The 72,089-nt window shown below is 32.4% G+C and overlaps 5 protein-coding genes across 5 annotated transcripts; 3 read left to right on the top strand and 2 right to left on the bottom strand.

Annotated features, from left to right (window-relative positions):
• The first annotated feature begins 21,104 nt into the window (after nucleotides 1-21,104).
• LOC117920876 (nudix hydrolase 11-like) lies at nucleotides 21,105-22,603 on the top strand. The gene is made up of 4 exons (XM_034838548.1): nucleotides 21,105-21,514; nucleotides 21,727-21,869; nucleotides 22,024-22,143; nucleotides 22,228-22,603. Exons 1-4 carry the CDS (start codon nucleotides 21,175-21,177, stop codon nucleotides 22,444-22,446), a joined length of 822 nt encoding a protein of 273 aa, XP_034694439.1. The 5' UTR covers nucleotides 21,105-21,174; the 3' UTR covers nucleotides 22,447-22,603.
• Nucleotides 22,604-42,069: 19,466 nt separating this feature from the next.
• LOC117921246 (ammonium transporter 2-like) lies at nucleotides 42,070-45,451 on the top strand. The gene is made up of 4 exons (XM_034839084.1): nucleotides 42,070-42,944; nucleotides 43,067-43,352; nucleotides 43,448-43,551; nucleotides 44,299-45,451. Exons 1-4 carry the CDS (start codon nucleotides 42,090-42,092, stop codon nucleotides 44,749-44,751), a joined length of 1,698 nt encoding a protein of 565 aa, XP_034694975.1. The 5' UTR covers nucleotides 42,070-42,089; the 3' UTR covers nucleotides 44,752-45,451.
• Nucleotides 45,452-57,509: 12,058 nt separating this feature from the next.
• On the top strand, nucleotides 57,510-59,592 carry LOC117920328 (ammonium transporter 3 member 3-like). Its single transcript, XM_034837784.1, has 3 exons — nucleotides 57,510-58,408; nucleotides 58,488-58,773; nucleotides 58,859-59,592. The coding sequence occupies exons 1-3, from the start codon at nucleotides 57,761-57,763 to the stop codon at nucleotides 59,353-59,355; spliced, it is 1,431 nt and encodes a 476-aa protein (XP_034693675.1). The 5' UTR covers nucleotides 57,510-57,760; the 3' UTR covers nucleotides 59,356-59,592.
• LOC117920329 (BAG family molecular chaperone regulator 4-like) lies at nucleotides 59,440-66,030 on the bottom strand. The gene is made up of 4 exons (XM_034837785.1): nucleotides 65,817-66,030; nucleotides 64,807-65,063; nucleotides 64,587-64,733; nucleotides 59,440-59,866 (listed from the first exon to the last, which is right to left on the bottom strand). Exons 1-4 carry the CDS (start codon nucleotides 66,013-66,015, stop codon nucleotides 59,669-59,671), a joined length of 801 nt encoding a protein of 266 aa, XP_034693676.1. The 5' UTR covers nucleotides 66,016-66,030; the 3' UTR covers nucleotides 59,440-59,668.
• A 5,156-nt stretch (nucleotides 66,031-71,186) lies between these two features.
• Nucleotides 71,187-71,912, bottom strand: LOC117921311 (UPF0098 protein CPn_0877/CP_0992/CPj0877/CpB0906-like). Its single transcript, XM_034839171.1, has 2 exons — nucleotides 71,487-71,912; nucleotides 71,187-71,339 (listed from the first exon to the last, which is right to left on the bottom strand). The coding sequence occupies exons 1-2, from the start codon at nucleotides 71,910-71,912 to the stop codon at nucleotides 71,265-71,267; spliced, it is 501 nt and encodes a 166-aa protein (XP_034695062.1). The 3' UTR covers nucleotides 71,187-71,264.
• Between the last annotated feature and the right edge of the window lie 177 nt (nucleotides 71,913-72,089).

The raw sequence follows: 72,089 nt of genomic DNA, 5'->3' as shown, positions 1-72,089 counted from the left end.
GGAGTTTGGCTAATCTAGTAGCAAAGCTTAGTTAGATTCATTCATTGCTTACCAAGCTTAGAATAGACTACCCCTCATAACCTTAGTTCAATTATGCTTGCTTTTAACCCTGTTTACATGCAATAACCAAACATGTTGCTATTAGACATGTATCATCTTTGAGCCAAACTAGATATCCTAACTAAGGTTATCTCAAGTTTTAGTTTTTAAAATTTAAGAAACAAACTTAGAGTAAAAGATATTTCTACCTTAAGCTTGAGAGGGAATATTAGAGAATGACTAAAGAATTAGTTAGTCTACTGTATATTATGGTTTTATATTAGTTATCCTGACTTGTGTGAAATTCAAGTATCATAATATGATTGGTGTTGTGAACCCTAGATCTCTTCGTTCCCAACCCTGGATCGTATAGGTGCATATAAACTACCTTAGGCCTCTAGATCATATGTAACAGAAGTAAAAACAACATTTTTTAACATTCAAGGATGTAGAGAATAGTCATTAGAAAACCTTTACCTATAATTTGGACATATTCCCAAATCAATTCTGCTAGGTGAAGATGAAGCCTGAAGAGTCTAAAGGTCTTGTACGCCTAAAATCTTCTATATGATAACTCGAACCACGATCTTCGCACTCCAAAATGTGAGATTTAGAATGGAGGAATACTAAGCTTTTTTTTCTTTCTCTCTCTAGAGGTGGAAGACAAGTGTCTCACCAAAGTGATGGAAACCCTACTTAAGGGGTGTTTATAGGGTTCCTCTACTACGCTTAAGTGACTTAAATCTACCAAGGCTTGGGTCACTTAATCTAATCTAAAACAAGTTCTAATTAATTAATTAACTACATAAGGGCATCTAATTAATCAATAAGCCAAATCTAAAGACTTTGTTCATTATCTCATGTACAATCTTGTGTAATTACCAAAATACCCTTATGCATAAGAGTGAACCTAGAGCTAATCCAACCTCTCATAAACCATGTCATCATGGTATATGAGTTCAGAACGAGGACCATTGGGACCCATAGGAGTATCGGCTCCCTCACAATCCAATTCTAAAGTTGATTCAACATACCACTAAAGAGAATCAACTACACTCCATTACCCTATGTAAATAACGACGAGACAAATTTAAGGTATGTGACCTACTATTTACTCCATGTAGACTTCTTATGAACTATATGTTTATAATCTAACAAGGTAGTGTTATCACCTATCAAGATTAATTTTCAAATCCTTGGGTTATAGATCCCACTTATTATGTGATCAATCGACATACTTTAGCTCCAATGAACATATGTCAAATTCCACTAACGGAATTATTATGGCCATAGATTTCATAATCACATGTCCTTTAGATCACTCAAGGGGACACACTGTCTTAATTCATGAGAAATTATGGTGCCTCTATTGAGAATATCTATTGCCACCAACCTTCATCAATAGTGACCCAATATATAGGGATACATGACCACTTTAAGATCTCACTCATAGGTCAAAGCCTCTTATTGATTTTAGCACAGGTTCAATATCCTCTCAAGGTTGAGAGTCCATACAGTATAGTAGCTTGGCGAATCATGACACAAAACTATCAATTGTCATGATTCATCATAGGTTTTATCTAGTATGCATCATATACACTAGTGCACTTACCATGGGAAACTCAGTCCAACGACTAAGATAAGTCATCCCTCAAACTAGGAGGTGTTGCACTACTAGATTGCCCAAATCCATGAACTGACTATGGATAACTTATCTACTTACAAGGAACCCATGACTTGTATCCTCTATGCAACTCCTAATGCACCTATGTCATGTATAATATAAGATATATGAGTTTAATGCTCAAAACAATCTCAATGCATAGAATGGATGACAAGAGGATAGTCAAGTCTAACTTTATTACATCATGTCTTGCTTTTAAGGGCTCAATCCCAGCACCTAAGGTCTTACCCATAAATCAAAGCCTCCTATTGACTTTGGTACATGTTCAATATCCTCTTAAGGTTAAGAGTCTATGTAATATAGTAGCTTGGTGAATCAAAACAATAGATAGTCTTACATCATGATTCACCGTAGGTCTTATCCAATGTGCATCACATACACTAGTGCACTCACCATGGGAAAACCATCTCGACGCCAAGACAAACCATCCTTCCAATTAGGAAGTAGTGTACTATAGTCTTAGATGGATTGCTCAAATCCATTAATCGACTATGGATAACTCATCACTTTACAAGGGACTCATGACTTAGATCTTTTACACAACTCCTAATGCACCCAAGCCATGTACATTAATGCAAGTCATGTGGGGAGTGTATGCTCAAATAACCCATTAATGCAAATGGGATAATAAAGGAAAACAAGAAGCATAAATAAATAAATTTATAAATGAATTTCTATTTGTTATATCATGTCATGCTTTCTAGGGCTCACTCCCAACAATTGACTAATCTTAGATCTTGTTAAAAGGATTGTTAGGTCATTTGTTGTATGTATACATATACTAATTGTACAAATATTTTAAGATATTAATGAAATAATCTAAGAAATAATATTAGGATAAAAAAGCAAACTTGAAGTAACTTATTCAACAAAAATTGCACACTTAGTATCGTTTAAGAGATTGAGAGAAATAACAAACCATTAATTTGATGACTGAAAAAAAAATAGAATATTTGCACATTAGGAGTTTGAAATGGTGCATGGAAAGAACAAGTGCATTTAATATATACAATTTTAAAGATTATTAGCCATAAAGTGAAAAAACAATTGATTATTGTCGCTTGGATTTTATTTGTCTAAATCAAATTAAATTTGTAAAAAGAAGAGTTCAAATAGAAAATGGGAAATATGCTTATTTAACTTTGATTTTAAATTAATTGAGTTTTTAATTGATGATAAAAACACAAAGGAAAGTATATGAAGGATACTGAGTTAGTGAAAAATATGAGGGAAAGAAAATAGAGAGAAAATGATAAGTAACAACAAAATAAAGAAAAACAAAAATAGATTTGAAAATAATAAACTAGTTTTACACGTTTCTTTAAATTCACTACACTTATTTTTCTTCTTTTATGTAAAGATTAAGTAATTTAAAAATACATAAATTTCTAACAAATTTTAATTTTTATTTGAATTTGTTTCCATAGTAAACTACTTCCTTAGTACTTTTTGGAACCAAACATAACTTAAAAATAAATCACTGAATTGCGATCAATCTTATCAAATTAAAAAAAAATGTTAATTTTACTCAACGTCTTAGGATGCATGGCATCCCTAGTTGAGAACAACTTTTAGACAAGTTTTGGTCAATTAAATAAGGTTAGTGACTACAAATTTTGTTATATTTAAAATATTAAAGTTTAAATACATGATAAATCTGACCAAGAAAAACAAGAGATAGAGCTACCATAATTTTGTAGTATTCTAAATTGTAGTCCTCTAGACTTAGCTATAATATGTTATGTTGTTTTTAGATTAAAAGAATTAATTATTTATTAAGGTTAATAATACCTTAATTTAAATAAATAAGATTAAAATATGGATAAAAATTTCCTAAAATATTTAATAAAATAAAAGAAAATGTTTCAAAGAGTTTCACAATTCAATGTCAAATCTTTAAAGACAAAAATCAATGTAAAGTCAAAGGTTTAGAATCATAATCAATCTGAGATCAAATTGAATCTTAAGGTCAATATTACATCTAGAATTTAGATTTTTGTTTTTGAAAGCGAATCTTTTAAACCAATTAAAGAGGATGGTTAATTTTGGTTATCAGTTCTATTAAATCAAAAGCCTATATACATCTTATGTATTCAATACTTAGATTTATTAACAATAGGATCAAACTAAGGTAACCGGTAATCAAGGTATTCCCAAGCATCATTAGTACCTTGGTAAATGATGAGGATTAAAATCATAAACTAGGAAGGCTCTCAAAAAGCCTATTTTAATATAATTGAGGTACTCATAATAGGCTCACTTCTTTAGTTTGTTGCTAATGTCATAGAAAAAATTGTTTTGATGTGTTTTGTGAGAATTTTCCAAGATTAAGGACATTTTGTGAACTTCCAATACCTCATGAACAAAGAGTATTTAAAGAAAAGACATTATCACCAATAGCAGCACTAAGTAAGAGCCTTAAATTAGCGCACTTAAGTCAAGTCTAAGGAGAATAGCACACCTTGAGGGTGGCAAACAATATTGCGCACTTACAGAAGTACTTCAATAGCTCAACTTTAAGTGGTGGTGTGGATTCCACACTCAAGAAAGCCACCATATTACACACTTAAAGGACTCTTCTCATATTATTTTATAGTCAAATTGTGCACCTTCCTTAAGTATTCTAATGATGACACACCCGATAAAGCAAGATATGATGTAACAAAGGTAAACTTCATTGTCTCCTTGCTATCCATTTTATGCATTAACATTGATTTGAGCATTCAACCCATATTACTTGCATTATACATTACTTGGGTGCATTAAGAGTTGTATAAAGGATACAAGTCATGGGTTCTTCGTGAGATGATAAGTAGCACACAATTAGTTCATAGATTTGGGTAATCCAGTAGAGATTATAGTGTATTACCTCCTAATTAGAGGGATGACTTGTCTTGGTCTTCGGGATAGGGTTTCCATGGTGAGCACACTAGTGTGTATGGTTACACATTAAATAGGACCTACCTACGATGAATCATGACAAAAGGCTATAAGGTTGTCATGATTCACCAAGCTATAGTGTACATAAGGGTGTTTTGGTAAAAATGAGGAAGTTGACATTTTTATATTAATGTTGGTGGTCCTTACTCGAGTCCATATTCCTAGGTAACACATTATTTGAGGGATATTTAGGTTTTTTATTCATATGTATGTATAAAGACATTTTTGGTAAAGCAATGTTGCATAAGAGCTTATGAATATTCTTTTTGGATTGGGTTGATTAATTAATTGAAGCTTAATAAGGTTAATTAATTAATTAGGACATATTAGGCTAGTTTAAGTGACCCAAGTCCAAAATGGGCTCAAGTCACTTAAGCTGATAGACAAGCCTATATAAACCTTCTCAAGGGTTTAAGGCTTGATGTTTTCCAAAGAGAGAGAGTCCTAACCTCTTATTAGGATAGATTAAAAGCATGACATGATGTAACAATACATGGTGTCTGTTATTTATAATATAATTCCAATTTCTCATTTGTCTATTTAATTCATGTATTATACTTTTTAAGCATTCAAGCATGAAATCTCTTGCATCACACATAACTTGGATGCATTAAGAGCTACATGGAAGATCTAAGTCATAAATTCCTTATAAGTAGATGAGTTGTTTACAATTGGTTCACACCTATTTGAGATTGTAGTGCACTACCTCTTAATTAAAAGGACTGGTCTTGGTCATTGAGATGGTTTCCCATGGTGAGTGCACTAGTGTGTATGAGGTTACACATTGGAAAGAACTCATAATGAGTTATGACATAGGTTATCAGGTAGTCATGACTTTATTAGGCTACTTTGTTGTATGAGCTCTTAACCTTGAGACAATACTAAGTTAGCGTTAAGGTACTCATTGGGTATTCACTGACTTTAACATATGAGTGGGACCCTAAGGTGGTCATATATTCCCTATAGATTAGGTTACTATTGATTGAGATTGGTGACAATAAGTATTCTCAAGATAGGCACTATGATATCTTATGGGTTTGAGATAGTGTGTTCTCTTGGGTAATCCTAAGGATATGTGATAAGGAAATCTATGGTCGTAATAATTCCTCAAGTGGAATTTTACATATGCTCTTAAAGAGCTAGAGTATGTCAGATAATTTTAAGAGGTTGATAGCATTCACCTTGTTAAATTACGAAAACCAATTCATGGGGAGCTAGCTTATAATGGATCATAGGTCACGTACCCTAGTTTAGTATCTCATTTTAATATCATAATATATTGGATTACAATTCATGAATATTTTTATTTGAATGTTGAGTCAAGTTTAAAATTGGATTCTAAGGGAGCTAGTATTTTCCTATGGGTCATTAGTGGTGTTTGCTCAAGCTCATATTACATAGTGACACATTTATTGAGGTTATTTGATTTTTTTTATTCATATATGTAAACATAAGGGTGTTTTGGTAAATACATAAGAGTTTATGTGCAGACCCTCAATTTTGTCCCTTGACACTTGCATTTATCCTATGAGTGTCACATGCACCCATGTTTTCATATGGCACCACTAGGGCCTCCTTTTGGGCTTGGTCAGTTTTTTTTAGCCTTGTTTAGGTTCGTATGTGGTTCATTGTGGTGTGAGTATGGTTCATTTTGGAGTGCCATCATGGCCATTTTCCTAGTTGTTGGCATCATTCCATAGGAAGGAAGTGGGGTCATCCCGAAGTTTTAGCTCAGTTGGAGTTTATCGGAGTGTGTCTGACCTCGGAGCACTTGGGCCTGTTTTGGCCATATTTCCTTCATCCGAACTTGGAATTGTGCATCATTTTTTTTCATGGACTCCTTATTATTCAGGGAAAATTCTTTCAAAATTTCATAATTTTTCTCAATTAGCTCGACCAGTTCCCAAAGTTTCAGTTTAGGCAGAATGCATGGGAGCAAGTCCGAATTCGGAGCACTCGGGCTTGTTTTGGCCATATCTCCCTCATCCTACCTCAGAATCGTGCACCATTTTTTTTCATGGACTCCTTATTATTCAATAAAAATTCTATAAAAATTTCATAATTTTTCTCAAATGGATCGACCAGTCCCCAAAGTTTCGGTTTAGGCAGAATGCATGGGAGCAAGTCCGAATTCGGAGCACTTGGGCTTGTTTTGGTCATATCTCCCTCATCCGACCTCAGAATCATGCACCATTTTTTTTCATGGACTCATTATTCTTCAGGGAACCTTTTGTCAAAATTTCATAATTTTTCTCAACCGGTTCGACCAGTTGGCGTCCGATTCAACTGGTTCATCGAGCTAGCTTGTATGGAGCACTGGTTTTGATGATTTTGAAGCCCAATTCCTTCATGACTTGGGCCCATAAGCTCCAGATCGGTCTTGGGATATATTGTGGGTCCATTTTGGGCCTTGTTTTGGGTTCCTTGCAGCCCACCATGAATTCATATGGATCCTTGGTGGTGAAGCAAGCTGAAAACTTAAAGCAGTCAGCTTGCATGGAGAATTGGTGAGGAGAGTTATTGGGGAGTGTGGTTTCGAGGTTGAAGGGCTGTTTTTCAGAGCTGAATGCATGGGAAAATGAATAGAAGCTGGAGGAACAAAGGGGTCTGATATAAAAGCTAAAAGAGAGAAGAATAGGTGGACTTCTCTCTGGATTTTAGGAAGGAACTCTATAAAAATGGTGAAAGCTAAAGGAGAAGAGGGTGAGAGCTTAAAAGAGAGAAAGAGAGTGGGGGAAGAGTTCTAGACCTGAGAAAGTTCTGTGTGTTGGGAGAGAAAGAAAAAGAAAGAAGGGAGGAAAAAAATAAAAATAAAAAAGAAACAGAGGAAAGAGTGAAGGAAACGGAGGTTTTAAGAGATTTCTGGTTGTAGAGGGAGTAGTTTCTTGTTCATGTTGCTGAAGGGGAAAGCCTTGATTTCTGGAAAAGGAACTTGGACGTTTGCTACCCCGGTGACTTCATTTCTACCTCGGCATCTTCAGCGCATGCATAGGTAACTCTTTGATCCTGATTTCTGCTATTTTATATTCTCTTTCTTTTTTAGGTTTGTTGCAATAATGTGTTTAAACAAGAAAATGAGGGCCTTTGCTGATTAGTCTTTGGGTCAAGTTTGTAAGTTATCTGAGACTATGCATGTTTGATTCAACTGAGAGTGAGTCTGTTATTTTTTTAGCATTCGAAACGGTCATTGGAGGTATATGAAAGATAAGGCTGGGATCCTTGCATTTTCGTTATTGCATGCTTAAGCTCCCATGTATGGTGTGATTTGTTTTGTGAACAAAGCAAGTATTTCTCTCATTAGCAACCAGTTTTGATTTGCTTTGAGTAAGCAAAGGTCTCTGGTGCTCGGATTCAGGTTTGGAATGAGGGTTCCTTGGCCCTCAATTTAGGTTTGTTTTGCTTCCTTCATAAGGCCTTCGTGGTTCCCCTTGTCATTGCATCTAGAGGACCTTTGGGGTTTTGGTGCCCATTTGTTGGTAAGGTTCTGGGTTTTAGAATTAAATTGATCTCTTGTGTGATTTGGTTGCTACGGGAGATCCTCTGTTTTTTCCTTTATTTTTTTTATTTCTTTTTTTTCGCTATTATTTTCTTCTATTGTTACTCGTGTGTGGTTTTCTTGGCTAACTGATCATTGATTGGGTTTCAAAGGCTGTCCAAGTTTAGTTTTTTTTTTTTTATATATATTGGCCCCTGAGGCCTTGACCTTAGTAGTTTGCAAATAAAAAGGGGGCATTGGTTGACCATTTGATGCATTCGTTTGTTTTAAGCCTGAATGTGGAAAGAGAATTAATAGTCCTAATGGCTTATAAGGCAACTGTTTAAAGTTTTGGTCATATCTGATTGCTTATGAAGGCAAAGCTTTTGTGCTCATTAAATGGCATTCTTTGGGACCTTGGTTGCATGTATGTTTGGAGTAAGGACTCCATTGTTTGGTTGCATAGTGATGGTGGAATTTGCATTCTGCTTGTGGCATTCAAGTAAGGTCTTTGCTGCGTTATTGGTTTCAGGTTTGGAAGTACAGTCAATTTTTATTTTTTTTGGGTTGCCATCGGGCTTTCATGCTAGGTTCCAAAATACCAAAAAGGGGCTTGCACTTTTAGTTTAGGGAACCATTCCCTTTAGTTTTGATTTGAGAAAAAGTCTCTTTGGACTATTTTGTTTGGAATTTGGGGTAGACCATTTTGGTTTTTCAATTAGGATTAGAGGTTATGGCATATTGGCTAAGCCACTGTGCTCATCATTCAACCATTGGGGCCTCGTTGGTCCTAGATTTGGCAAGGGAGGGGACATGGTGTTCATTTCCTCTGATTGTAGGAAATACGGTTAATTTGTTTGGGAAGTAAGCCTTTTCATTTGTGGCCTTGCTCTTTTAGGCATGCATGCTAAAGGCTTATGGAAAAATTGCATCTACTAAAGCATTGGCTTAAGTGGCGAATTTTAAAGAAAACAATGCATTTTGGGTGGCTCGGGTTTGGCCTTTTATGGAACACATTGCATTGTTTCGGCCGGTTCTCCCTCATCCAGGCTCGGAATTGAGTGTTACCTGTTTTGTTGGATTCCTTATTCTCTGAGGAATATTCTGGTAAAGTTTCAAATTTTTTCTCAATCGGATGAACCAGTTGGGAACCGGTTCAACAGGTGGCTTGGTGGAAGCCCTGTTTTATAAATGCTTTGCATTGTTTCGGCCGGTTCTCCCTCATCCGAGCTCGGAATTGAGTGCCATTTTTTTTTTTTTGGATTCCTTATTCTCTGATGAATATTTTGGTAAAGTTTCAGATTTTTTTCTCAACCGGTTGAGCTAGTTGGGAACTGATTACTACTCAAAAAGGGCTATTTGATAGCTTGTAATTAATCTTTTTAAACACTTTTGAGTAGTAGTTAGTGCCTTTTAACCCAATTAGCATGTTAAGGCCCCTTTCAATCAATTCTAATCAAATTGTGTAAGTTTTGGTGTTTTGTTAGTATTTTGATCACCAAAGCATTATGAGATTGAGGAGAGTTATATGGAATCCTTGGAAAGCAATGGGAAGCTTAGAGGCATGAAGAATCAAAGCTTTGAAGCACTTTTGCCATAAACAAGTCTGAAATGCAAGGGGAAGCAAAGAGAATCCAACCTTGAAGCATTCTTGATGACAGTCACTGCAGCCACTTTTGGAGCACTTCCCGAAGTCCAATTTATGCATACAATATGTCATTTGAAAGCTTAGGAAGTCAACAATCCAATGCTTCAAACCGTGTGCAATTTGGAGCTGAAATGAGGAAGTTACAGCCTTTGGAAGATGACTGCTCCAAGCTGAAGGAAGGCTTCAGAAAAGTGCTGCGAAATCACCATTTTGTTGCGGAATGATTTCGCAGCCTTTTTGTACAATAACATGGATTTCCCCTGAAGCTTCACGCCGCGATGGAAGCCAAGCACCACAAGATGGAAGCCAACTTCGCAAAGGTGTTGAATCAGCCTTTTGCTGCAAAGAAATTTCACAGCTCTTCTTGTGTACCTGCGAAATTTCGCAGACCTCACTTTTCACCTGTGAAGTGGTCCTTAGTGCTTCCCGATATTTGTAACCGACACTTGGAGATATTTTTCATTAGATTTTTGTTGCCTAAATGCCCAAATTCTCCTTGGAAGTCACCAATGAGAGGATTCCTTAGTTTTTAAGTTAGGAATTTGGCTAAAATATCGATGTAATAGTTGATTATGTGATTTTGGTATAAAGAGAGCCCGAGGAGCCTGTTCTGAGGGGGTGAAACCTTTTATAAAAGTTTCAAAGTAATACACAGAGCTTGAGCTCTGCTTTACCTTCTCTCTTTGATTGTGTTTTTACTTATTTTACTAAGTTATGCACTCTCTGAGGAGTTTTCCCCAGAGAATGAGTAACTAAACTTTCTAGTTCCTTGGATTTAAGGTTGCCGGGAAAGGTTCCAAGTGCAAGAATCAGAAGCTTTGTGGTTTCAGCTATGAATGAAGAGTAAGTGTGTCCCATGAATGGTTTCTACGTTTTTAGTTAACTTAAAACGTCTTGGAGTCACCTAGGCCAACACTTGGTAAGGCAAGTGATCTCTAACCATGGAGATGCACTAGTTTACCCCTTGCGAGCCTCTGGTAGGTGACTTAAAGGTAGGATTTTCTAGAATTGCCAACACTTGGTAAGCTTTTGGACTCTAAGGAGACATCCATTAGTTATCTTTTGCGAGCTTGTGAAGGGAAGTCCAAGGTTAAAGATCTCCTTGAATGGTAAAGGCTAGTGAGAGGCTCGACCCATTGCAAGTTGCATCAGTGAGAGAATTAAAGCTGAAATCCAATTGAGGGATGCATTTGTGCAACACCTGTTAGAGAATTGACTTTATGTTAATTCTCTAAATAAGAGGAATTGAACCAACTGATCGGAGCTATGCTTTTGCATGAGGAACCTCCCCTGTAAACCTGAATCTCCAAGGAATGTTTTTCTTCTTAAGTAATTTTCATCACTTGCTGTGTAGTTAATCTAAGTTCAAACCTTTTTCAACCAAAGTTTGTGATTTATTCCTTAAGCTAATTTTGAAATGAAACAGCACCAATTCACTTTGAATTGGTATCATTTTCAACTTGAGTACCCTTCCCAGTGGAACGATCCTAGAGCCACTATGCTATAGTAGCTTTGTATTTGCTACCCTAGTTCATGGTGTTATAGGTTATAAATATTGTTGATTACTCTCGCCATCAAGGAGCACCAGCTGGACACGAACCAGCTGAGACACCAATTAGGCATGAATCAGGAACCAATTCAACCGGTTCTACTAGGTAGTTCCAGTTTCAGCGTGTTTTGACCCCCATTTTTGTTATGGTTTGGGCACTTAGGCTCCAAGGCACTTGTAGGCCACCTTGAGGGTCTGAATCCAGATTTGGTTTGAATTAATATGGGCTTACCTATGAGTTAAGGGTATTATTGGCTAGGAAGGTCAGGAGGGGGTTTATTGTGAATGTTTAGCTTGGGCACATTTTGATGTTTGTTTAAAAAATGCTTACCATGTGTTGACTAACCCCTCATTACAACGCTTGGCTAGGGACCCAAGGTACGTACTTTGACCCATGGTTTAAGCTCATTTGTGGGCCTTGGTATCTAATGATTGATGTTTTGAAATGTGATTGCCATGCATGCTTGTTGAGTATTTATTCCTATTGGCTAATCATTTATGGAGCGCTCGGCTAGGGACCACAGGTATGTGTTTGATTGTTGGTTTTTGTGTTAGTATGCCCACATGGCATTTGGATTGCGATGCTTGTTATGCATTGATGCTTATTGACTGATCTTTTCTGCAGCGCATGGCTAGGGACCTCAGGTACGTCATTTGTTGATTTATTGAGTGCCTTTGCATGCTAGATATCGAGTAGGTTTGTGTGATTCATGTTGTCTATGATTAGCCTAAGAGGCTATTTGATCCTTGACCCATATACTCCCACATGCCCAATTCAATAGTAGAGACCGAGTTACGGGTCTAGAAGGGTGCTACCTCACATGAGGTACCTTCTCGATAAGTAACCTGATCCCCGGACCCAGACTCAAGTTTCATAGACCGCTTTGTCCATACTGGAGTCATCAGGGTTTTTGTTCTTACTTAATTTTTCTCATTTCAAAAATAAAAATAAGAAGTAAGTGGCGACTCCAAACAAAACCGTTCCTCATTGGGGACGGATTTTTCAAAACTCGAAAACCACTTTTCCATTCCATTCCACATTACTTTTTTTAAAAAGAGAGATAGCGAGTCGCACCATCCAAGTGGATCGGGTGAGGGTCCACATTATGAATGATCTTTCTAAATCAAACTCATTAATGAATTGAAGTCTAATAGAGCTAATTAATTAATTATGATCTAGTGGGCTAGATTAAGTGACTTAAGCCCAAAATGGGCTCAAGTCATTAAATCCCACAAGGAAGCCATATATAAACCCCCTTAAGTATTAGGGCTTCTTCACACTTTTTGGCTATTCAGATTTCTAGAGAGGCACCATAGCCTCCATCCATCCCTTATAAAGAGGATTCCACCTCCTGACATGCCAAGATATAGGAAATAGAGCCATCGAGTGGAAGTTATTAGTCTTCAAGCTTTGTATCATTTCGTCACCTACTAGAATCGATTTGGGAATACCCAAATCCTAGGTATCTTCTAAATCTCTCGATCTAAGTTTTAATATGTAGTGTGGATCTAAGTTTTAATATGTAGCATGCTTTCGTTGTATAGATTTAGAAAGGCATAGGATAGTTCTTGCATCCACCTCATAAATTTAGGGTCAAAAATGGAGTTATCTAGATATTCCTACACCTCCTTCCCCATAGAGATGACACCATCATCACATGCCAAGTTTTAGGAAAGACAATTATCAAATAGAAGATTACAAGGTATTCGAGATCCATGCCAACCTCTTTATAGATAGAAATTGATTTGGGAACATTCAGATCACATACATTATTTTTTTATACTCCTAGATTTACCATTTTCATCTATTAATGCTTCTATAGCATAGATCTAGAAATCCTTAAGATGATTTTAAATGCACATTAATGATTCAAGGTTTGAAATGATCTTTCCTAGCCATTCCAACAAAATGTATAAAACTTAGAAAATAAAGAGAAACTATACTAAGGCATACTCAATGTTAGAGAGTCTCTATCTAGGGTTTGTTGACTCTTCCTATTTATAAAATTAAATACTTAAATAAAAAAAGGAAAGGATAAAGATATATCATTAGGCTTATGATATATATATATATATATATATATATATATTTGTATTTTAACAAGACAATATTATCTAATTGATTTTTATTAATCACGAGATACTTTTAGGTTTTATTCATATTCATTAGGCCATGTGTAGGAGTATTAATCTTCTACTTCCCACCCTTTTCCTGCTTTTTTGAGTGTTCAAATTTTTTTAAAACAGATTAGCTTCCGAAAAATATGAAGGAAAGAAAAAAAACTATTAAGAAAATGATTTCTCATGTTTGGTTTTACCATAAGGAAATTAAATATAATTAAAATTTATCAAAAAAATTTATATTTTAATTTATTTAATCTTTATATAATGAAAGAAAATAAGTAAAATGAATTTGAAAAAACATATAAAAATAATTTATTAAATTTAAATTAATTTTTTATTTTTCTTCACCTTTTCTTTCTTTATATTTTTCTCCTTATTTTCTTTTCTTCATATTTTCTCTCAAATTTTAGAAACCAAATATAATCTAAATCTTTGAAAGAAAGAGAATTATAGTAAAAAAAAAAAAAAAAAACACATGGCAAACTATTGAGACTTCCATTAGAGATGCTATATGTCGAGTAGAGGCTTACCCACCTTATGGGCTAATGGACTTCAAAGGTCGTACGTTATGTGGAGTTTGCCTAGTTTTATAGAAATTGCGCTATGAATTAAGCTTGGCCTATGGATCCTTTCGAAAATTGATCTATGCATTGGTCCATAGGCCTTTTAGAAATGGGACCGGAGCTTGACCTTAATCCTTTTAAAAACTGTTTAATAGTGCTTAGTCAGTATGTCCTTTCCAAATTGCTTTACGAAGCTTGACCTATAAGCCTTTTAGTAATTATTTTACAATATGGCTTTATGGAGCTTCTTAGAAATGGCTCTACCAAGCTTGGTTCTTGCACTTTAGAGCTTCACCTACAAGCCTTTTAGAAATTGCTCTAAAGAGCTTTTCAGAAATAAAATGACACTTGTAAACATGACCTTAAAGGGACCCTCACACTCTCTATGAAAGATAAAATATAGGTAATGTTAAAATTAAATATTTCATATTTAACATGAGATAATATTAAGTTTGGTTAGACACAATTGTTATCTAATACTATTTGCATATTTGTTCCTAAGCCAACAAAATTGGAGTTTTTTTTTCTATATATAAACTTATGAAGCCTTACAAAATAAGGTGAGGGTGAAAGTAACGATGAAAATATCAGTAAACATAAATATATGAGTGAAAATATCGATAAAATATTGATTGATCTTTTGACAAAAATATCTATGATATCAAAATTATTCAAATAAACTTTAAAAAATAATAAAATAAGCAATAATACACATGTTAAAGTTATTTTATATGTGTAATTGATATAGGTATGATTAATGATAATATTTATTATAGTTCTTTAAAAAAAATCTTAAATTTCTTTAATATATTTATAGTCATTTATTTTAAAAATTAAAAACTATTTTTATTAAAACATATTTTATTACATTTTAAATAAAAATAAATAAATCGATTTTTATAAAATATTTTATTTGAGATTTAATTTTTAAAATTTTATTACAAATTTATGGTGACAACTTTTTTCTATTCACATTAATTTATTTAAATAATTAAAATTAGTAAAAATTATATTAATAATTTATCTTATCAAATTAATTTAAAATTGTAAAATATTAGAATTTCATTAATTTATTTTTTATATTACAAAGATCAAGGATATTTCAATAATATTCCATATTTTTCTTTCTAATATTTTGCCCAACAGATTTTTGATAGCGTATGGATGCCTCCCAATATCTGATATTTCAACAAAATATCAGGGGTGTGAATATGTTATTGCACAGATAAAAAGTTATACCAAAATACTTACTTAACCATTTAAGTGCTCACATTTACCATGCAATATTTCTTTCTTTGCAAATCGCATGCATCTTATTGCTTGGAGATCCAGCATCAAATCACAATAGGAGGAGCCCCAAAACTTCCAATGTCAATAATAAGTATTAGGAGTACACGTTCAATGTATTTAAAGAAGTCAAATTTTACTCCTCCAATAAGTAATTGCATGTTGACTTCATTCCACTACAATGAAATCAATAAGAGCTATTTTCTTACCTTTCATTTTCATTGCTTAATTAAAATTTAGAATTAAAAATAAATAAAAATACACGGGTTTTGAACAATTTGAGAAAACTCATTTTCATGTGACGAATGAATTTTCCCTCCTTCCTAGAGGAAACGGATTCCCTTTCCTTGAATAACTTATAATTAGACAAAGAACCCCTTTATCATAATTGTATTATTATGATTCCTATAATTATTTATTTTCTTTTTAGGTAGAGGTTATGTTCTTATGTTACCATGCAAATAATGATTAAAATTTTATGCATCAATTTTTTATTTTTTTTATAAAAAAATAACAAGGCATTGAAAAAGAAAAATAAACTTCTTACTAAAATGTAAGCTTCATTTAATTTAATAATTAAATCATATTTTATGTAAATAAATCAAATATCAATCTCAAGCCAAAAAGAGTATGGAATTAAGATATAACAATAAAGTTTATAGAGTCAATTAATTCTTACTTTATTTTTTAATAATTTTTTTAACATGTTAACAATGGCATCGAGGTCAAGAATTAGCTCTAATATCATTTGTAATAACTCATTTTTAATCGTGTAAATATTATTCATTTTAAACCTAAAGAGCCCTCACAATTTTAAAATATATTTACAAAATTAAGAGAGATCTATATTCATATAGTATAAAGAACTTTCTCCCCTATTAAATATAGGATATCATAAATTAATTTTAATTCTTCATTCTTACTTCTTTATCATTCACCCATAAGGTCATTGATAAATCAACTACTAATACATCAACACTTTATAAATTAAAAACTAGTTGAAAAATCCATATTCCATTAATGCTTTAAGTATGTTTATATTTGATTTTAAAAAAGTATGAGTGAATACAAATAAAGAAAAAAAAAAATTTAAGTTAAGAGAAAATTTCTCTTAATGAACTTTTCATGAAAATTTTGAGTGAAAAAAAAAAACTAAATTCTTGCTAAATATATTTTTAAAAAATAGTCTTTTTCCTAAAATATATATATATATATATATATATATATATATATATATATATATATATATATATATATATATATATATCTTGTAACATTTTCTCTTTTCTTTTTTCTTAATTCTTTTAATAATATTTTTCTTTTCTTTTCCTTATAGCTTTGAGAGTCTACCGGGCAATAAGTCCTTGCTACCATTATGCCTACTTCCTCTATTTCCATCCGAAGTCCCCTGCAGAGACGCAAAAATATTAACCCCACTTTATGAAAATAGTACCTTCCTCTCTTTCTTTAGATTGATTCATCCATATTCTACAAGTGCTGATGGCAGTGTAAACTCTTTCTTCATGGGCATTATATTTCAAAACATTTCCGGAAGAAAAACTAAAAATCCATTGATGGAATTCTAATTTACTCACTCAGAAAAAGACACTCATCACGACACGTAAGTGGATGAAAAGTACAAAGATTTAAGGGTGGATAATTGAGGGGGTAAAGGACACCTGTTGTCAGTCGCCACCACTTTACGTCTACAGTTAATCTACCGACAGGTGCCCTAGATATTTATTCACACCACTTACGCCTGGTCCAGCCACTTGGGCCCGGCGCAACAACAGGCCAATCAGTGCGTACCATCACTTGGCCACGCATGAAGGGTAACAGTGTAACACTTGGCCGGTCTGGCCTTACCTCATCTCTCCAGCGGCTATCTGTTTGTTTCCATCCTCTCAAGTAACATGGTGAGGAGATGCTTTGCGGCTGTGATTTTACCATCATGTGGGAACTGATTCTTTGTAACATTTTTATCCGTATGAAAACACCTCTCTGAAAATTTAGTTAATATTTAAACATAAATTGGTAAAATATTTTAATTAAGATTATGAAGCATTTTTAGCTCTTCAAAAATCACAAATAGATTCTAAATAAATTTTGGAGATTAAAAGAGTTTGCAATAGAAGGATGCGACAAAAGGACCAACTTTTCTTCTGCATGCTTACCCGGCAAACGGAACATATCTGTTTTGTCAAAATTATAAGACGTGTAGGTCACTCCAAAGAATTTAATTTGACATGATTTTTAGCTCCTACAATTTTAATCCAAAAAAAGTTAATACAACTTTTTTATTTTTTCTTCATATATATATATATATATATATATATATATATATATATATATATATAACTTTCAGTTATCATATAGTTTTAACGTTTTCTATCAGATATTTTTTTTTTAAAATGACAGGTTGTCCTTCCACATAGAGACACGTTTTACCAATTTATATACACGCATGTATCACATCATTTCATTATTGACATGAATGTTTATCAAATTAATTGTAGATATTTTGAGGTCCCACCTTACATTTTATGGGGTTGAAAATTTTTGTTTACTTTTATTAATACCTATTATTAAATTAGTAATGATTTCATATACAAGAAAAAAATATAAATATATATATAATTTTTGGTCTAACAAGGTTTTGCACTACTTTCGTGGCGTCAAATAGAATTAGACATAATTTTGGTCTAATCAAGTGATTTTATGGACCAAACATTAATCTTGACGCAACCAGGGAAGAGCTAAGTATGCTGATGCCACCATGCAGACAAATTAGTTGATCAGTTTGTCTCTTTTCCTAAAACTCGCTAAGCATCCTCCCTCGACCTTGATTAAGATGTTCAAATGTTGGCTAACTATAAGGCAATGCAGATGGGTGTGGAGATGCCTTGTTGTTATATTTGGAAAAGCAGCACATAATCATCATTAATTATAAAGTAGAAAGCTGTCAACGGTTCTATATACAATACATGAGTAAATGTCCTCCAGTTCTATACTTGTGTGTCATTCTCAAATAATATCCTCTAATGGCTTGGCAAGCCATTGAATTACACATTAGGAAGTAGATACACTGGCAATTAATGGACGCGAGAACTACTGCTTTTGCATAGAAGATAACACCAGACTTACCTTAATTCAAGACTATAATATCTCTCCCTCTCTCTCCAAATCCAGGATTTGGCTTTAATTCCATCTGTAGTTAGACTGTTTGATGACTTCTCCCAGTGTGCTGGGCTTGATCACCCTTAAACATGTGAGCTGGGAAATCTCTGGTTGGTCCGACCTCCGGGGAGTTGAGCTCAGGGGGGCTAGGGTCGCGCTTTATCCAGACAATGAAGATGAGAAAGAGAAGGAAGATGGAGAAGAGCAGCACTAGTATGAGCATCAGGATCTCGCCATTGATAGCAAAGCTCCGGTCATGGTAGAAGACAATATCATCTCTTTGAGGAAATTGAGGCGGCATAGAGGAAGATGACAATGGGGGGAAGGCCATGGAATAACATAAAATGCGTGGTGCTTGTACCTCAGAAAGGAATTGTTAAAGAGCTCCCATCGCTGCGTGGTGTGTAAATCTATGCCGCACGCACATGGTTTATTAATCCTTGGACAAGTAGCTGGCTCATGAGATAAGGTCGATAGCTAAGAAATAAATTATTATGGAAGAAAATGAGAGGAGAAAAAGACAGACAGAGAAGGCGTTTTCGTAATGGGGCCGTAGTGACGGCTTTTAGAGTTTTGAAGATGATGCCATTGTGTACTGTGGAAAAGAAAGAAAGAAAGAAAGAGGAAGTCTCCACCAATAACGCCAAGGAAAATTAAGAAACAGCCAAAGGTAGGTGGTCCTGGATCCATTGATATGTGAAGATGAGCATCATCTCCCTCTTAAACAATTTACTTCAATGCAAAGCTTATCAAGTTTCCTATTTAGCAACTCCATCTGAGATGGGTACCTTAAATTCATCTTAAATTTTATTAAAATGATAATTTATGTGGTTGGCAGAATTTCGATTTTCTGGGAAATTGAGGTTTTAGGTGGAATTCCCTTTTTTCTTTTTGTCTGTTAATCTATGATAATAATATGTAATTTCTTAGAATAAAATTAAAATATGGTATGGGTACTCTTTTAAATTTAGTGTAGTGGTTAAATTTCAAGAAATTTCATGAAAGTAGGAAGAGAAAAACAAGAGGGTGGTCATTCTCAAAAAGCATGGGAAGGGGGCTCCACCACAGGAGGAAAGGGCTTGACAGGGAGATCTTGAAGAGTCCTGGTCATGGCGGCTGGAGGAATCACGGGAGTCGCAAGCAGAAGGTGACGATGATTCTCATTGATTTTTTGTTCTCACTGCGCAGTGTTAATGGCTACACGTGTAAATGAGATGGGATTCAGTTGAATGTGACTAGGAATTTAATTGATTGAATCATAGTGTGGCACATTTTAAGCCATAATGTGACATTAGGAGTCAATTTTATGCTGTACGTGTGCATTTGCATATCTTCCCTTCCTCTCGCAGATGCCCACCATCAGGGGCAGGCATTATCTGAAATTGGGTGGGCTCTATGCCCATCTCAATTCTAGTCCAACCCAACTCCAAAATCAATCCACATAAATGCCCAACCCAACTATCAGATGATTCTGTGAATAAAATAAATAAAAATCAAATTGAGAACTTGCACATTTTCTTGGACTTTCCTCCCAAATACATGAAGATATTTTTCTTTTTGCAATTTATAATGTTTTTAATACCTGGCATCAAATACAATTTCTTGTTTTAAGGTGAAAAGAGTGGAAAAGAGAAAATTCATGGTAAGAAATATCATATAGTACAAACAAAGGGTAGAGAAGGGAATCATTTATTATGTCATATCATCACAGCAAGCAAAATCATGTAGTCAGTTCAGGTGTTGTTATGATACATTTCACATTAATTTCCTTTTTTTTTCCTATTTTTAAAAACAAAAAATAATAATAACTTTTATACAAAATACAAGAATTATTGAAATTAAACATATTTTGAAAAGATAATGATTTCTTAAAAACTATTTTAAAAATTAAGGTATTAAATAGACCTTATCCAATTACTATCTATCTGTCTATCAATTAAGCTAACGTTTCAAGTATGTACTAATTTACATATGTATTCCTAATTATGGAACCCAGAAATCCCAGAAATTTCTGCATAAATTTCTTCATTGCAAGAGTTGAGATTTACCCAAAAAGCAAAGGCTGCAAAACCCCAGAAAATACAAGCAATTGAAAATTTGGTTAGAGAGATGAACACAATTAATTACATAAACAGCCCTTTATATCTTCGAAACTCTAATCTGTTCTGAGAAGTGAGCGAATGGAGCATTTGGCAGCAGAGGGAACACCAATACCCAACTCAAGGATAACCAAAGCAGCATCTAAAGACCAAAAAGAGTAGCGGGTCTTCTAAGCAACTATATGCTTTTCAAGTTGCAGTCATATTCTTGCATATGGATTTAAGATTCTATTCCTCTGCACATATGTTTTTCTAACCCGCAGACGCATGAACTTCCATACACATTGCAGCCACTTTTTTCTTCGTAATTATGAGGTCGGATCTTACTTTGATTTCACTTTAATAAAAGTGAATGAAAGATGAAATTTTCCGATCCGTTTTCATCCTGTTTCTTTGTTTTTGTCATGTGCCATACTTTTCAGTGTACACTAATTCCATATTACTTTTTAATAGGTACTGTTTAATCCACTGGTCGATCACTGTGAATACATTTAAACGATCTGTAAAAGTGAGTTGTCTTTACGTTTATATATGCTTTGTTATAAGCTAGGTAAGCTTGTGCGATGGCTTTGCAAACTTCAGTTGTTTAATGGCTGGCATTGTACCCTCTCCGTTCATGGATGGGGGTGAAATTTATTTATCCCTTGAGAACTGGGGTAGCCAAACTCTTCGCGTTCTGGCAAAGCAGCTTCAAGTTTATAAACCACCTTCTGTCGTTGAAGAACCAGGTAATGAAGCTGATGTTATCTGCAACTCAGTTAGTCCAGGGATGGAGAAGCCGGCAGCCATTAAGGATGATCCTTTTTCATACAGCGTCAAGTGCTGTAGAGAGAGGAGAGCAGCTGTCTTAGTGTGCCTCTTTGAAGGGGATGAAGGGGAGCTGCGAGTCATTCTTACCAAGAGGTCCATGAAGCTGTCTTCCCACCCGGGTAATGTTACTAGTGAACTGTCCTGAAACTGATTGATTTGAAGCCAATTTAAGATTGTATGTCTAAAAGTCGCTAGAAGGAAAATGTTTCTGTTTGTTACTTGGTACAAATTGCATTAAATTTAATTAAGGGGTTATATACTATAATGGCATCACCTTCCAGATTCATTCAACATTGCAGCATGTAATGTGAAACCTGTTTATGTGATATAGGAGAAGTAGCATTTCCGGGAGGGAAGATGGAAGAAGGTGATGCAGATGATACTGCAACAGCATTGAGAGAAGCCATGGAGGAGATTGGCTTGGATCCTAATTTGGTTCAAGTTGTTGCAAACCTTGAGCCTTTCATTTCCCAGGTACTTCTTCCTTTTCCTTTCCTTCCTTTTTTTTTTTTTTTTTTTTTTTTTCCCTGTTTTGGGTTAATTGGTTTGGTGAATTGCTATTATTCCTTTCCTATGTTCTATTTTTAACCAACAAGGGGCTGATGATTCTTGACTCTTGATGATGCAGCACCAACTCAGGGTTGTACCTGTTGTCGGTCTACTTTCTAGGATAGAAGATTTCAAGCCTGTACCCAATACTGATGAAGTTGATGCTGTCTTCGACGTGCCACTAGAGATGTTTCTCAAGGTGACATGTAGAGTCCATACTTCAAAACGAAGCCTTGTATTAGCTTTGGAACCTCTTACATAGAATTGATGATATTTTCTGCAGGAAGAGAATCATAGATGTGAAGAGAGAGAATGGATGGGGTGGAAATATGCTCTCCATCTCTTTGATTTTGAATCAGAGCAAGGAATTTTCCTCATATGGGGCTTCACTGCAAACATTCTTATTCGAACTGCCTCCATCGTCTACCAGCGAATTCCATCTTTCTCGGAACATCTCCCTAATTTTCAGCAGCTACAAAGGGCCTTGAACAATGTCCCATAGTTAATATATATCTTCCAATTTGTGGCAGTCATAGCATCTGTCTGTTGCAATGTACTGAAATTCTTATGCCTAACTAACGAAAAACTACAAATAATGGGCGTTGTATCTCGCAATGAATAAAGAATTTTCAGATCTAGACGAACTTGAGAGCCATCAATGTATATTATCTTCTATGTTTATTGTTGGTACCAAGGGTCTTGGGCCTGGAACAGTGATGGACAGTAAGCCCAACATCCCTCTCACCCAGGACAACGACTCATCTCATGCAACAACACCAGTAACAAGGGTGGGAGATCTTCCTAGTCTTTCCTTCCAATGGGCAAGCTAGAAATCAATGTAAAAGGAGGATAATAAGACAGAATAAACTTAGGTTATGTTTGTTACATGGAATGGGAATGGAAATAACATTTCATATGTCTTCCTATTTCTTTCTTAATAGAAATAAATTTGACAGTTCCAATTATTATATTTGGATGTATTTACGGATATAAGGTTGAAATGATTATTTGTTTTATTTTAATATTTGATAACAATGGGCTGGGAGTGGGATTTAAAAAATGACAATAATACCCTTACATGTAATTTAAAGTAATTCTTTAATTTTATATTAAAAGAATATTTTTTTTAGACCTTTTTTTTTACTAAACAATGAGACTAAAAAAATAATATTTACACAATAGATAAAAATTGGTCATAAAAAATTATACAAGCCTAATGCAAATAAAGGGGTAAAATAGTAATTTTAACATATTCTATATCATTTCCTACATTGAGGGAATAAAAATTTCTTCTATCAAAAATCAATTGAAATCTCACTTATAAATTAGATTTCAATTTTATTGAAATTATTTTTTTTATTCTATTCACATTGTTATTAATTTATACAAACACGAGAATAGATAAGAAAAGAAATGAAATGTTCATTCACACTTCGTATTTTCACATACCAAACATGGTCTTAGTGTCACAAAGCTAAGAAGACTACCTAGAGTGGTAGGTGGGGAATGGAGCAGCAGTATGCTTTCTTGAGATAATAGGGTTAAGGTAATGCAACCTTCCCCACCATGGTTACTCCTGCTACAATGGGGTAAAAGATTAACCATGCAAGAAGTTCGTTGATTGTAAATCTCTCTTACATCCAAATATTAAAGTTTAAATACATGATAATCCTAATTAAAATCTTTAAATCTCAACTTTTAAACCAACCTATCAACCATAGTATTTTTTGTCCAAACAAATTCAAACTTAAACAACAACTAACAATAATCAAATTTTACATTTAACAAAGTCCCAAAAAGAGGGTTTAAACAAATGTCCTAATAAGGCCAAATTTTCTATCTTAACCATCACTTATCTCTCAAACTGAAGGTACCTGAAAAAAATTATCAACAAAGGGGATGAGCTCAAAGCCCAATAAAGAATATTAATGAAGTTTCAAAGATCAAATATTTTCATTCATGCTTTCAAATAGGAGATATAATGTATAATTATTTTCATAAAACGTTGGAGTACAAACATGTTAATACATTTTAAACTGTTCAACCAAATATTTTCATATATATGAAAATCATTTCATATCAAATTCAAATCAAATACTTTTAAATTATTTTCACTCTAGTTATCAAATAACAAATAATATCCAATTGAGTGGAACTTTATAAATGGGTGGCTAACCTCAAATTTGTTCCTTTTAAGGTGGACGAAACCAAACACTAATAGTAGTAGTAATCTCTAACCAAACTCCTAAAAGTTAGGGTCCAAATCAATTACACTCCTCACCATTAAAATATAAAGGTCAACTATTATATCCCATTAATAAGAGTCAAGCCAACCAGAGTCAAATTCTTTGTTTTATTTATTCAAACTTACAAAAGTAGAATATCTTCATATGTCTCGTTATAAACAAAAGAAATGTTATAATACATTTTCCATGCAAAAATATATTTGATCTATGCATAAAAGCAAAAATAACAATTATACATTTCAAACAACATATATATATAAAAAAATATTCTCTTTTACAAAATTTGTATTAATTTTCCTTACCTTAAAAGAAGTCCTCAAAAACCTTGGAGAAAAATAATTTTGGAAAATTTGTTTTTCACATAACATAACATAAGAAAAATAACTATTACTATTTATATAAAATTTTAGGTTTGACAATCCTAAAATAAAATTCCTATATTGATATTTTTTTTGGTACTTATATTTTTTGAATTTTATAATCAATGGCAATTTAATAAGTGTGTTTCCAAATTTTCTTAAAAGTTATAATCTTTCCAAAAAGTTGTGACTATTTACCACAAAAAATAAAATTATCATTATTTCTAACTAAATCCCTTATCCCATTTATTGCATTAAACCATTAATACTAGTAACTTATTATTAACTTGAACTAAATATTATTATTTTATTTATTATCATATTCAATGTCCAACTAACCCATCATCCACTTATCTTCAACACACAAAAACCCATACAAAGAAAACCAAAGATTAAATTTTTTTATAATTGATGGTGAATCTCGTTTAATTTTTCTTTGTTGCGGGGGCTCGAATCCCCCCAAAAGGTATGCAATGTGTTGTGCCAACCACTAGGGCAAGTTTGCCCCTTAAAATTTAATTTGCACCAAATATATATATACTCAAATTTAATATATAAACATAATTTTTTTAAAAAATGTTTTAAAGAACAAATTAGTTATAATTATTTTATAATTAAATGAAAATTTTTCATCTATTTGAATACCAAAAATATAAAAATTATCGTGATAATTTTCTTCCTAGTGTTTTTAATATCATTAATATATTAATTAAGTATTAAAAATTATACATATATTATCATTTATTTTATATCATTTAATACAATTGAATTAAATGAATTATAATTTTAATATTAAATATATTTTTAAATTGGACATATTATAATCAAATATCACAATATTATTTTCGAATAATATTTGATATAATTTAATAATAAATGTATACTTATGAAATTCATGTTTTTGTTATTAGCATATTCAATATTATTATCAAATATAATAAATTATATTATATTATATATATATATATATATATATATATATATATATATTATATATATATATATATATATATATCAATTACAATTCTATTATACTTCTAATTTTATTTTTAAGAGTTTTTCTTACATTTTTATAATTTCTGATCAATTTTAATTTCACCGATATTTTGTGTCAAAATATCCGTCAATATATCTCTGATATATCTGTAAAATAGAAGTACCAATATATCCGTAATTATTGATATTTTCATCCTTAAAGAAAACAAAGTTTCGTCCACTGTTACTATTATTATTATTATTATTATTTTCTTGATTTCCAATATCTTCCTTCCATCCCTTCGGGAAACACATGTCCTTCATTTAATTATTTATTTTCCTTTACCCTAACACACCTACACGCACAGCCTACATTATTATTATTATTATTATTATTATTATTATTATAACACACTTTCAGCGTCTAAAAGTCACTTTTTTTTTTCATCTAAAAATTTAAATTTCCTAATTTCCAACAATAAATGAACCCATAATCTTAAGTTTCCAATATTTTGATTTAAAAAAAAAAAAAAAAAACTAGCCCTAATCTAAATTGAAACTTTTTAAAAAATATTTAATGTATTCAAAACTAGCTAATGGATCTAATATATTAATCTAAGGTTAGAATCTTACCTGAAAAAATTTGAACTTCAAATCCTAGACCTTTAAACTTCAGCCATACCTTCTCCAATTCTCTAATTTTTTATTAATAGGGTTTTATGAATAAAAAATAAAATAAAATAAAATAAAAAATCTAATTTACACCTAGAACTATTAATTGAAAAAAGACCCTTTTACCCTTAATGAGTTTAATTAATTAATTAATTTTAATTTATTGTTTTACCCCTGAAGTTAATTTGGGGTGTTACATTGAGTCATCTTAACCACTTGTAAATTCTTAAGGTTTTGATTGTTTCAATCTTCAAATTTTGGTTAGTTTACCTTTGAGTCATTTTAACCACTGTACTTGGAAATTCTCATGGTTTTTGCTGCTTCAATCTATAAATTTTGGTCAGTTTTGCATATTAAGGATTTACTTATTGCACCTTATCATAGTTAGCTTCTATAAATGTTTTCTACTATGTTTGGTTGTTCGATTATTTAAATAATTATAGGAAATTTTCATCTTTTCTCAATAGATTATTTCTTATCACATGAGAAATAAAATAAAATAAAAAGCAAATTAGCTATTGGTTATTAATTTTTTATTACTTTAGAGTCTTAACACACTAGTTGTTAAACTATTTGATATATTTAAATAGTACATGAAGATAGGAAAAAAAAAAAAAGGCTTTTGAATTTTTCATATAAGTTCAATTAATCTTTGCAACTTGGTAGGATTTTTCATCTCTCTTTTAATTAATTTTTGATTGATTATTTTCTAGTTTTTAAAATCTATACTATCTTTTGAAATCTCTAATGCAAAATTTGTTTTTCCAAATAAGACAATTTCAATCTCGAGATGAATATTAAGAATTAACAAAACATTGGTTGTGTTTAAATTAATAAATAATATGAGTATTTGTGTATGTATGAATTATAGGTTACCTATATCTTTAACTTGTATATTGAATGTAATGAAGTATGCAACTTCTCTAAACATCAATTGACTTATTTTTCTTTCAATTTTTCTTTTTCCTTTTTTTTTGTTTTTTTTTTTTTTTTTTTTTGGTTTTTGTTCTTTCCTTTTATAAGTAGATTTTTTTTTTCAAGTGAACTATGTTGTTTTTACATTCTATTCTAAATAAAAGGTCGTAATCCTATATAACTAGGAAAAAACCCTTGGATGATCTTAATGATTGGCTCAGCAAGAACTTAGATTTTATTATGAGAAATAAACTTCATTAAGTACTTTGTACTTTGTGCTTTAGAAGCGAACAATATGTGAACTTTAAAATAATTAATTTTGCTAGTTATGAACAAATAATGTTGCAAATAGAAACAATTAATAATTTTGGAAAAGTTTTACTCTAAAACTATATTAAGATACAAAAAAGAAAAAGCAACATATGGGAAGTTGAGAACGGTGTACTTCTAGAGGGTCTAAGAAAGGGGATGACACTTGTACTGAATCTTTATTGGTTACTTGGTAGGTAAAGGTTTGTGCAAATGTAATTATAAAAATATATACTCATCTTATAAGGGAAGTTTTGATAGATCTAGGGAACTAAACATGGATTAATTATAGTCACTATGGTATTTGAAGACAAAGAAGGCATACATTATCAAATATAAGGAGGGCCTTCACTCTAGAATTTTTTAGGTTTCTAACCCTTGACTTACATTATTATTATTAGTTTTTATTAATATCTTTTTGTTTTTTAGGTTCCTACTTTAGTATAGATATGTTATTTTTCTTCCATTTGCATCTTTTGAAAGACTCTTCATCCTTCACATTGTATTATCTCTATTGATAAAGTTCTATATTTCATTTTAAAGCTAGCATGGAAATCTTTCAATCTATTTTCAAGTTTTATTTTCTTAATAATAATAAGCATTACATTTGCAAATTTACTTTGGAATTAATTATGATCTATTATCTTCTATTTCTCCATTGAATTGTAATTTCTTTTCTACAATAGCGAGAATTACTTCTTTCATTTTTATTGCAAAAACTAATATTTCAATTTTGTAAGCCACAAGGAAAAGTATATTATTAGTCAATTGGTATGCTCAAAAACCTAAATTTGATGAATTAATGAAAATATTTAATATTTTTATAATTCACTTGGGTGTGTTTTAAATTCATGTTATATTTTAATTTCTATTAAAGTTGAAAATTACTTTAGTTGTATAAATATAAGATTTTTACCTTTGGTTTTATTGTAAATTCTTAGGGTCATGGAATTTTTATCATATTATTTATGTACACATTTTCTAGTAATGCATGAGTTCCTTATAGGGTCATCAACAACATGGAGGGATTCATTGTGGTTATTATGTGATGAGATAAGTGAGATAATTTTTTGTTTGAGTGTATTTAATTTGAAGTTATGAACTCAACTATAACATTTTCTAAGTATTATAAAGTTTTATATATGAATATGTTTGTCATGCTCCAAAACCTACTCCAAGGTGTGGTAGTCATTTCAACTTCAATCAGAAAAACTTAAAGTATGAAAAGATTTGAACAATCATTACTATCGTTCTTCACTTTCTAGGACTATGTGGAATACTCCCTAATCTTCTTGTTGTTCCTCATAAACTATATATGTATCTAAAAATTTTAGAGAAAAAAAAAAGGGTGAGCATTTTCATACTGCTTAATAAGTTGTCTTATACCCAAAGAGCTCTAAAAAAAATTCTAAATTTATGCAAAACCATCATATGTCAAACAATAATATTCCATTTGCATTATAACATTAAAAGAAGCCCCAACCATATAGAATTAAATCAATTTAGATTATCATTTCTCTTATTTAATCATATATATCATGTCCAACATTTCTAAGATTACAAAATAAATAAATCATTTTATTTTCTAATAATGTTACATTCAAACCTACAATTGATATCAATCAATTAATTGATATAAATCTTTCTTCTAGATGCAAACATTTATAGGCAATCAAGCAATGTACTATCATTCTCAAGCTTTCGCTGAAGAATATACGTCCATACCCAAATACACTCTCCATTTAAAATCTTCTCCCAGGGTAAACTTTTGTATCTTTCATGATAGGGATCTCACTCCCTCTTTAATTCATCCTCTTTTTGGGTCTTCATTCCTTTTATTTTCATTTTTTTTCCTTCTTTAAGGTCTTTTCATTCTCTTTTCCATTTAATACAACCATTTCTTATTTTTCTTCACACACAACCATGGATGCAAATTGAATATGGCGATACAATATACTACATAGAGCAATGCACCAACATTTTTCACAATTTAGACATCTTGAAATTTCTACAATTTAAATTATCACTATTTTGTTTTCCCACTAATAATTTTCATTGTTTCAATATATGTAATATAAATGATCATCCTAAATTTTCAATTTTATCTTCCCAATACAATTCAAATAATTCTAATATTTCACACAAATATCCCTTTTTTTCACACAAACTATATCATCAACTAGACATTATTAAATTTTCCTCTTGTATTATTTCCACTAAAATCAATCCAAAATTCATATATTCATTAAAAGAAATCAAAAGAATAATCAGACATATAAAATCACTTTCAAAATATCACAATGATGAATAGATCTAGTTTTTAACAACATCCTCAAATTTTTCTATAAAACAAAATATATGAAATGAAAATTTTAAGAATAAGCCAACCTACCAAAATTTGAAAATCCAACCATTGGATTTGAAATCCGACATTGTGGCAATGTCCATCTCAACTAATTGAACAACCCTTCAAAATTTCACACTAATTAGAGCATGTTTAGTGGCTCAAGATGAAGCCTTTTCGTAGTGGGTAACCCACAGCTTTCACTGCATCTTCTTTATTTTATTTTTTCTTTTTATTCCCCTTCTTCTTTTGCCATCTGCCTCCCTTTTTCTCTTTTTTTTCCTTTCCCTTTTATTTTTTTTCTCTATTTTATTCGTGGGTATTATGCAAGACAACTTTATTATTGTTATTGTTGTTGTTGCTTCTTTTCTTTCTTTTTGCACTCTCAAGTCACTTCCTCTTTATTTCCCTTATCTTAGTGATCAAAATCTTGTTAGAACTAAAAGTGGTCTTAATGACCACCTAAAGTTTTCTTTCTTAAAAATTAAGTTTCCTATTATTAAATACTCTGATTTATTTTCTCATACATAGATTTTAATTAGATTCATTTTGAAATTCACAATTAGTTAATAGTTCATTAATGGAATGAATCAACTACACTTATAAATCGAGGAATTCTTAGTCCCTCTCCCCACTCTTACAATTCAATGAAAACATTTCCATACTCATGATTAAGCTTCTATTTCTATTTTTTTTTTTTTTTCTCCAATATCTTAACTTTAACTAGTAATCCACTAACTGTCAGTTATTTAATCTTTTAACTTATAATAATTAGATTTTTAACCCTTTAGGATGACATTAATTTAACTCACTTCATCTGTCAATCATGCCTTAATTAAATCAACCTTTCAAAAGTTCAACCTACTAAATAATAATATTTATATTTAATTAATTTACCTTTTTGTATAAATTTCTAAATTCATATAACATATTTAATCTTAATTTAATTTTGTTTCATGTTTTGTAATTCTACAAGGTCCAATCCCAACTATAAAAATTAAATTGATTCGTTGTCATGTTAAATTCAATTTCTTTTTAACAATTTATCAAAATACAAATTTTATCATGTTTTTCTTGCTAAGGATCTCTAATAATTATCTAGTAATAATTAAATTAATTTTTACAATATATTTACTGTTCAATGTTTTTTTAAAATCTAATCTCAATCATTTGCTAGTTAAATTTCTCTCCAAATTTAAATCTAATTTTTGAAATTCCTACTTTTTAAATCTAATGTGGCGAAAATTTCAAACTATTAACTTTTGACCAACTTTTCTAAAATTTCTTCCAATTAAAAGTTGACATGTAAATCTTTACCATTGTTTTTTACTATTTTACTTACAATTTTAGGAAAACTTTTGTGATCCCTAAATATGATGTGTCACTAAAAATTCGGGAATTACAATGTTGTTATGTTAACATTATTAAGATTACAATGGGTAGATTTTGTCAACACTTTCTCACTTCAACGGGTAGATGGACTAATTTTGCATTAAGCCTCTTTATTTTATATATAATGTATTTGGATGTATTCCTTTTCTTTTGTATAGGTTTTATTTTGATGTGATAAAAGTTTCTATAGTTACTAAGATTTCATTAAATGCATTTGATTTTCAACTAATATTTAGTTGAAAGTGTTTATTTACTTATTTTTTGTTATAGGTTTTAAGCTAGTAAAAGTCTCAAGGTGGCCTTCTGTATAATGAGACTTCAAGATGTATATACATCTAAGTTATTACTATTTTGATTATATAGTTGTTATTTTGGTAAGATGAAAGTTTGTGTTACTAAGTTTTATTATATGAATTTCATCGTGAACCAATAAAATTTATATAAAGTAATGTATTTGGATGTATTCCTTTTGGTTTGTATAGGTTTAATTTTGGTATGATGAAAGTTTCTATAATTACTAAGATTTCATTAAATGAATTTGATTTTCAACTAATATTTAGTTGATAGTGTTTATTTATTTATTTTTGTTATAGGTTCTAGGCTAGTAAAAGCCTCCAAGTGGCCTTTTGCATAGTGAAATTTCAATATGTATATGCATCTAAGTTATTAATGTTTTAATTATATAGTTGTTATTTGGTAAGATGAAATTTCGTGTTACTAAATTTTATTAGATGAACTTCATCATGAACCAATAATTAGTTAATATCATTCACTTCTTTTATTTGGTACAAGTTTCAGGTTAGTGAAAGGCTCAAGATGGTTTTTTGTAGAGAGATTTCAAGATTATGTACATTTGGATTATTCATATTTTGATAGTACAATTGCTATTTTAGTAAAATGAAAGCTTTTGTGGTTATTGAGGAATAATTAGATTGATGGATTTTATCTTGAACCAATAATTAATAAATATAATTTTTTTATTTTATTTTGTATAGGTTTAGCTAGTGAAAGGCTTAAGTCAGTCTTTTCTATAAAGAAATTTCCAAATATGTATGATTAATGTTTTGTACAATTGTTATTTTGGTAAGATGAAAGTTTGTATAATTATTAAGGTTCCATTAGATGGATTTCATCTTGAACCAATAATTAGTTAATATTATTTCTTTTTTTTTTCTTTTTTTGGTATAGGTTTGAGCTAATGAAACACTCAAGATGGTATATATACATCCGGGTTACTAATATTTTTTTGTTGTACAATTCATTTTGGTAAAATAAAGATTTACGTAATCACTAAGATTTTCTTACATGGATTTCATCTTCAACCAATAATTAATTAGTATTATTTATTTATTACTAGAGGTTTCAAGTTAGTGAAAGACTCAAGATCCTTTTGTGCATAGAAACATTTAAAGATGTATACACGTATGGATTATTATTATTTTTTTTTTTTTTTTGTATAGCTATTATTTTGGTTGTGTAGTTTTTTTATCATTTGTATGAGTTTTCGTTTTTAATGTATATACTATAGAAAGAACTTGATTTACATTATTTTTTGGAATTTTTTTTATTCAAAGTAAAATTGGTTTAACTCATTTTTCAAATATATTATTTTGTTTATATATTGAAAAGGAGGACAACTTAATTCAAATGGACACAATATATGCACATATGTTTTTAATAGTTAAATGCATATATTTATAAGGTGCGTTATGGTTAAAAAGATAACGCTTTATTTACGACAATAGGGTATATTTTGTAGTAAGTGTTTAAATTAAGCAACAATTTTCATTATACCAACAGGTTATCTTTTGCATCATACTTCATTGCAACATTAAAAGCTTAATTTTAAATTTCTCAAAGGCTATCATGACATATGCTTCTAATTCCAATGTATAATCTATGGTAGAAGATACTTATTTTGAGATATGTTTAAAAAAGTCATAACCTATTTAAACACAAATCGTGACATGTTATGAATAATACAAAGTGGTTATATTGACACATGGATGCATGGTAGTAGGAGGGCACATTTATATGTCAAGTTTGCTAATACCCCTACCTTGACCTTACGATCGATAGATGACATATAAGTCCAAAATGATATAAGGACTTATAACATAAAATGATAAAGGTTGGTCTTTTTTCTTGTAGTGACCTACCAACATTGTGTGACATACATGCACAAATGTGAAATTCATTTCCTCCACATTTGTATATAATGTACAAAGTATTTGTACTAAGTGTATAAGGTATTTGTGTTAAATATATAAGGTATTTATACTAATTATATAAATTATATACAAGTCACTCTATTGTAAATTTTTTGAATATTTTCTTGATTTTATTATTTGTATTCATACAAAACCATCGGAAAACATTATTTGACACACAAGCACACATATGTTCAATTCAATATCTTCATACTTGCGCTATACAAGATAATTGTTCTAATTTTACAAAACATTTGTATTAATTGTACTAATCATGTAAAAGCCACCATATTATGAATCTATTTGAGTGTTTTCTTTCTTCATTTTACTTGTTTGCTTTTGACACCGAACCACTTCAAACATTGTTTAGATATTTGCATACATGTGAAATGTATTTTCTTTGCATTTGCACATTGAATGGTGACCCAAAGCCTAATATCAACATCTTCCCAATGAATTCATAACAAACAAAAAAAAATTACTTTTGAACATGATATACATATATGTATATATTAAATTGCAAAACCAATTTGAAATCTAAAATTAATAGTTACATTTTAATCCTCTAATTGTATATTGTTTGGTATTTTCTTAACTAAAGGACAATTCTATTTTATATGGACATTCATTCATTTTTTTTTTTCAAATATCAAGAAAATCTTGAAAAAAATATTTTATATTTAATTAAATTTTTATCATATAAAATTACAAATTACTCTTTTATTTTAGGTCCTTTGAGATTATAGCTTTCATTTCACCTTCTAGAAACAAACAATCATCTACTTTATAATCTAAAGTGGACGAATTTTTAGAGGAAAAATGGGTCATGATGGCTCATCATGCCTCAAGCTCGTTATTAGAAACAATGAATTCCCACTTTAATATTTGTTCAACATAACTGCAATGTCAATCAGGCCCTTCTATTAGATTAATTAATCTTACACTCAAAACATATATAAAATCATGTTCAATATCCTATAAAAGCAGCTTTTTGCTTTCATATACACATTTCATGATTTCTTCAATTTGAATAATAACCTACACAAAAATATCCTATAAGGAAAAGAAATCCAAAGAAAAGACTGAAGAGGTTTTAGTCTCAACTACAGTTTCATAGTTTGAATGATATATTAATGTAATTTATATATTGTCCCTTGCATATTTGTTGTCACAATCCCTTCCATTTTCATTTTATGGAAATACATAACCAGTATAGTATACTAATGTTTTCAGAATTGGATCAATCATTAAATCAGAAAAGTTATGGATTTAGAATTCACTAGTTAGATCAATGGTCGAATCACGGTCAAATCAGTGATATCATAAATATATAATATATATTTTATTAAAATTAAAAATAATTTTAAGAAATTTAGATATATATATATATATATATATATATATATATATATATATATATATATAATATTAAATTTATAACATTTCATTTTTTATATTTGATATGTCAATTAAATGATAAACATAAATATAAATGTATTCATATGTCAAATTTTATTAAATAGAATATGTATAATATTTAAATATGAGAAGAAAATCATAACATCTAATTTTATAATTTTTATCTACATATCTATGCATTTTATTATTTTAAAATTTAAAAAATTATTATATTAATTAATTCATATTATTTTCATATTTATTGTTAATAATTATTATAAAAATAAGCATCAATATAAATATTTATATTTGTTTAAATTATTTATATTATAAAAATTTGCAAAGAGCATTAATATAATATATTGTTACATATATCCATCAAAGGAATTGTATAGCACAATGGTTGGGCCCTCACCATGTGACCATTTAGCATTCCTTTCAGTTCAACAGTATGATCGCCAAGTTAGATGGTTTAATGACAATTCAATTTCAGGATGGTCCACTCTAAGTCAGATGGTTTAATGACAATTCAATTCCTGGTCTGGTTAATTAAAAGCTTAAGGATGGGAAATGATGTTGTATTGAATTAAATCTAAGGATGAGAAGAACAATAAATCATGATGACATAAAAAATATCAAATTTGAAATTGAAGAGATGTTCCACCAATATTACTGCCAATGAAACTAAATATACTCTACTATTAAACGCTTAAGGTTTTCAAATTTGGTGACAAGAAAATAAAAGCTCAAGGATGGGAAATGGTTTGGTTTTCAAATTTGGTAAAAAGAAATTAAAAGCTTAAGGATAGGAAATGATGTTATATTGAATTAAATCTAAGGATGAGAAGAACAACAAATCATGATGACATAAATATCAAATTTGAAATTGAAGAGATGCCCTACCAATATTATTGCCAATAAAACTAAATGTACTTTACTATTAAACATAGGTAATGAAATTAACCTTTGTTTAACATGTTGAAGTGATCTTATATTCTCATTTGTGTTTAATATGATAACATATTTAACAACATCATGATTTGTTGTTCAATCCTAGAACGGTCCACTTTGTTGACAGTTAGACCAACCAATCCGGTCTAGTTTTCAAAACACTGTATTTTATCACTTTCTTTTTACCTATTTTGGTGACAATAAATTAAAAGATTAAGGATGGGAAATAATGCTATATTGAATTAAATCTATGGATGAGAAGAATGATAAATCATGATGACATAAATATCAAATTTGAAATTGAAGAGATGTTCCATCAATATTACTACCAATGAAACTAAATATACTCTACTATTAAACATAGGTAATGAAATTAAAGAATCGGCTTTCCTCACTACACTTCTAAAGTCTAGTGAGTTCCAAATAGGGGTCTCCAACGGGCTGGCCGGGCCGGGCCATAAATAAGAGGCCCGCGGCCCAGCTCAGGTCGGGCTTATGGGCCCGTTGACTGGTCAACGGGCCAGGCCGGGCCATGCTAAAATGCTAGGCCCGCGACCCGACCTATGAGCCCGCGGGTTGGCGGGCTGGTGGGCGGGCCAGGCTGGGCCGACGGGCTTTTTTATTTAAGCCAAAATGAAACCAAGGGAAGGGAGAGGGGGGGATTCGAACCCCTCCCCTCATGCTTAAACCTTAAGGCTCTAACCAACTAAACTACATTCTTTTTATGTTTATTAACTGAGTTAGTTATATGTATATAAAAATAAAGTATATTATTTTTTAAAAAAAAATTAAAGCCTCCAACGGTCACAGCCATGTGACCGTTGGAGCCTAGCTCCAGCCCATGTGACTATTAGAGCTAAGCCTCCAACCGTCACATGGCCAATTATTTTGATTTTTTTTTTTTTTAACCTTCCTATAAATACATTTTCTTCATTTTCATTTTTTCATCAAATTCTCTCTATTTCTCTCACATTCTACAATATTTCAAATTCTTTTATTTTTCCCTCAAATTATACAATATTGTTGGTGGTGCAAAACAAGCATTGGTGGCTCCAAGAGTTCAAATTTGCTAGGAATTTCTGCATCGGTTCTCTAATTGAGTAACATACTTCACCCCTACTACTTTATTTTTTTGTTACATTTTTTTTTATATTTATTACTTTATTATTTTTGGCATAATATTTTATCAATAATTATAATATGACAAGTGCTTCTTCATCTAGTCCATGTGATGAAATATCATCAAACAAAAAATTTACTTCAAATATATGGAATTTTTTTGATAGAATAGAAATAATTTTAGAAAATAATAAAAAAGAAATAAAAGTAAAATGTAAAATTTGTAATAAATTTCTTACTGGTGGCTCAAATGCAGGCACAAGTCATTTAAAAAAGACATCATGAAAATTGTAAAACTAAAAATAATGTATATATTAGAAATTATATGCAATTAGGTAAAAATGAAAGTGGAAATTTAAAAACATTTTCTTATGATGAATCTAACTATCGTGAAGAAATAATTGATTATATAATAAGAGCATAACAACCTTTCAACATGATGGAAACTCATGATTTTGCAGGAACAATTCAACGAGGTATTAATCATCAATTTAAAGGTTGGTTTGGAAATACAGTTAAAAGAGATATTATGAAAAAAATTTATACACAAAAAGAAATTTTAAAAAAATTTTTTGCAAATTTTGAAGGAAATATTTGTTTAACATCTGATATTTGGACATCTTTAACTCACACTGGTTTTTTATGTATAACTGCTCACTACATTGATAATGAATGGAAATTAAATAAAAGAATAATTTCATTTAAATTAATAAATGCTCCACATAGTGATAAAAATATAGCATCTTTAATAAATGATGAAATTATAGATTTAGGCATTCGTGATAAAATATTGATAATAACATTAGATAATGCTGCTAATAATGATGCAGCAATACATAGACTAAAACTATATTGGCAAGTAAAAGAAGATCATGCTAAAATATTTCATGTGCGTTGTTGTGCACATATTTTAAATTTAATTGTAAAGGATGGATTAAAAAATGTTGATAGTACATTGGAAAAAATTAGAGGCATTGCATATAGTATTAATAGTTCTCAAGCAAAACATGAATTATTTTTTTATTGTTGCAAAATGTTAAATATGAAAAGAAAAAATATAAATTTGGATATGGCCATTAGATGGAATTCCACATATAAACTTTTACAAAATATTACAAAATATAGAAAAGTAGTCGAATTATATGAAATACAATTAATTAACAATGATTGTGAAGCAGATATTTATGCATTAAATGATTATGATTGGCATATTGCGGATCTTTTAAGAGATCTTTTTGAAATTTTTGATACTTCAACAAACATTTTTTGTGGTGTATATTATCCAACTTCAAATCGAGTTATTACGAAATAACTAATATTTTTCTTGTACTTCAAAAATATTTAAGTTTTGAAATATTTAATGATACAATATTTGTAATGATAGAAAAATTTAGAAAATATTGGGGAGAAATACCTTTAATTTTTTATATTGCTTTAATTGTGGACCCTAGATTGATATTTGAAGCTTTGGATGAATGGTTAACAATTATTTATTTTAATGACCAAATAAAAATTGAAGAAATTAAAAATGAAATAAATTCATTATTATATAATTTATATAACTATTATAAAGAAAAATATGGTAATGATATTAATACTATTAAATTACCACCTACATCTACAAACTCCTCATCTTTTTATAAAGGAGCTCTAGAAATGTTGAAAAGTCGAAAAAAGACAACAAATAGTTCTCCAAATAATACATCTGATTTAGATAAATATCTTAATACTGATATAATTTCATTTGAAGATCAAGAAGATTTTGATATTTTAATATGGTGGAAATCACATCAACACAAATATCTTGTACTTTCTATAATTGCTCATGATGTACTAATAGTTCCTGTGAGTACAGTTACATCAGAAGCTGCTTTTAGTGCAGGTGGAAGAGTAGTTAGTAAAAAACGATGCAACTTAGCGCCAGATGTTATTGAAGCAGGGATATGTGTGAAAGATTAGGAAATAGCAGATAAAATGATGTACGATTCCATTCGAGAAACAGAGATGCTTGCCGATATGGAATCTTTAAAATTATTAAAATCTTCATGGATGCATGATAGTTTGCCATCACCGCCAAAAAATATTGACTAAATGTATATTATATTTTTATTTTTATTTTTTGTGGTTGAAAAATACAGATGATTGACAAATAAATAGATGCCAACCTAGTTGGGATGTATTTATTTTGTAGTGATGTAAACTTTTCCCACATTTTCAAATGTAATTATACATTCAATGAATAAAATTTTGAAATGAATATTTTTTTTAATACTTTTTATTTTTGTAGTTTTTTTTTAAAGGGGCGGGCCTACGGGCCGGCCCGCCCAAAAACGGGCTCGGGCCCGACGGGCTTGGGCCAGGTCGGGCCTAAAGTGGGCCACGGGCTTTTTGGAGACCCTTAGTGCCAAAGTCCAATACAACCTTTGTTTAACATATTGAAGTGATACTATATTCTCATTTGTGTTTAATATGATAAAGTGATCTACACCCATACGAGGCAATTAGAGGGTGAAGGAGATGAGTAGTGAAAACTAAGTTCTTCATCCAACATCCACATGTTAGAACACACACTTGAACTAAATCTTGATATGGAGTAGTTCATCTTAATGAATTTGAAAGTTTTTACATTCAATTGTCCACTTATTAATATAGTATTTTTTAAATTAAAAAAAGAAAAACCCACCATACAAGTTTCCAGATTTTTAAAAAAAAATTTCTCTATCCTTTAATATTTTCTTTTAAAAGTCTTGAGCAATGATTTTATGAAAAGTGAGTGTGGTTAGTAACTTTTCTTATAAAGTGAAAAAAAAAATGATTGAAGCATCCCGTCACACAAATTCTCGAAATTTAATATAAGTAATAGGTAGTGTAGCGACCATTATTTTATGCTATTTTCTCTTTTAGAACCAACAAGGAAAATATCGCGATATTTCGACGATATATCGCCGAAATATCATGTGTCGGATAAATCTCGAGAAATCGGCTATTTATTGCGATATATCGGCGATTTTTCCTCGATATATCGCCTGGTCAACGCGGGTCAACGCGCTACAGTGAAAGTCAAATGTGCTACAGTGTCCCCGCTACAGCACCTCCCCAAACAAATTGCTTCCGAGGGGATTTGAACCCCAAACCAAAAGGTTTGAGGGTCAGTCTTCTTGCCATCTGGGCTAACTCGCTCTTATGATATAAAGTGTATTAAACATATATATACTTAAAGTCATTATATAAAGAAAATGTTAAAAGAATATTTTAAAGAGCAAATTAATTATAATTATTTTATAATTAAAAGAAAAATTTTCTTTTAATTAATTACCAAAAATATAAAAATTATATAATTTTCTTCATAATGTTTTTAATATCATTAATAATTAATTAAATATTAAAAAATTATATATATATATATATATATATATATATATATATATATATATATATTATAATTTATTTTATATTGTTTAATACAATTGAATTAAATGGATCATATTTTAATATTAATATATATTTTAAAATTAGACATATTATAATCAAATATCATAATATTATATGTAATTTAATAATAAATGTACACTTATAAAATTCATATTTTTATCGATGCATACGATATTATTATCAAATATGATAAATCATGTTATACATATATCAAAATTTTCAATAAAATAACTTTAAAATGTCTATTATACTTCTAATCATATTATTATGAGGTTTTCTTTATATTTTCATGAGTTTTTAACAATTTTAAGTACCAATATTTTTTTCCAAAATATCCGCCGATATATCCGTAAAATCGAAGTACCGATATATCCGTGATTACCGATATTTTCATCCTTGTTTAGAACTAAAGTTTGAAACAGAAGAAAAAAAATATAAATAAATTTAAAATCAATTAATCATTTTTATATATTAATTTGAACTCATTTTACTTATTTAAATATTATTTATCAATATTAAATAATTTTAAAACATATAAATTTTTTATTAATTTAAATTATATTTGATTTTTTTTTTATGATAAAAATCAAATATAAGTAAATAAATTATTTTTTTCTTTTCTTGATATTTTCCGAGGCTTCTTGTTCTAAACCATGGCTACACACAAGCATTGACAAATACCAAGATCAAGTTGTCACAAAGGAGTGGCAAAATTTCTTGCATATGGTTTCAAGAGATCAATAATGATAAGGAAAGGAGCCTGGCAAATGTACCCTTGTACAACAAGTAATCCATTTTCTTGATTTCTTTGCAATTTCTAAGAGATGACGCTTAATTTGCCTCTATGAAAAGGCCTCAGTGGCGTGACATAAATAATAGGGTTTGACTTGAACTTGAGTTCAGTTAGATACGAATTTAAAACATGCCCTCTCCTCCAGGAAATGGTCGGTGCCAATAATTACATTGGCCCCATTTCATAGAATTTTCAAAATCAGTTGCACTAGGGGATTAATTGATAGGAAGAAAGAAAGTTTGCTTTAAAACTTTTTAATTAGAAAACATAGTAATTTAATTGTAAATTAACAAATTTTCAATATTTCGTTACTTGGTTAGAATAATTTTAATTTTTTTTAAATATTATTTAAATAAGAATAATAATGAAGTGAGTATTTTTGAGGACTTGCATCACTTTGTAAGAAGATGTATATAAATAAAATATTTTTTTAGCATAATAAATTAAATTAAATTTATTTGATTTAAAAATAAATTTATAAAAATTTATAACATATATTTATTTATAAATTATAATTATTTTTTAAAATAATTATATGAGATGGATCAAATATGAAAAATTCTCATATCCACCCTGACGTATCCATCCCACTCATAAACTTAAATAATTAGAGTGGATAGGATGAGGACGGATTATAAAACTATTCCATTAGCATCGATTATTTTAAATAAGAAATATTTAATAAGTAATAATATTTTTCTTGTAACGAGGATGGAACGACTAAGATATACAACTCATTTTCCATTATGATGATTAGATAAATATTAAGAATAGAATTTATCAATACTTTAAGCACCCAATAATGGAATTTTCAAACATTGACTTAATATTTTAGCAGCCACTTATCTACGTTTAAAAATTAAAATTAAAATAAAAATTAAGAAAAAAGACAAAGGAGACAAGTGCATTATAAAACAAAGGGTAAAGTTGTCCACATGATAAAGTATTTTTAAAATAAAGTCTACAAAAGAAAATTGGGCACTGATCCTTTACGAAGGGGGAGAAGAAGATGAGAATTGGTTGAAATGTCATGGCCTATAGACCATGGTCACGTGCGATGTTAGACCGAAGACTTTCACACGAATTCCGCATCCTCGGTCCTCTGCCATGGCCCTTTCAAACGAAGCTTCCTTCCCAAACACGCCTCCCACCCTCCGACCTCTGCCGCCGCCCCTTCAACTCTTTTCACACTATCTTTTTTCGCCGCCCACCCCATCAACATTCGCATAGATATCAGGCCAGTTTTTCTGACTTGAAACTCATCATCAAACTCATAGCCATGGGAACAACAGGCGCCTACGACGCCCTCCTCCCAGCAGTCCCTGAATGGCTAAACAAGGGCGACAACGCATGGCAAATGACTGCATCCACCCTTGTGAGCATCCAAAGCGTTCCGGGCCTTGTCATCCTTTACGGAAGCATTGTGAAGAAGAAATGGGCTGTGAATTCAGCTTTCATGGCCCTCTACGCCTTCGCGGCCGTCCTCATTTGCTGGGTTCTTGTGTGCTACCGCATGGCCTTTGGTGACCAGCTCCTGCCTTTTTGGGGGAAGGGTGCCCCAGCTTTGGGCCAGAAGTACCTCATCCGCCAAGCGGCTGTGCCCGAGACCGGCAGCGAGCCTTTCTATCCCATGGCCACGCTTGTCTACTTTCAGTTCACTTTTGCGGCCATTACGCTTATCCTGCTTGCTGGGTCCGTTCTTGGTCGGATGAACATTAAGGCATGGATGGCCTTTGTGCCCCTTTGGCTCATCTTCTCCTACACTGTTGGCGCCTTCAGTCTTTGGGGTGGTGGCTTCCTCTACCAGTGGGGGGTCATTGATTACTCCGGAGGTTATGTCATCCACCTCTCTTCAGGAATTGCTGGTCTCACTGCAGCTTATTGGGTACTACTGTATATTCGAGAATTGGTTCAGTCAAATTTACCCGTTCTTTGTTCTGAATGCGCCTAAGCATTTTCTTAAAAAGCGCTCATGGAGTTGCTAAACTCGCCTAATGTTTGGTACAGGTCGGACCCAGATTGAAGAGTGATAGGGAGAGGTTTCCTCCAAACAACGTATTGCTGATGCTGGCGGGTGCTGGGCTCCTATGGATGGGCTGGTCAGGTTTCAATGGCGGAGCGCCATATGCAGCTAACATTGCTGCTTCAATAGCAGTTCTCAACACAAACATATGTGCAGCAACCAGCCTCCTTGTATGGACTTCTTTGGATGTCATCTTCTTCAAGAAACCATCCGTGATCGGAGCTGTTCAGGGAATGATGACAGGCCTTGTTTGCATTACTCCAGGAGCAGGTAATTTTGAAACAACTATAAAGGGCATATATTAACCTGAAAAATTGTCATAGCTATAGAACTGATGAAGGATGCTGTTGTTGTTGCGGTTTTAGGCGTAGTGCAATCTTGGGCGGCAATAGTGATGGGAATACTTTCCGGCAGCATTCCATGGGTGTCCATGATGATCCTTCATAAAAAGTCCAAATTACTACAAAAGGTATATAGTATTGTTTCACACCCAGCCCTTTAATTTCCATACTGTTACTACATATTATACATATTCTTCGTCATATACCTTTAGTGCATATGTCCACACAATTGTTCAATTGCTAGGTGTTAGGCTGCTAGTCTGCACAGCTTTCCTATCCCAATTCCAATCTTGAGGAAAGGGAGACGGCAGGTAGGTGGCCTACCTATTGACATACTTAGGCCCCCAAGACCAACTGATATATATGACTACAATTATTATTGGTGAAAGGCTAGCTGTTGGATAATGGTATTTGTTCCTTTCCACTTTTGTGATGTTAAAAACTATGTATGGACACGTTGAGGCTAATTGCATGCATAAAAATGTGGAGAACATGCAAATTGCTCCACCCAACAAAGTGCATTTTTTGGAGACTTCAAAGATTTTAACCTTTGAACTAAAAGACAAGGAGTAATTCTCCTTATCAAGTGCTGTACAGAAAATAATACATTTTTCCTTCATATTGATGCAGCACCCTTTGCTTTGTGCTTGCAGCTGCAAAATGTCTCATTAAGTAATTAATTGTAGGTGATATGCATGTATTTAAGCAATTTGATGCAAAATTCCCCAAGAGGCCTGTGCGAAACCTTGATCATTCAATCAAAATTTGCTCTTGAAATTTGCATATCATCAACATAGAATTTGATTAGTTGCCCCAGTAGCTAGAAGGATAATTTCAAGGCACCCATATTAATAATGTCACTCAATGGTGTGTAGGTTGACGACACACTAGGTGTATTTCACACGCATGCAGTGGCGGGACTGTTGGGTGGCCTCCTGACTGGACTCTTAGCAGAACCAGCGCTTTGCAGGCTCTTAAAACCAGAAAGCAATACGAGGGGTGCATTTTATGGTGGGAATGGTGGCAAGCAATTCATGAAGCAAATCGTTGCAGCCCTTTTTGTGATCGGTTGGAACATAGTAATCACCACACTGATTCTCCTAGCTATAAAGCTATTCCTACCTTTGAGGATGCCAGACGAGGAGCTGGTTATAGGAGATGATGCTGTCCATGGAGAGGAAGCGTATGCCCTTTGGGGTGACGGAGAGAGGTATGACCCAACAAAGCATGACCCAACAAAGCAAGATTGGCACGTGTCATCGTATTCTGGGGAAATAGCCCAATCCCCTTATGGCAGTGGTGCAAGAGGAGTAACTGTGGAGTTGTAACTCAACTATGTGTATCATATACAAGCTCGCCAATTACTTTAGAATGTCAGAGAATGGTGTGTATATACCATAAAGACACAATTACATACCCTTGAAGCATTTTGAAAATGATAGTTTGGAGCCTTGTGTCATGACCTTCGAATACTACCCTTAATTTTGAAGGCTACTAGTTAGAGGGGCTGCTTTTTTAGAAGTGTACATGAAATCTAATAAAGTTCTGGGTGCACACAGCATTCAGGACTTATAATTTAGGTAGAAATGACCATGATCCATATTTCCAGCCATCAAATTTGACCGAGACCTCCGCCCAATTAATGTCTCCAAAGATAGCTAGAAACCGAAAAGTAAAGCATGTGGAAACGCATGACAGAATAGAACTGTTCCCATGACTCGAAAGTCAGCCAAACCGCGTATTCAATTCGACGATATTAATTGATAAGAAGATTAAGTGTGGAAAAATCAAAAAGTTTTGAAGAAGACAGGCACATTAGGATGCGTTCAATGTCGTTCCACGGGGCGTTTTTTTCCTTTGTGAGACCCACCACAGTCCACTTTTGCGAAATCCGAATTTATGTGCTTCTGACTTTTCTTTCTTGTCAGGTTGTGGGATTATTCCTTCCACTCATTTACCCCATAATCAAAATCAGGTGGAAGCTTCTGTTTGTATTCTTTTTCTATAGTTGGGAATTGTGGGTTCATTCATAATCACCTAAATCTCTCTCCTAAATATATACCGTTCTTGTATGCCCTAGAAACCAATATTTTTTAAGATTCTGTAGCATTGCCTGCATTTTGAATGTCACCTTAATACTTAATTTAGATTGTGTCCCATCCTAGCCTGCAATCTGGCATTGCGTTATGTTTGAGGTCAAGTGGATCAGGCTGTACGTGGATTGATCATATTAATTGGGTGATATGGATCAAATGTCAACTTGAATTGAGTTGAATCGCTTGTAATATTTTTCTAAGATTTGTCATATACAAAAATTAAAATGGTAAACAATTAAACTATTTAAAGTAATCATAATAGATAAATAATTTTTTTTTTTTTTGATAAGGTGAAATAGTACAAAATATAATTAGGATTCATATTTTTTTTCTATAAAATTATTTTTAAAATATGAAATAATAATTATTATGATAATACTAGTTATAAATAATTGAAATAATTAATAAAGTTTTGATTAGAGTCAAATTGTTTGAACCCTGAACTCAATCCCAAGCAAAATTGAGGTCATGAGCTTAACCCCATACAAACGTCACTATTAAAAGTGGTTGTCATTATAACCAATGCAAATGATGGGTTGGATTCTAGTTAGGCCAACACAACTCGTCCAAATTCCATCTTGATGATACCTTCTGCAAATAATCTTTTGACAATTTTCCTTAAATATGTTTTTCTATGACTATGTACCTGGAAAGTGGATAGAAGCACTTTCAACATCTTAGCTCTCACCTTTGCCTCATGGTCATGGTTTAGCGCCTCACATGCTTCTATTACTTGGGGAACCACTCTTTTTCATGATGCTTATACCTAACTTTATTGAACGAATATGATAAAGATTTCTCTTTCAATTGCCTGCTATATCTAAATATCTTATTTATTATGGTTGCTTGATGTTAGTGAAAAGTTGTGAACACGTATTTTTTTTCCACATGTGTCCTTACTCAATGATAAGACTCTTTATTTTAAACAAGTGTTTTATGTTTTAAATTAAGTTTAATTTATAATTTAGAGTTATCATTTACTTTGTTTTATATTTTTAAGGGAAAAAAAAACCCTATAATGAAATAATAAGATAATGCCTACAAAGAATAAACGAGTTCAAGGGTCAAATTACTTATTAACAAGGTCCAACACATCCTATAAACTTAAGATAGACTTGGTCTCTACTAATAAGTTGAGGAAATTTTGATGTCTCGTTACTTATCCTATGGAAACCAAAAGATACATAATGATAATGAGTTGGAATGTAATAGCATGGTGGCTTACATGTAAGTAAAAGAATGGGAAAGTAGTTGTGTGTTGCATAAGTTGATTTTATGTAAACGAGATCCAAACAAATAATGATTATATCCAAAATTCCTCGAAAATATCACCTTAAATTAAATTCCAAGAAAAAAAAATAGACCCAAATCAAGAAATCAAAGAATGCACATCATGAAGAAGACTTCCATGGGAACTACTTTAAAAGGTAGTGCCAAGTGCCAATCCTTTCACCAAATAGAAATCATGGCATGAGACATGGCTCCCCTACACAATAGAATTGTATCAATTACTCTTCTTGAAAGTTCTTACTTCAAAAGGTGGTGTCAAGTGTGGTCCTCTTTGCAAACTAGATATCACAGCATCGAGACATAGCTTGAAGGGAACTTCCAAGAATAGTATTTGATACGATTCTATTTTTTAGGGTAACCAACCTTGCAAGCAGATATGTGGTTAGGCCTATATTAAGCTCGGATCTCACCTGAAATAAATACGCATGTATACCATGATCATGGTCAATCTTACCAACCACAACCAACAACCTCTTTTGGCCAAAGAGATGCCACCATAACACATAAATATATCAAAGAGCAATTCCAAAAAACCAAGCAAAAAGTAAGGACAAGCCAAAACTTTATATCTAATTACAAAGTTTGTTGATAACCTTGGCTAAGCATAAGAAGCAAAGGAAACATAATATAAGTAAAACAACACCATAAACAAGATTAAAAGAAAACAAGTGCAACAAAGAATCAAATATTCAAAATTCTACTCCATTCACCGCAAGAAGGAAAAAGACCAAAACATTTTCAATTAAAGACCAGTCAAATGCAAACACCTTTATTAGTAGAGTGATGTTGAAGGATATAGTGTTATTATCATCATCCTTCACCAAATCTAACTTGGGGATCGACATGTTCACCAAGATTCTCCTTTCAAGTACTTTGGTAATGCCACAAGATTAAACATGTTATTGATCGAATAAGGGAAGAACAACTACCTCTTTTTCACCCTTCTCCATAATAGTTTCTTTATCTTCAACTTCCATTGCAATCTTGACCACAACAAGATCCAACAATATCTTCCCACTGCATCACTAGCCTGGGACTTAAGTTGAACCAGGGACACTACCAAGTCTTGGACAAAGCAAAATATCACAAACTCAATATTCTACGGCTGCAAAAAAATAAGAAGATTAAACAAAGACAATATCAAGACCTCCAAATCTAATCTTGAAATACCAACACCATTTTCAAGAATACGGTTGTCCACCAAGCAATGACCAATCAAGACTTCAAAGCAACTTGCACTATCAAAGCACAAAATAAGAAGGATCAAAGCATTTGATGCCTAACTTCAAATGCATCTCTACCCATCCTAAGGTGTACCCCTCATTCTGATTATGCTTATCTAAAGTAGTAAAATCTGTTGTTAATCCCTTAAAAATCTCAGAGGTAATCTCATCTTTCTAGAATGTTTGTCCTCACAGAATAGCCTAACTTCATAATATTCTTTTACCCTAGGGGTCTCTTCTAATAACTTCTCCAACTTTTCTTTTTCCTAACTAACTATAATGAAACAAGACTCCTTTAAGATTCCACTTTGTTAAAAGACTTTTCTAATATCATAATTCATTCCACAAGATCAATTAATCATGTAATAGGAAGATTTGAGACTAGAGAATTATAGAGGTAATCTTAAGAGGTTGATAGTATTTACTTCATTAAATTATGGACACCAATTCGTAGAGAGCTTGCATACAATTATTAGTGGGTCATGGATCTAAGCTTTATATCTTGATTTCATATCATAAGATACTAGAATATAGTTGACTCTTTTTCGTAAGATATTGAGTTACTTTAGAATTAGAATTTTGAAAAGGCCAGTATTTTCTTATGAGTCTTAATGGTTTCTACTCAAGGTCATATTCCTTGGTGACATACTATTTAAGAGATATTTGGGTTCTTTATTCATATGTGGATATAAGGACATTCTAATAAATATGTAAGGTTACACAAGAGTTTATGAATGGTGTTTCAAGATTAGGTTAATTAATTAGTTAGAGTTCGATAGGGATAATTAATTAATTAGAGCCTAATGGGCTAGATTAAGTGAGTTATGTCCAAGAAACGCTCACAAGTCACTTAAGTCCATTAAGAATTCTATATAAACCATCTTATAGGTTTAGGGTTAGACACTTCAGCCTTTCTGTCTTGCAAAGAGAGGGGCCTTAGCCTCCATCCCTATAGAGAGAACTCCATCATTCTCACATGCCAAGGTCCAGGAGAGAGCCATCAAGCAAAAGATTATATTAAGATCTACAAATCAAAGGCATGTTTTATAGTATCTAGATCTAAGTTTTATGGTTTTAATACTTCTTTTGCATAAATCTAGTACCCTTAGGATTGTAGATCCATGAACCCAATGATTATAAAGTCTTGGAATAGAATTTTCCAAGGATTCCAACAACTAGTATTAAAACCCTAAGTTAGGGAAAAATTATGCTAGATCATTTCTAGGCTCATCTTTGTTTTCAGGGTTTCTTGTTTATCCCATGGCCCTAGAGGTAACCTACAATCTACTATCCTATACATGTAGATAGCCCTTGAACTAAGGTATGTGATATCAACCTCTCAAGATTACCTCTCCAATCCTTGAGTTACAAATCCTTTTATTATGTGATCAACTGATATATTCTATCTCACAAAGAACATATGTCAAATTCCAACCAAGGAATTACTATGAACATAGTTTTCCTAATCACATGTCCTTAGGATAACCCAAGAGAACACATTGTCTCAAACCCATTAGATATCTATTAGGATAGAGCCCTTAAAAGCATGACAGATGTAACAAATTCAAAATTTATCATATATTTAATGATCTTATAATTTCACTCTTATATATCCTTATTCCATACATTATATCATATAAGCATTCTAGTTTGGCATATTTTACATTATACATAACTTGTGTGCATTAGGAATCGCTCAAAAACTCCAAGTCATAGGTTCCTTAAAGGCAGATGATTTATTCACAATTGATTCGTGGACTTAGGCAATCCATTTCAAGCTAAAGTGCACCTCCTAATTGAAGGGATGGTTAGTCTTAGCCATCGAGATGAGGTTCCCATGGTGAGTACACTAATGTGTTCAATTACACATTAGATAAGACTTATAGTGAGCTATGACTTAAGATTATCGGGTAGTAATGACTTCACCAAACTATTATACTATATTGTCTTTCAACCATGAGAAAATATTGAGTTTGTGCCAAAGTTTACAGTGGCTTTAACCAACGGGTGAGATCCTAAAGTGATCATATATTTCCTATGAATTAGGTCATTATTGATGGAAGCTAATAGCAATAGGTATTCTTAATAAAGACACTATGATATCTCATAGACTTTGAGATAGTGTGTCCCCTTACGTGATCCTTAAATAGTGTGTTCAAATAAACTATGGTCATAGTAGTTCCCTAAGTGAAACTTGACATAAGTTGTTTGTGAGCTAGAACATATCAGTTGATCACACAATAGGAAGATCTATAACTCAAGGATGGTAAAGGTAATCTTGAGAAGCTGATAACTTTCATTTTGTTAGATTATGGATGCTAGTTCATGGGAAAACTTTATATAGTGAATATCAAATCACAATCTTAAGCATTTTGTGTCTCTTTGTTATCTACATAAAGAATTAGAGTGTAATTGACTCTCTATAATAAGATATTAAGTCAACTTTAGAATTGGATTTTGAAGGAACCAATATTATATTATGGCTCCTAGTGGTCCCTACTCAAACTCATATTCCTTAATAGCACAGTTTATGAAGGTTGAATTGGTTCTTGGTTTACTTATGTGCATAAGGGCATTTTGGTAAATATAAATGTTACACAAAGGTTAGTGAACAATATTTTTGGACTAGGTTAATTTATTAATTGAAATCCTATTAGTTTAATTAATCATTTAAGACCCTTGTTGGGCTAGATTAAGTGACCCAAGCCCAAGATGGGCTCAAGTCACTTAAGCTCATGGGAAGCCCATAAATACCCATTTTAAGTAGGGTTTTATACTATTTTGTTATTCTCTATTACATTCCAAACAAAGAACCTTGCCTCCACCCCCTAAATCTTCACCATTTGAATGCTAAGATTAAAATATGAGTCATTAGGTGGAAGATTACTGCGTCTACAAGATCTTTTACAACTTTGAGGTTTTCTACATTAATAGGAAATGATTTGAGAACATTAAAATCTTGTTAAGCACATCTAAACTAAATTTTTGAGATCTAAAATTGTTTTTAATATTAATTGTTTCTGTTGTGCATAGATTTAGAAAAACTAAGGAAGATTTATATGCACCTAACTAAACTAAGGCCAAAGAACAAAGTGATATGGGATTCCCTACACTATCATGGTGCCTCTATGGAGAGCATCTATTGTTACCTACCTTAATCAATAGTGGCTGATCGCTCGGATTTTGTCGTTTCTTGGATCATAACAAAATTTATAACCTAATTCACTATTCTATAGCAATTTGTACCCGATCAAAAAGTGGTTTTAGTACAAACTACTGTAGTGTAGTGGTATTTAGGTATCGTCCACAAGGATTGATTATTCTCGGTAATTAAGGCTTGAACGAGATGATAAGAAATGATGGTGATCAAGTGAAATTTACTTGAAATTGCATGATAAAATCTCAAGATAGCAATGTATTCAAATTGAAATGAAAATGAAGTGTAAAAGAGAAGAAAATTAATAAGATGTGAGATTCTCGGAGTTAGGATTTTCTAGAGTGCAATTTCCATGGTGAATAGGTGTTGAGATCTAATTTTCATCAAGTTAGATTGAAAACCTAAATTTTCATCTAAACCGATTTTTGATTTAGCTTTAGGTCTATATCTAATTTCTCTTCAAATTAGGTAATCTAATCCTAGAGATCAATTTGAATCATATATTCAATTCATCTTAAATTATCTTCTAATGAAAACCGATTTTTGATTTAGCTTTAGGTCTAAATTTAGCTTTAGCTTTATCTTCTAATGAGATCTAATTTTCATCAAGTTAGATTGAAAACCTAAATTTTCATCTAAACCGATTTTTGATTTAGCTTTAGGTTTAGATCTAATTTCTCTTCAAATTAGGTAATCTAATCCTAGAGATCAATTTGAATCATATATTCAATTCATCTTAAATTATCTTCTAATGATTCATACTATGCAACTATTCAATCTCATCAAATCTAGCATTAAGAATTTGATGAATCCACCTAACTTGCATTGTAATAATCATCCAAGACAATTTGAAGAGAAAAATCCCCAAATTTCAATTAATCAATCAATTGGATCAAATTATCTTTGCAATTCAAGCTCAATTCTCTAATTCACCATAGATCTTACCTCTAGATCCTCCCTCCTCTGAGAAAAACAAGATTTAGTCACTCATACTTGGAGATTTGATCTCACAAGACATGTTTGGCTACCGAGAAAATAAGAGAAACTGAAGGAAAGTAGAGAATTATATAGAGAGAAGAAGTCTGAAAAGTTCTACAATTAGGAAAAATCCAAAAAGTTCCTAAATGAGTCAATCACGTTTCTATTTATAGGTCAAGGTCAAAAGGACACTTGGCATCATTTAAGAGGTCTTTTGGATGCTTCTTCATCAAGGAATCTGGAGAAAAATACATTTTCGCACGAGCTCCAGCAATTTCGCATGATGATGCGAAGTAGAAAATCCATCAACTACATTTTCGTCTTGCTGGAGTGTTTCGCATGATTGTGCGAAAATTTCGCATGGTTATGTGAAATCACTTTTCACATTTCCTTTATGTGTTGTAGCCAAGCCTACTCTGTTTCATTTCGCATGACTATGCGAAATTGAAAAACATGTTTTTCCGACTCCTCTTTGCAATTTCTCTCATTTCTTCATTTTTAATCCATCTCCACCACCTTTAATTAAGCTCCAAAGCTTGGTCCAAGTGCATTTCCTCTTCATCGTCATCCACATTATGTACCCTCCTCCATTCTATTTTCCATTTGTCACTCCATGCTTCAAAAATCACCTTAAAATATCTCTAAAACTCAACAAAGAACCATTAGTATCTCTTGCAAGGGTAGCAATGTATTACTTGGGCATATTAGGCATAATTACTACTCAAAAGGTGTGAAACTCATGAAAATTAGTATCTAAAATGTGTGGTTTTTGAGTAGTAATCAATGGCCCATTCCGTAGCGAATATATGATCACCTTAAGGTCTCACCTATAGGTCAAAACCACCGATGACCTTAACACTTGCTCAAATATTCTCTCAAGGTTAAGAATCCATGCAGCATAGTAGCTTTGTGAATCATAATCACCCGATATCTAATGACATGATTTTAAGATAACTCAATCTCCCTGTTCCCTATCCCAGCTCAAGTTAAGTGCATGAAAATTATTAGGATATAACCCTTAAAAGTATGACATGATGTAATAAACTTTTAGATTTTTATTATTTATTAATAAATTTTCAAATCACTTTTATCTATCCTAATTCCACACATCATACCTTGTAAATATTCTAGCCTGCATTTATTACATTGTATGTGACTTAGGTACATTAGAAGTTGCACGAAAGATCTAAGTCATAGATTCTTTATAAATAAATGACTTGTTCATAGTCTATTCATGAGCTTAGGTAATCCATTAGAGGTTGTAGTGCACTACCTCCTAATTTGAGATATGGTTAGTCTTGGCTATTGGGATGAGTTTTTCATGGTAAGTACAATAGTGTGTATGTTTACACATTGGACAGAACCTATGGTAAGTCATTTCTTAACGTTATCAAGTAGTCATAACTTCACCAAGCTACTTTATTATATTGTCTCTCAACCTTGAGAGAATATTGAGTATATTCTAAAGTTAGCAGTGGCTTTGACCTATAAGTAAGATCGTACGTTGATCATATATTTCCTTTGGACTAGGTCATCGTTGATGGAAGTCAATAGTAATAGTTATTTTCAATAGAGGCATCATGATATCTTATGGGATTAAGACAGGTGTCTTATTGGGTGTTCCTAAGTAGGTGTGTTCATGTAAACTATGGTTATAGTAGTTTCTTAAGTGGAACTTGACATATACTCTTAGAGAGCTAAAATATGTTAGTTGAACACACAATAGGAGGATCTATAATTTAAGGATAATAGAGGTAGTCATGAAAGGTTGATAGTTATCACTTTGTTAGACTATAAACACCAATTCATGAGGAGATTGAACGCAATGGATAACAAGTCTCAAACCCGAGCACTTTATTTACACAGAGTATTAAAATGCAATTGATTCTCTATAGTAGGATGTTGAATCAACTTCCAAATTCGATTATGAGAGAGCTAGTACTGTCCTATAGGTCTCGGTGATCCTAACTCAAGTTCATATATACCTTGATGGCATGGTCTAAAAGGGTTAAATTGGCTTTGGGTTCACTTTTGTGCATGTAGGCATTTTGATAATTACATAAGGTTGCATAGAGGTAAGTGAACAAAGTTTTTTTATTAGGCTAATTGATTAATTAGTAAGCCTTAATAGATTAATTAATCAAGTAGGACTCATTTTGAGTTAGATTAAGTAACTCAAGCCCTTAGTGAGATCAAGTCACTTAAGCCTAGTTAGGAACCCTATAAATACCCTCTTACAAGTTTAGGTTTCTATAGAGTTGTCTTCCACTTCCAGAGAGAAAGAAAGTCATTATCTTCACCTTTTCTCCTACTTCTCCCCCTCTCCTCCCTATCGGAAGTGTGCTAAGTTCGAGGAAGAGTTATTGGGCGAAAGAATGTGGGTTTACGAGACTTCCTAGGACAACGATCTTCATCTTCACCACATGAATTTGATTTGGGAACATCTGAATCCAAGGTAAGCATACTAACTATAATATATAAATCCTAGTTTTGTTTTTATATGCATGTTCCTATTATGCATAGGGTTTAGATTAGCATAAGAAAGTTTTTGCATGTTCCTAACATAATCCAGGCATAGGAAATGGAGAAATCTGGGTTTCCCTACAAAACCCCCTTAGGGCATCTAGATCCTATGCAATGGAAGCAAAAATACACTTTTTAACAATTAAAGGATCTAGATTTGTGTATAGAAAACATTACCTTTGATTTGGATGTTTCCAAATCAAATCCATTCGAAGAAGATCAAATCTCAAATTATTGGAAGCCTCGTAAACCCATGATCTTTTGCTCGATAACTCAACCTCAAACCTTGCACTCCAAATAGTGGGTGTTTGGGATGGTAGAGGCTAAAGCTATCTCTTTTTCTCTAGAGGTGGAAGACAACTCTATATAAACCTTAGGGGTATTTAACATAAGCATATGTCAAATTTCACTAAGTGAAATGTTATACCCATAGTCTTCTAGATTGCATGTCCTTTAGATCACTCAAGGGAACACATTGTCTCAAACCCATGAGATATTATGGTGTATTTATTGAGAATACCTATGGTCACCAGCCTCCATTAACAATAACTCAATCCATAAGGAAATGTGACCACCTTATGATCTCACCCATCAGTCAAAGTCTCCTATTGACTTTGGCCTAGACTCAATATCCTCTCAAGGTTGAGAATCCATGCAATATAATAACTTAGTAAATCACAACAACCAATAGTCTTATGTTATGATTCACCTTAGATCCTGCCTAATGTGCATTGCATACACTAATGCATTTACTATAGAAAAACTGTCATGATGACCAAGACAAATCATCCCTTTAATTAATAAGCAGTGTACCACAACCTCAATTATTGGTATCCCTCATAAAAACATCCTAAAAGTCAAATGTATTCGAGTCTAGACTAGCAATGTGTAATAGGTCATAATATATAGCCTAAAAAAGCTAAAAATCAACCTTACCATAGAAGTGATACTTATTAATAGAAAGAAACTCTAAATACATAGAAAATGAATGGCGATGGAATTGATCCTTCACCATTTTCTCACCAATCTTACTGATTTTCCTCTACCGTTCCCATTTTATGTCCATCAATCTAGAGAAGAAGTTGCAAGAATGGAAGTTGTTTTCACCACTCCTATCTAGTATCCAAAGCATCACATGTAAAAGCACCCTATGTTCAAAGCCATCATTGGAGTGCATCCCATGCATAACAATAATTGAAGCCTATAACAAATGAATTTCACATCTTCACCACTTACAGTCGTGAAATTTGCACTTGGTTCCGCATTTTACTATATAGGTCAACTCTACTACATATCTTCATCCGGGAGAAACCAAAAAGAAAAAGAAAAAAACCCAACAATTTTGACTAACCTAAAGATCCTTGAGTTTAAATTCTTCTTAGTGGCTCCGTTTTTCTCATGAATCTGGCGGTTGGTGCCTGCACCGTGTCTTTAATTATCATACCTTCCTTATTCCGGGACTTAAATTTCTGAAGTTCCTATATAGGCTGTTTGTCACGTCATCGAAAGTGATCTTCGGTAGAAGGCTAACCAAGGGAGATCTTCCTCAGAACACTCAACTCACACCTTGTCACCGTCGACCGCACTTCTAGGTCACTCAACTCATACCTCGTCACTGCCGAGCGGACATCAAGGTCACGCAGGCCACAAAGTCTTTGTTGACTTGCTTCTTTGAATGATTGATTCTCCCAAGCTGGCTTCCTATTCTGTAAATCTGTATTATAATGCCTCTTGTTTCTGCACTTGGATTTGAATAGATGTTTATCACCGTGTATGCAATGAGATAGTACAAGCTAACAAATAAATTAAAATTTTTTTGGATACTAGATCCAGGACCTCTATTTATAAGCCATTTGTGCCACATAATTTAGTATTAAACGATTGAAAAAATGGCGGTTTCCTTGATTCCCACTCCTGGAGATCTGCAATATTAAATCCTAAGATTTAAACCAAGTTGTTCAATCCTCAAACTTCATAAGAAAAAGAAGAGAATATTAAAGTTTGATGGAATGGTCTTTGCTTTGAAGTATTCAGACAACTGGGAAAAGTGGGAAAAATGAAGAAAAAACTCAACTCAAATTTCAGTAATTTAGTTCTATCGAGTCATCTTTCAAACTGGGTATCACCCTCTAATTTAAGGCCAATTCTCTGTGATATAGTTCCCTGGTTCTGATCTAATAATGGTGTCACAATTCAACTCTGATCATTATGAATTCGCACCAAGATGGGAGTCCTATACAACAAATTTGAATAGCTGGAATAGCAACAATGAAAAAGCTTAGTGGGAACACAGACTACTCTAGGAATCTGGGACCTGTAAGACTGTTCGCTCTTTAAGAAACAATCAAGAGGTAAAAGAAATAAACTTAATATCAGACAATTTAGAGCCTATCTTTCCCACTGATTGAAACTGCACTGACTGGGCTCATTTTATGAGGTTGTGATTCTACCCCCAGCATGGAGAAAAACTAATGATTCTCCGAACTCACACATAGACAAAACACCTTGTGTCCCACAGAACATATTCCATTGATTTTATGTGCAGAGTTTTCCATGTTCAGACCCCAAGTAGCTTTGAACTTTATTACCAAGGACTACTCACATTAATTACCCTCTGTCCCACTTTCTTGACTTAAAAGGATCTTGACTTGGTTGCGAATCTCACGGAATCTTCCCATGTGGAGAGACTTGGGTATATTCACCAATAAGCTTAACACCATATTCAGGATTAGATCCACCATTTGATGCTCATCACACTGCAATTCAATCCCCATCACAAAAGCTGCTTCACCCTAGTCTCACTCTTTTGGTCAATGGGATCTGAGGATTGCACCATTAATTCACGCCAAACAAGGTAGGACCCCGGCCTAGTCTGTGTCATCTACAGCTACAACCGCTCAACAAGGAAGATTCATGCTTGAAGATACCATTTTTTATTCTTGGATTCTGACATGGAACACCACAGCCACACTCTTAAACATGTTTGGAATCTATATAAGCAAGTGCTCGTGTTTGAGGTCTGTGAAGGTTAGGGGCTAATTTCAGACTTTTCTTTTTTCAAGACTCAGCAATGGCAGCTGCATCTGTTGTTCCGGTAGCATACCAGACATCGCTCCCCACTGTACCTGACTGGCTAAACAAGGGTGATAACACATGGCAGATGATCTCTGCCGCCCTGGTGGCCATGCAAGGCATGCCTGGACTGGTAATCCTGTATGCTGGCCTTGTCAAGAAGAAATGGGCACTCAACTCAGCCTTCATGGCCCTCTATGCCTTTGCCGCAGTCATGCCTTGTTGGGTCCTCTGGGCTTACAAGATGTCGTTTGGCCATCGCCTTCTACCTTTCTGGGGCAAAGCAGGCCTTGCCGTTTCCCAAGATTTCTTAATCCCCCGAGCTACTCTCCCCTCGACACGTTATGTAAATGGGGATTTTATAGCGCAAGCAGCTAGTCCATTGTACCCCATGGCTACCATGGTTTTCTTCCAGTTTGCTTTTGCTGCTGTGACTGTGATACTCCTTGCTGGGTCTGTGCTGGGTCGAATGAGCATCAAAGCTTGGATGGCCTTTGTACCACTATGGATTACTTTTGCTTACAGCATTGGCGCTTTCAGTATATGGGGCGGCGGTTTCCTCTTCCAATGGGGCATCATGGACTATTCCGGTGGTTATGTCGTCCATTTGGCTTCTGGTGCCGCAGGATTCACAGCAGCTTATTGGGTACGTGGGATCTCTCTGTGCTCATACATCTATATATATAAATATAGACTAAGCTATCTCTCTTTTTAAATTTCTGTAGGTGGGACCGAGATTGCAGGTAGACCGGGAACAATTCCCACCAAACAATCTTCTACTGGCACTGGCTGGTGCTGGTATTCTTTGGATGGGGTGGACAGGTTTCAATGGAGGTGACCCCTTTGCTGCAAATGTCGATTCCTCCCTTGCAGTTCTCAATACTCATATATGCGCAACAACCAGTCTCCTTGTATGGACTTTCTGGGATACGTTTTTCTTCAAGAAGCCCTCAGTAATTGGCGCCATCCAGGGAATGATAACTGGGTTGGTCTGCATCACCCCTGGTGCAGGTAAGAGTGGGGCACCTCCTAACAGCTGTGTCTTGAACTTTCTTCTCTTAACCACTTCCTTAGTTCCTGACACTGGTTGCAACAGGTCTTGTTCAGGGATGGGCTGCATTGATAATGGGCATTGCATCTGGAAGTGTCCCCTGGTACACCATGATGTGTCTTAGTAAGAAACTCCCCTTCCTGCAGAAGATTGATGACACCCTCGGTGTCTTCCATACTCATGCTGTGGCTGGAACCTTGGGTGGGGCTCTTACGGGACTCTTTGCTCATCCAGATCTCTCTGCCTTATTCATAGTGGTACCCAATTCCAGAGGGGCCTTCTATGGTGGTCGGGGCGGTGTCCAATTTCTGAAGCAGTTGGTTGGTGCAAGCTTCATAATAGGTTGGAATGTAATAGTTACATCCATCATCCTCCTGGTGATTAGCAAGTTTATACCCCTTCGTATGTCTGAGGAAGAGCTCATAATAGGGGATGATGCAGCGCATGGAGAAGAAGCTTATGCTCTTGCTGGACAAGGAGCAAGAGAAAGATCTACATACAATAATATGCAGCTGCAAAACGCTTCAGGCTTTGAGCTTTGATTCTTGATTTCAAGGAAAAGAGACGTATATCCTTCAGCAATCATATGAAATACATGAAATAGTAGGAAATTGAAGGCTCAAAAGTAATATGCTTAATAAGCAGTTCAACATTCGATAAATCCATGTATGAGTACCAATTGTTGGTCTAGTAAAATGAAGTTTCATTTACAGTCTTGAGGTCTGTACCCCACAGCAAAATATGAACTACCAATGAAGCATACAACAATATTAAATTCATTCCAGGTACCATATTATATTATGACTTGTATACCTTACCAAGTTCCATATACCAAACAATGCGGGAGGCTTAATACTATTCAAATGTTTCCCAATCCTGATTCACTGCTGTGGAAGATGGCATTGGGGGTGGGGCGGTCAGGCTTCCCAGTCCAGATTCAAATGTCTCCCATTTGGTTGTCACTGACACCGCATTGCTCTTAGTGCTAAATGGATTGGAGTTTCTTGCTTTCAGGGTGTCTAGCATCTCCACAAGGCTCTGGACACGTCGAACCTGTTCGGGGATTTGAGTTGATCAGCAGTCTTTATTAGCAATATATATGTGATTCAAGTTGTATGGCCAACAGACATTTTTACTAGAAAGGCAGAAGCTAACTTAACTTTTAACCATTTATAGAGGGGAGTACTGACAAAAGTGCAATTCCACGTTTCATACTTTCCAGAAAACATAAAAGACAAACTCAGACCATAAAGTCTCAGCATCTGAAAAAGGCTGACCCACAAATTTTTCACTACCATTAGATATCACAACAGAACCACAAAGCTAGATTAAGAACCCAACCAAAATTTGAGCATGAAGATAATCAGCTCACAAAGTATGTACCTTCCTTCCCCATGATTGTTGTCACAACAGAAGCTTTCGATGCCACTTTGTTGTGCCAGTTAAATGTTTTAACTAACTTTCCAAATATTAGTAAAGACGAAGCAAATCCACACATACAAGGAGACGCAAGATTTAATATGGTTCAACCGACCACGTCTACATCCATATTCGTGAGATAATCAATCTGCTCTATCATAGATCAAAACTCAAGCCCAGAAGCAATCTCATAATTCCTTACTCCTAGTATTCACATTTTAAACCCAAGACCTGCTCCATTGGTTTTCCCATCTCTTTCTTATATCTCTACCATTGATAATTCCCATATACATCACCATCTCATAACTTTTCCCTTGATGGCATAATGTATTTTTAGAGATATTCCTAACACTTTTCCTTGTTTAATAAGAAAACATTGGTATAGGAAATATTCTCTACAATATTTTATCAAAAGGAATTCTTATGAAACTAGTAATTGAACTAAATAAAAATGACACACTTTCCAACAATAAATGATATGTCATAGGACAAGGAGGTAAAATTGGATTACTAATAGTATAAACCGGAAAGGAGGGAAAGCAAGTGTAAAGGTCTATCAGCTCCAGCATTAACTTCAAACTTTTAAACCAAGTAGGACAAACTTACAGTAAGATGAGACTTCTGGCAAAGGATGTTTTGAAAATATTAATGCAAGAATCATAGAGCTAAAAAATGAATGAGAGTTGCTCATGAACAACTCAGCTTGATTTGAAGAAGCTCATTGAAACTTCTCTGTCAAATGAATCAATCTTCCACTTAAGTTCAAAACAAAGAGGAGGTAAGATAGGCCAAAAGAATATACACACACACATATATATATACACACACATACATACACAAATATATATACACATATCTATGTAATTAAAAAGAAAAAGTTCAACGAATAATGTTTCTCTACAGGAATTTGGATGAATGATGCAAGGCCACTTGTACATACAAAGAATCATAAAGAATCTCTTGAGTATCAATGTTATGTTGTAGCCACTAACTTGATTGGTAAAGATGAGCATGCTAGATCCTAACAGACAAACAAGTGTTGGATTAGGTTAATGAGCCACCTTGGTTCAGTTCATTGAGAAGCTTGATTTCACCTATAACCTTCAACACCCAAGCTTGAAGTGGGAAGTAGAGCTCATGTCCAAGCTTTGGTTGACTTGAGCTCAGGCCAAATCAACCAATATGAACTGAACAAGCCAATAATGAGCTTCATATCATTCACAACCCAAGAGATTCATAGTATATATAGCCAAGTGTAATCTCTTTTCCAAGATATTTTCAATATTTTATTGGAGCTTCCAAATTAAAGTTTCCATTAGCACACAATCTAAAAGCTTCAATTGATATTCCACCAACATCAATCTTTTGCATATGCTTCAGTGACTATTCTACCAATATCAATCTTTGGTACATATACATAATACCACAGCCCAATCATGTTTTGGTATCAGTAGTCCTCATCTATCCATAAGAAACAAAAAAAAAAAAAAGTCCAACAAGGAATTTCTTTAAACTAAGGGGAAGATGTCCAATTCACTTTCAAATCTGACAATTTTTACCTAATTGACAAATGAACAAAAATTCTATAGCATGATATGATATAAAATGTACATCAAATCATTCAAATTATATGAAATGATGAATGGCTCAGGAAAGACTAAGATTAAGGAAGGAGTGTCAAGCTTTTTACAAACTTCCTATCTGCCTCAGGGGATTGGAATTTGTAAGTTGGCTATTGAGAAGCCTCACAACCATGTTAGTTGGAGTTTCCTAAAGGTAGAGCTAGATAAGATGAGATTTGGTTACTGATGGATTGAATGGATAAAGTGTTGCATCTCAATAGCAAGATTTTGTGTTAGTAAAGAAGATGCCTATATTAGCTTTTTCTAGAGTACAAGAGGGTTGAGGTAGGGTGATCCTTTTTCTCCCTATTTGTTGGTGTTGGTCATGAAGGGTTTCGGTTGTTTTTTTAGAAAGGTTATAACAGGAAGTTTAATTTCTGGATTTAAGGTGGGAGAGAGAAGTGGTGAAGGGATAAAGATTTTTCATCTTCTTTTGGAAAATGAAACACTCTTTTTCTGTGATACATGTCTAGAACAATTGGGGATTTCTATGATACACTCTTTTTCTACAATTGGGGATTTAAGGTGGGAGAGAGAAGTGGTGAAGGGGATAGGGATTTCTCATCTTCATTTTGCATATGACACACTCCTTTTCTATGATACCTACCCATCAATTGTATAGTACAAATTGGTGTACATTAGGCACTGGATTATATATATTTACTTTCATTTTTCCAATCAAAAAAATAAGTTTGGTGTATTTGAGCTAGATTTTTATATGGTTCACGGAAGTTTCAAAGTTGACAATTAATTTGGGAAAAGTAATATTACTTCCTGTATGGTAGGTTCCAGATGTGGAGGAATAAGCTTTTTTGTTTCAATGTGGGATTGGAAAGTTCCTAGTCACCCACCTTGGTGTTGCTTTAGGAGCACCTTCCTAGTCTTCAACAATTTGGAATGTAATTAAGGAGAGATTTCACAAAAGATTAGCAATGTGGAAGCAGCAATAATTCTAAAAGAGAGTGGTAGACTTATAAGGAGCGCTTCGTCTAACTTGCCAGTCTATTTTGTGTTTCTTCTTGATATTCCAAATAAGGTACAATTGAGATTGGAGAAGATCTAGAGGGATTCCCATTGGAAGATGAATCCCTTGAAAAAATCCATGTTTAGTGAATTGGTTGGTTTTTTGCTTGGATAAGAAAAGAGTGCAGTATCAAAGCCTTATCTATTCTAGATAAAATTTTGCTCAGCAAATGAAGTTGGAGATTTGCCTCAGGAAGAGAGTCATCGTGGAGTTGATTGTTGATCAAAAGTTTGGGAAGAAGCATGAAGTTGGCGTTCAAAAGTAGCAAGGGTGGGCTTGTGAAAAGCCATAAGGAGAGGACGAGAACTTTAGAAGTGGAACAAGTTTAGTTGTGGGAGATGGAAGGAGAGTGAACTTGTGGCAGGATGTTTGGTGTGGTGATTTGCCCTTGAGTCCCTCCTCTTCTTTTTTGTCATTGCTACTTCCAAGAAAGCTTGGGCTGCATATGCAGAGGAGGTATCAAGTTGGGGTAGAGCATTGAAACCCTTCTTTCTAAAGATAATTCCACGATTGGAAGTTGGAAGCTGGAAGATGAAGGGTCTTTTCTTGAGAGGATACAAGAGAAATTAGAATTGTTGAGTTGGTAAGGATGGAAAATTTATTGATCAAAACATTCCATTATTATGAGGAACTAGAAGGAGAAGTCTTTATATTTGGAACTTGTAGACCCAATAAAAAGAGGTTTTTTTTTTTTTTTTTTGGCCTAGGAAGTGGTGTGAGGGAGAATCTTGACTAACAATTACTGGTGAATTGGTGCTATCTTTGCTAAAATGTATAAGAATCAACTAATCACATTCTCTTGCAGTGTGATAACACAAGGATTATATGCCATCTCTTATTCTCTTTATTTGGAGTTGAATGGATAATGACTCTTCAATAAGAGAAACTCTACTGGCATGGCATGGGAATCTTGCGAGGAAGATTCTTAGGAAGACTTGGAGGACTACTCCATTATGCTTTTTTGGACTATATAGGAGAGAAACCATAGATCATTTGAAAATGTGTAACAACCATGTTAAGCGCTCAAAAATCTTTTCCTATCTTCTCTTTTTTCTTTGGTATAAATAGTGAATTGATGTGGCTACCTTCTCTTTGCTAGACTTTATCAATTGGTTGGGCTATAGTTAAGGAGAGGGAGGTTTTTCTTCAGTTTATCTTTTTCCTTTGCCGTGTGGCACCTTCTGTCTATTGCTTTCATACTTTGGTTGTGCCATTTTGTTTAGCTTAATAAATTTGTCTTTGGCTTTTTTGTTTTTTTTGCTTTTAAGTACTTAAAGATAATAAATTCTTCAAAACAAGAAGCCATCAACAATTTTTTTTAAATTTTGGGACAACAAAACTCTTAATAAAACTGGAATCTAATACCTCATAAATCTGTCATTTAAGTACTTTAAATGACACCAGGTCCCACTATTCCGTTAACGGTTAGATACCAATCATAAAAAGTAAATTACATGTACTCCTTAGATTATAATACTCAGCAAGTAAAATATGCTAATCTTGCAAAAAAAATTTCAACTCATACAAAGCAAGCATTAATCTGAAACTTAATCAGATTCACACTAACAAACCACATATGTAAAGAAATATTTGAATCTGGACTCATGATCCTGGAAACAATATAAAATTGTACATCTACAACAAGCTTGAAAAACAAGGATAAAATATCTTAACTAAAAAAAGTTATGCTCTGGCATTGGCTACTAACCTCAGCCCTTCTCTGCACTTTTGCTTCTCCTTCAGCCTCAATGCCATCCAATTTCAATAACTGCCTCATGAGCAACTCTGTTAAGACAACAAACTCCTTGTCCTCAACAGTAGTCCCACCATTCACAGTTGCTTCTAAGGCAACCACCTACAAGATAAAGCAACCCAAATCAGCATCCATGATCAAAGATCAAATGGTTGTAGGGGACAAACAGAACCACCTTTTCCAAGAGCTTATCAACTTCTGCTTTGACTTCAGCGACAGCTTTACATGCCTTTGATATCTCATCACTTCTTCTCACCTCTTCAAGCTTCCTCTCTTTGCTTGCCATTTCCTCCAAGAGCAACAACTTTGATCTATCCTTCACCCCTACCTGTTGCAAACACTCCTGATCATCTATCTCCTTTCCCCTGAACAAAAGTCTTTGGTCCTTGGGCTCCAAACCAGTTTCTTGGACAAGACGCTTCTTCAGATCCCCTTCCATTATAAGAACCATAAGCAAATATGCATCAATTTCAATGAATATAAAACATAGCCTGTATATCCAAGCACAGTTCATTGGAAAATTATTTTGAAGAACAAGAGAGCATTACATTATTGTTCCATCACCATAAACCCAAAAAGTGACATGAAAATCTCAACCCTCCCAATAACAGATAAATTTGAAAAATAAACCTCAATAATTAAGTTTCAGAACAACCTAAAAAGCTCTCACAGGCCACCACATCCACAAATGGGCAAAATCAACTCCAAATCCTTTTAATCAATAGTCAATTAAAAGCATACATAAACCAAATTCACTCGAAGGCAGATTTAAAAAATCCAAATTTAAAACATCCAAAAAACCCCTCGCTTGAACAAGATCACAAAACCGCAACTCATCACAGAAAAAATAAAAATTTTAAATTTAAAAATAACTGTCATTCGGTGATTGTGTGGAAAAGAGGGGAAAACCAGTAGGGAAAACGATGAATACCACCATAAAAGACCAAAAGGGCAGAAATCCAGACAAAGAATAAACCCCAATATCTAGTACACGTAACAATTAACACACAAACAGACATATGCATAATTATATATATCCACACATCAAAACCTCAAAGAGATCGCGTTTGGTTCTCGGGAAAGAAAGGGGAAAAAAAACAATTCCAAATCGAATCATTTTTCCTTCCCTTTTTCTGGCATTCTTTCCTGAGAAGCAAAACCCAAAGGAAAGGGTTAAAGGAGTACCAAAAGTGGATTGAATGGGGACATGGAGTTGGTGGTGGTTAGAACCATGACAGACCTTGATGTTGATCATGGCCGACCCTGACCCAGAATCACCACCACCGCCACCACCAACCCCACCATTATTATCACCATCTTCTCTCTTCTGAACCAGCATCCCACCTGGCCTCAGTTCCCACTCCACATCCTCTTCCCTATTCATCTTCCCCCACCCCCCCAACAGCTTCCCAGTCGATTATTTTTCTCCTTTTATCACAGTTTTTAACTAAAACTCAGGATGGATGAGTAATAACGGCTGAGGGAGATCCGTGCCAAAGTGCCAGCAGAGTCAAAACGTCGTCGTTTAGGAGCCCCACTTCTGCCTGCCTATCTGTCTCCGCTGTCAGTGGAACTTCTTGTTGCATCCACATCCCATGAATTGGATTGCTGGTGGCTCCTTTATTTTCCTGGAATTTAAGATTATTTCTCCTGAAATTCGATATATTAAGTTGGATTCCAACTATATTATTAAGTCCATCTTTGTCTCTATCTTGTTGAATTTGTTGGGTGAAAAAAAAAATGTTATTATTATAGCATGGTAATGGTATGTTTGAAACTATTTTTTACACGGTAATGGTATGTTAGAAAATATTTTTTTAAGTAGTTCCTAAAAAATAACCTTTGAATTATTCTTCTTTATTTTTAGAAATAAAATTTAATTTCATTTGAGAGAATGTGGGATTTAACTTGAAGAAAGATTTGTAACCGTCATTGGAGACTTAGAGGCTTGGAAGCTTCAATATAGCAAAACCCTCACTCAAAAGAAGCTTGAGAAGAATAGGCATAGTCGAGAAATTGACAAATCATTATAAAATCTTATTTTACAATGTTTATATCCTTATCTCGTTACATTTATTGCTTTATTACTTGTTTAATTAAGGATGTTTTCGAAAAAGTTTAAAAACTCAGATTCACCCCTTCTGGGATGTTTTGCTTAATTAAATTAATTTTATTTCACAAAACTAAAAATTTTAAAATAATAAGAAAATTTAATTTTATGGACAATTGTGTTTTAGGCCTAATTAGGTTCAAAAATTAACATTTGGTTCATATAACTTACATAATTAATGGAAATGATATAAGATGTTAAGAGACCAATATACCATTCAAATTTCTATATATTACCTTTTAAGGATATAAAATAGTGATGGACTAAAATACTGAATTACCTTTCACATAAGTTTTTTTTGTCTTTATTGCACCATTATTCACGCAACCATAATAATTCTATTTTAACAATTTGGATTTTTCATTGTTTTTAAATTTTTTATATAAATAATTGAAAATCAACATTATTTTCTATTTAAATTATAAATAAAGAAAAATTATGTTCAAAAACTATTTTAAAAAATACTTTCTAGAAAAATGGTAATATGGTTTATATTTTTTATATTTTCTTTTTGAAAAAACACTTAATTAAAAAATGAAAACTATTTTTAAAAATAAAAATTGAAAACCTTGTTTAGTACTATTTTTTATATGAAATCCATTTTTTTTCCATTAGTTATTTTAATAATAAAATAAAAAAATATAATATGTTTATAATTAAATAAAGGAATTGGTCAATTATGTATTTTTTGTGTGACTATCTTTTACATGAAAAATAATTAAATAACTCAATTATATATATTTATTAATTTTTAAATTTTATTTTCTTTATTTATTTTTTGTTTAATAGAAAATTTTAATACATCCATAATTAACAAAGTAATAGATTAATTATGCACTTTTTGATCTATTAAAATAAATTACTTTCTAATTTAAATAAATAAAATGAAATAAGTAAATAAATTTGGGGTTATTTCTATTTTTTAACATATCTTATATTAATATTTTTTATGGTTAAATCAATTTTTTATTATTTTTTTCTTTAATTCCAAAAATAAAATGAAATAAATAAATAAATTTTGTATTTTCGAACTGATCTTATATTTATATTTCTTATGGTTAAATAAAAATTTTATTCTTTTTTCTTTATTTCCAAAAATAAAAGGAAATAAATAAATAAACTTGACTTAAATAATAGTTTTTAAGTAATTTCTTTGTCGTATTTTTAATTACATTTTGCATTGAAAATAAAATAAAATAACGTTTTATTTGTTTTAATTATTTTAAATGTCAAACTATTGGGAACATAGTTTACACACTCATGTGAATATAATTTATGCATATATATGAAATCTATATCATTCTACAAGGTTATTACACTAATTGTACAAAGGGTATATAAGACTGTACATTTTGAACAACTTTTTTTTTTTTTTGTCATCTAAGGATTATACGCTCTACTACCACAAATTATTTTATTTCATGTACTTTATTTAACTCGCATTTAATAATTCAAATACTTACCTTAATAATTATGTTTACGAAAAAATTTTGTTTTTACGTTTTATATCATTTTTTAAATCAAACCATTGGAAACATGGTTCACACCTCACATTTGGCACATAATGTAAGCATAGGGATGAAATTTGTATCATTATACAAGGGTGTTATGCTAACTATACAGGGTAAATGTTCTAACTGTACAAGACAAATGTTCTAACTATGCAAGGGGTATACAAGGTTATCCTTTGTGAAAGATTTCAATCAATTTTGGACATTTTTTTTTTTTTTTTGTCTTGTCATCTAAGAATTGCACACTCTCAAGGTACACATTCCTCTATCATACACTCATCTTATGCATTTTATTTAACTCACATATGACAATTCGAATACTTATCTCACTAATGATGTTTGAGATAAAAATTTGTTTTTCCATCTTCCACTATTTTTTGAACCAAACCAATGAAAACATGGTTAATCTACCTATGGTTACACATTGAGTAGGGGGTATATGGAATTTGAGTCACTGTACAAGGTATTTACACTAAGTGTACATGATAAATATACTAACTATACAAGAGTGTACAAGACTGTTATTTGTGAAGGATTTTAAGTGATTCTGAAAAACTTATTTGTTTATTTCCCCTAACTGATGATAGATGACATTCCTCACACACATTGGTTAAGCATACATTCATCTCATATGCTTTATCTAACTTGTATATGGTCATTTGAATAGGTACCTCATTTATGATGATTGTAAAACAAAATTATACAACAATTTTTCTTCTTTTTTAAAACAAAACCAATGCAAACATGGTTAACCGACTTATTGTTAGATATTTATGAGATGATGTATGAAGTTTGAGTTATTGTACAAAGGTATTACATTAACTGTACAAGACAAATTTACTAATTGTACAAGGGTATATAAAACTTCTTTTTGTTAAGGATTTTAAGTGATTTTGAAAAACTTTCCCATTTTTTTCCACCCAAGGATTTTTCCGCACTCAAATTCTCTCGCTCAAGAATTGTTTCGAATTTTATTTTTAAATTTCATCATCAAAATTTTGTAATTGCATATTTTGTTTTTGTAGTTTTAGCAATGTTATTTCTTTTCACTATTTTTTTTTTTTTTTTGTGAAATTTTATCCAAATGAATCTATATTTTAAATTATAATCATATTTATCAAATTTTTTACTAAAATTATCTTTAATTCTTTTAATATATTTATACTCATTTATTTAAAAAATGAAAAACTAATTTTTTTTGTAAACATGTTCTATTACCTTTCAAGTAAAAAATTAGAAAAGTTTGAAAGTCAATAAAAAAAATTAAATACCACTTTCAATAATTTTTAGATAAAATTTTACATATATATTTTATTTGAAATTTAATTTGTAAAGTTTCACTAAAAAATTATATTGACAATTTTCTTGTTGTGAGTCAAAATACTTTGCATTAGTCTATCTAGATAAGAAAAATTATTAATATAATATTATAACTTCATATCTTATTTATTTTTTTCAATAAATTTATCTTTTAAAATTTTTTTAAATAAAAACATTAAAAATTAAAAAGATATATATATAATAAGAATGAAGTGACAGTATATTTTTAAATTTTTTAAAATATGGTTAATATAGAAATTATAAAAAATAATTAAAAATAAGATAAAAGTATAAATGAAAGGGTAATATAAATTTAAGATAAAAAATAAAAATTAAACTAAAAGATAAATACAAAAAGATAAAAAATATTTGGATGAAAAATCCCAAAATTTTTATTCTTACTTATAATAAGAGTAAAAAGATTCAATATCTTTAAAAATGAAAAAATGAAAAGGAAAAACCTTATTGCTTTTTATTTGTCATAAAATAGAAATATAGATTGAAAGAAAAAGAAAAAGAAAAAGAAAAAGTTAGAAATGAGTAATTAAAATGGAGAAAAAAATATAAAAAAATTAAAATTCACACTCACGGTGTGTCTATATAAAGGTTAAGGGTATTTTAGGGATTAATGAAGAACAATATCCTTCTTCTCAATTTTCAGACTTTCTATATAAAGGTTAAGGGTATTTTAAGGATTAATGAAGAACAATATCATTCTTCTCAATTTTCAGACTTTCTTTAGGTGTTGGACTTAATTATATAAGATATATGGACCACATCTTAATTTTTAAACTCAAACCCAAAACACAATTCTCCCTTAATTTTAAGAAGAATAAAAAATTAAATTATTAATATTCTTCATAAGATTTCTTTAATAGAAAATTTTGATTATTAATTTCACAGATCTTAATATGATTGGATAACCACATTAATATACTAAGATGGCACACTAAAATAAAAATATCACTCTAGAATTGGTAGCTTTTAACTTTTGTTTTTAACAATAGAAAAATATAAGAATAAATAAATAACTAATTTTTTTTATGTAATTTATGTTTAAAAAATATATTTTAAAAATAATTTTTTTAGAAAAAATAATTTTAAAAATTAGTTAAAGTAAAACTGAACCGAAGATATTCAATACCTTATCTAAAGTATTTGATAAATCACGTATTAGACTCGCTCTTTTTCAAGCAAAAGCTGTCATTGGAGAAGCTCTTCAAACTTACTTTATGAAACATGAATTATGAATTAAGAATCAATGAAAGCTGAACTTGTGAATAATCTAAAAGAGAGAGGTGGTCTGTTCAATAAAAGGAACGGTTTAAAAAACATGGATATTTAGACTTTGAATCAAAATTTTCCTTCCCTAAAAGGCTTCAAGTTCAAAAACTGAAAGAAGCTACTAGCCATCAGAAACCATATGCCCAAGGCCCAAATTTGCAGAACCAGGAAGTTCTTACAAATCCACTTTAACCCCATTTCCGATCGAACTTGTGAAAAGGATGAGTCCATACGTGATATGTGTGGGCTACCTTCATATTGCTGCTACTCCCTTGGATATTGTTCTCCAAACACAAATACAGGAAAGAAAAAGTGATATTACCTTGGAACTTCAAATTTTTATAAAATCGCATTATATTACACCTCAAAAAACCACACAAAATCAAAGCATATAGAAAAACTCAATATCTAGAAGATAGCAATCAAGACGGCTTCTCCCAAAACATGCCCTTGAATCGCATCCAATAGCTTATCCTTCGTAACCTGCGTACACCCAAAAAAATAATAATGAAAATCGGATTCGAATCTTGCAAATTCCAATTGAATCATCCAAGAAATTCACCGCCCAAATAGCATTGCATGCATGCAAAACCCACACATTCACGTCAACCTCAAACACTTATATATTACCTTGTTTCCAAGCTTCACTTCCTCGTCCAAAGCATAGAGCTTGAACTCGAACCTGTGCCCATGGCTCGACAGCTTGGTGCCGCGCCACCCAGGCAGCTTGAAATCGTTGTACCCTTCCTTAATCCCGGCATAATCGCCGCTGTAGACCTCCTCCTTCCCCGAGAACCCCTCTGGCAGGCCCTTCAGGGTCGGTGGAATGTTGACCACCACCCAATGGACCCACGGCACAATAGGGTCTTTGGGATCGGGGGCGTCGATGTCCTGAACCACGAGGGCCAGAGTCTTGGTTCCATCTGGAACGTTGTACCACTCCAAGGGCGGAGATATGTGCTTCTGGGCACCTTGGCCTTCGGCTGTGTACTTTCTTGGTAATCTTCCTTCGTTGTCTACTTGGGGTGACACCAGTCTAAATTCATCGCTGGCCATGGCTTAAACTCCGAAGCTGGATTGATCTGGGGTTGATTTGTTTTTAAAGAACCGAGTCTCTATTTACATGTATGGAAGCAGGTGACGCGTGGTAGATGAAGTATCGAGAGAAGACGAGAGCTTCGTGGAATATCAACGCGTGTCTCCTACGTGTCACGAAGCTGGGGTGTTGTGGGG

This window comes from Vitis riparia, chromosome 8 (genome assembly GCF_004353265.1).
Source record: "Vitis riparia cultivar Riparia Gloire de Montpellier isolate 1030 chromosome 8, EGFV_Vit.rip_1.0, whole genome shotgun sequence".
In the NCBI taxonomy this organism is placed as follows: domain Eukaryota; kingdom Viridiplantae; phylum Streptophyta; class Magnoliopsida; order Vitales; family Vitaceae; genus Vitis; species Vitis riparia.
This window is presented reverse-complemented; position numbering and strand designations above follow the sequence as displayed.

What these genes read in the sequence shown, in the direction of transcription:
- LOC117920876 (XM_034838548.1), top strand. Translation starts at nt 21,175, where the DNA reads ATGGCTGGCATTGTACCCTCTCCGTTCATGGATGGGGGTGAAATTTAT. An exon ending in GAAGCTGTCTTCCCACCCGG is followed by an intron (nt 21,515 to 21,726) that starts GTAATGTTACTA and finishes TATGTGATATAG; the next exon opens with GAGAAGTAGCATTTCCGGGA. An exon ending in TTGAGCCTTTCATTTCCCAG is followed by an intron (nt 21,870 to 22,023) that starts GTACTTCTTCCT and finishes TTGATGATGCAG; the next exon opens with CACCAACTCAGGGTTGTACC.
- LOC117921311 (XM_034839171.1), bottom strand. Translation starts at nt 71,912, where the DNA reads ATGGCCAGCGATGAATTTAGACTGGTGTCACCCCAAGTAGACAACGAA. An exon ending in AAGTGAAGCTTGGAAACAAG is followed by an intron (nt 71,340 to 71,486) that starts GTAATATATAAG and finishes GGGTGTACGCAG; the next exon opens with GTTACGAAGGATAAGCTATT.
- LOC117921246 (XM_034839084.1), top strand. Translation starts at nt 42,090, where the DNA reads ATGGCCTATAGACCATGGTCACGTGCGATGTTAGACCGAAGACTTTCA. An exon ending in GTCTCACTGCAGCTTATTGG is followed by an intron (nt 42,945 to 43,066) that starts GTACTACTGTAT and finishes TGTTTGGTACAG; the next exon opens with GTCGGACCCAGATTGAAGAG. An exon ending in AGTCCAAATTACTACAAAAG is followed by an intron (nt 43,552 to 44,298) that starts GTATATAGTATT and finishes AATGGTGTGTAG; the next exon opens with GTTGACGACACACTAGGTGT.
- LOC117920328 (XM_034837784.1), top strand. Translation starts at nt 57,761, where the DNA reads ATGGCAGCTGCATCTGTTGTTCCGGTAGCATACCAGACATCGCTCCCC. An exon ending in GATTCACAGCAGCTTATTGG is followed by an intron (nt 58,409 to 58,487) that starts GTACGTGGGATC and finishes AAATTTCTGTAG; the next exon opens with GTGGGACCGAGATTGCAGGT. An exon ending in CTGCATCACCCCTGGTGCAG is followed by an intron (nt 58,774 to 58,858) that starts GTAAGAGTGGGG and finishes TGGTTGCAACAG; the next exon opens with GTCTTGTTCAGGGATGGGCT.
- LOC117920329 (XM_034837785.1), bottom strand. Translation starts at nt 66,015, where the DNA reads ATGAATAGGGAAGAGGATGTGGAGTGGGAACTGAGGCCAGGTGGGATG. An exon ending in CCCCATTCAATCCACTTTTG is followed by an intron (nt 65,064 to 65,816) that starts GTACTCCTTTAA and finishes TTATAATGGAAG; the next exon opens with GGGATCTGAAGAAGCGTCTT. An exon ending in AAGTGCAGAGAAGGGCTGAG is followed by an intron (nt 59,867 to 64,586) that starts GTTAGTAGCCAA and finishes ATCCCCGAACAG; the next exon opens with GTTCGACGTGTCCAGAGCCT.